The sequence below is a fragment of the Neovison vison genome, chromosome 4 (genome assembly GCF_020171115.1).
Source record: "Neovison vison isolate M4711 chromosome 4, ASM_NN_V1, whole genome shotgun sequence".
Classification (NCBI taxonomy): Eukaryota; Metazoa; Chordata; class Mammalia; order Carnivora; family Mustelidae; genus Neogale; species Neogale vison.
Window position 1 is genome coordinate 45,430,621 of NC_058094.1, and position 72,089 is coordinate 45,502,709.

Sequence of the window (72,089 nt, forward strand, 5' to 3'; positions counted from 1 at the left end):
AGCCGAAGGCAGCTGCTTAACCAACTGAGCCACCCAGGTGTCCCTGATTCTTTCTTTCTTAAGCTTCACAAATTTCAGGTCCCAAATGACTTATAGGATAAAATCCAAACTCTTAAGAAATGGATCTGAAAGTGTGGTCCTAGGGCCAGCTGCATCAACATCAGTAGGAAATTTGTAACAAATGTAAATTTTTGCCCTCTCACCCCAAATCTGCAGACTCAAAAATCTCTGGGGATGGGATCCAGGGATCTGGGCTTTTAAAAGCCTCCAGGGAATTCAGATGCATGCTCAAGTTTGCAAACCACTGCTAGAGATTGACACAATGGTTATGCTATCTGTCTCCCTCCCCCCAGGTTCACCCACGTTTACTCTGTGCATCATCTGCCCTCAGATCTTCCCACAACTTCCCAAGCATATCGTGCCCTTTCACACTTCGGTGCTTTGGCACTTCCCCTGTTTGAAATGCTATTCCACTCCTCAATGATCTGGTCCCTTAAATCCTTTTGGAATAAGCAGGATATAAATAAGTGTATACTCATCCCTCAACAACCAGCTCAAATATCACCTCTGCTGTAGAACTTTCTCTGATACTCAGACAGATTTAGCCACTCCTTCCTCTGGGCTGTCCTTGTACCTAACATTCCACACTACAATTGCTTATGCCTCTCCCCCTGCAAGATGGATCTGTGGGGGCTGAGTCCTACCCTCAGCATGCCCTTTAAGATGCTGGAATCACAGATGTTCCCAATAAGTAATTACTGAATAAGACTTTATTTGGTGATTTAACAAGCAAGCTTGTCTACACCTTCTGTTTGTTTGTTTGTTGTTTTAATTCCTTTCTTTTAACTGAAGAAGAATCCTCCTCTTCCAAGGGAGACTGTTCTCTTCTTACTCTTGAAATGGGAGGACAGATTTGAGAGAGAATGATGTGAAGAGATGAGGCAAAAGAAAATCAGCCAGATAGGTCACTTTCTGCCTGGAGGTCAACAGAGTATGCCTTTCCTCCTGAACTCATACTTAATAGATGAAACAAATGATCTTGATACAAATCCAAATCTTAGAAATAGTCTCTAATCATATTTTCTTCATAAGTCTTCACTTACAAGAACAACTGAAAAGCCACAAGTATTTAATAAATCATAAAATTCTGTGTATCTTTGCCTAAAAATATTTAGTCTACAGAAATAATATCAGTCTCTTATCATATTTTATATACTGGGAAACAAGGATCATTGGCAATAGGATATTCTGAATTTTCCTTTTTCTTTCTTTTTTTTTTGCCATTATTTTTATTTATTTATTTATTTATTTATTAAAATATAATGTCTTATTTGTTTCAGGGGTACAGGTCTTCAAAACTTTAAACATAATATTTTATACTCATTTGTATCCCTAATATCCTAAATGGTGTTAATTAATGTAGTGGCTAGACTGTGTAAAACTTTGTGTGTAGGGGTGGGAGGTTGGGGTACCAGGTGGTGGGTATTATAGAGGGCACGGCTTGCATGGAGCACTGGGTGTGGTGAAAAAATAATGAATACTGTTTTTCTGAAAATAAATAAATTGGAAAAAAAAAACTTTGTGTGTACATCTACTTGTGTAGTAACAGAATCATAATAATGGCAAAGCTTGGCATTTCCCCCCACCATCATGAATGAAAAACAGTTTTCTGACTGAACCTTGATAAACTGTTTTCACAGAATTGAAAATACTTGAAATTAGAAACACCAAATCTTCTGATTGTTCTGGACTGGAAGTTGTAACTGTAAGATCAGCCTGTGATTTCCTATTTTCTTACTCTAAGTGATAATTAGCTAAACAATTATTTAGCTGATATGAATGGGTGCTTCCCCCCTTTCTGCTAATTTTTACCTGCTACCTCCATCAAGACTCACTTCTTCTGAATCAAATATATTGAAGAGCATTGTTAGAGGAGAGGGAGGCTGGAGATATACTCCTCATGAAAATGTATACTTGGTAAAGGATGGACAGGTATGTGAGCAAAATTATGGCAGATCAAGGCTAGAAAAGATTATAGCATTTCCCATCACAACTGTAATGACAGACAGAAGGAATTATAGAAGAAGACTGGTTACATTCACAGTTAGCTCCGGGGATTAAGGAAAGCCTGGAACAGAATGACAAATACTTGTTGGGCATGGCCAGCCATCAGGAATCATGTACCTTACCCTTGCCATCTCAAACCTCTAGACACACTCTGATGTACCCATTACCCATGCTTTCTAATTGAGTTAATGTTCCCTTCTTCGCAATTAGACTGTACTTCCTTGAAGGCAGGAAACGAATGTCCTTCATCTTTATATTCTCAAGGCACTAGCGAAGATATATATCCCCACTATGCTTCTGTTGAACAAATAAGTTAAAATATATATCATCCAGAAAGAATTAGTTGCTAACACTGAAACAGCAACTTCACAGAGGGTCCAGACACTCATTTAAATTATATATCTTAAGCAAGTCTGGAAAAAAGAAGGCACTTGTCTTTTGTGAAGTGCTCTAAAAGTAGTGTTCAAGGTATTTGCCTTGTTAGCTGGAGAGCTTCTTGAAGAACAGCACTGTTCTGATTCCACTATTCGATGCATTGCTTACACTTTCATATCCTTTGGCTGCAGGAGTCGTCCCTGAAGGATGCCTGGCGTGTGTGTTCATTTGGCACAGAGATCATGAAGTGAATTCAAGCCTTCTGAAACTCTATTACAAAATTCTAAAATTCTATTTTAAACTCTGTATTTAAACTCTATTACAAAATCCCATTACATATTCTAATTTTGATCCCAGAACCCTAAAATCTCCCCCAAACCTACCACTCAAAGATGTAAATATGAGGTAGAGAAAGGTAAAGACTTGTAATTGTAGATGAGAAACAATTTTCATGAATAACAATAAATCTCAGCAAATTAATTTTAACTCTTAATTTCAATACCCACATATCAAAATGTACTTATCATTATGGATGTACTTAAGTTTAAGTGAAGGTAATACTGTGAAATATTGTGAAATCTGCAATTATAAAATAATTTAGAGTTTTAGAGTAATCTACCATTGAATTACTTTTTAATAGCATCTTACCATTTTGCTTTTAAATGTTATTAATAATGTTTGATTGGATTCCCTCTTCTACCTCCCTTCCTCTCCTCACAGATATTAACAAAGTAAGGAATTCAAATGACTAACACTGTGGCAAGGAGCCTCCATATCAAGGAGGCTAGAAAAATGTACCCACTATATGAATGGCACCTAAAGAGCTGAGAAGATAAATCAGGGAAATTATTTGTGATCATGGAAATCATGCCATAGGCTATCAAAGGGGAAGAGAAAAACTATCTGCATCTCTCCAAATAAACCCCCAATGACAGACTCCATTACAATTAGAAATCAGCACTGGCAAATTTGTATTCATTCCTCATCATTCCTTTAAAGCTCAGAGAAAGCATTGCCTCCCTGCATCTAATCCTTTCCCTAGACCTTAATCCCACCCCCCTCCCATCTCATTGGGAACCTGGCTTCATCACTTCTTTTTCTGTTTCTCAATCCTTTTTTCTCCCCAGGATTCCGTATCTCAACTTATGAACACGCTAGAACGTCACACAATCTCCCCATCTTCCTCACCTGCCATTACCTCCTAGCTGTCACCCTTTTCTTCCTTTCCTTCTCTTCAGGAATATCAAAAGAGCTATTTAGACTTTGCTATACTCACCTTTCATTTACTCGCAAACCTCTACAATTTGCCTTTCATTGAAAGTACCTCTCCTAATGCCTTAGTAGCTTTTTTTTTTTTTTTTTAGATTTTATTTTCTTATTTGAAAGAGAGAGAGACGGAAAGAGGGAGACACAGTGTGTGTGTGTGGGTGGGGGCGGGGAATGGAGCAGAGCAGAGAGAGAGAAGGACAAGCAGACTTAGCACTGAGTGGGGAGCTGGAAATGAGACTAGATCCCAAGACTCTGAGATCACGTCCTGAGCCGAAATCAAGAGTGGGATGCTTAACTGACTGAGCCACCCAGAAGTCCCCATGGTGGCTACTTTTAAAACATTATCTAAGAGACCTTTATTGGTCCTTCTTTTACCGTGAGCCCTTTGCAACATTGGGCACTGGTGACCCTTTCTTCCTTCTTAATATTCTCTGTTCCTTGGACTTCCAGTATAATAATTTCTCCTGATCTTTCATAAAACCTGAACTTCAATTTTTAAAAAAATATTTTATTTATTTATTTAACAGAGAGAGATCACAAGTAGGCAGTGAGGCAGGCAGAGAGAGGGGGGGAAGCAGGCTCCCTGCTGAGCAGAAAAACAGATGCAGGGCTCAATCCCAGGACCCCGAGATCATGACCTGAGCGGAAGGCAGAGGCCCAACCCACTGAGCCACCCAGGTGCCCTCTGAACTTTGATTTTAAAACCTGGTTCCATCACTTTCTCTGTGCAGCCTTGGCTAAGCTGCGTTAATTCAGGTGTTAGTTGTACTGAACTGATCAGCCTTTGATCCTTTCAGCTATCAGTCAGGGTCCCAGTGGGCAACAGAAGCCATAGTAAAGAGTCTAATCAAAGGAGGATTATAAGGGTATTGAAGCATCAGGAAACCATTACCAGAGCCAGGATGGACCTGAAAACTTGATAAAGGAACTTTGGTCATTGAAGAATTCAGTTACTCCTGAAACCACAGTGAAGCTGGGTTGGGCAGAGGTAAATGCTCTACTTCTTCCTTGTACTATTCTGTCATCTTCTGCTGCTTTTCAATGGCCAAACCTAACTGGAAAGCCAGAGGATGGAGGAGGGTAGGAAATGCAAACTCTAAAACTCAGCCTCCTGAGACACATAGCTGGGCAGGGAAAAGCAGAGAATGAACCCAGACAGAGGACTAGCAGAAAACAACCAGTATGAGCACACTACCTACCACCCCCTTTATTCATTTAAAAGATTTAATGTGCTAGGAACTACTTAGGAACTACAGAGGATCCCAAAACAGAAAAGACGACCATTTTCATGGTGCTTTTGGTCTCCTTAGGGAAGACAGTAAAACAATAACTATACAAATTTCAGACTGTAGATACAAATTAAGAAAAGGAGTACCATGACTTCAGTGTAGACTCTATCTCTGAGATGACAGTAAAATTTGAAATTAATAAGAAGGAAGGAAAGAATAATAGACTTTCTAAAAGCTAAGGGAAGAGTATTCAGACAAGGGAGATTAGCAAGGGTGGAGTGCAGACATCCTGAGGTAGAAACCAGTTTGGCTTATCCAAGGGAGAGACAGGAGGCCAGTGTGCCTGGGGGGAGGGTGATAGGAGATGAGGTAGGACTGGCTGGCAGAAGCTAGATCATAAAGGGCTTTGTAGACTTGGCAAGGAGCTGGGGTGTTTTTGCTAATGCAACAGAAAGGTTTTAGGCTAAGGGTGGCAGGTTGGAGTGTTTGTAAGTTAAGACACATCTAATTTCCATTTGTAAAACATAGCTTCAGCGATTCTGTGAAAAAAAAAAAAATTGTAGTAGCAGGAATGGAAATGTCTTGGTATAGTCTGCATTGCCCTGACCAGAGCTCCCATGTTCAAGAGAACTGGGTGGTGTTCTGTGCAGGGCAGCCCTGTTTGTGTCAGGATAGGTGCCTGACACACAAGCCTCATGACTACAGACTGGCTGGCAGCCAATGATAAGGCTAAGATAAGGGGTCTTGCAACTGAACTGTGATCCTCTGAAATGCAGATGAAAGTATGAGAAGAGAATTAATTAGTAGTAGTGTGAGGACAGACCAAAGAGGTAGAGAAAAAAATGGAGATCCAAGAGGAAAGAAATAAGACAGCTTCTAGAGGGGCCTTGGTTCCCAATAATTACTCATATATCCATATAAACACTTTTGCTTTCACCCTTTTAATGGAGGTGGTCTCTGGGTCTTTCTTACATGCAAAATTGTCCAATGAACACATTAATGTTCTCAAGATTTGATTTTTCTCATTTCCATCAGTCAGAAATGACAAAGATCTGTTCTGGTAACAAATAAACTCCTCAAATCTCAGTTGCCTAAAACAACCAGTGTTGACTTCTCATTCGCTTTAAATACCCATCATGAGGTGAATGGGGCTCTTTTCTACATCATCCTCCCTCTAAGACCAAGAATTACAGAGCATTTATTCTCTGGAACATTGTTGATTGCCATGGCAAAGAGCAAAAAGAGTTCTGGAAGGTCTTGCATCAGCAATTAAGTGCTATGCTCACAATTCATGACAGAATGTGTCAGGAGGCTCATCCTAACTACAAGGAAGCCAGGAAATGCAATCCTACTTGTATCTGAGAAAGAACAGAAAGTATTTGATATACTCACCACCATTCACTCACCCATAACCATGGCTTTAACTGCTGCCTATACACCAATATCCAAATTTCTAACAGATGTCCCATTGTCACTTTTTATCCGTATTTTCAACTATCTGCTGGAATGCCACAATTGGATTATATCATAGCTATTTCAAATCTCAAGTTATAAGACAGAATCCTTTATCTTTCCCAGAAACTTTCTGTGTTCTTTCTCTTGGTCAGTGGTCCCATAATTGAGCCATTGTACCAAATAAGAAACCCAGGGGCACCTGGGTAGCTCAGTGGGTTAAGCCTCTGCCTTCAGCTCAGGTCATGATCTCAGGGTCCTGGGATGAAGCCCTGAATCAGGTTCTCTGCTCAGCAGGGAGCCTGGTTCACTTTCTCTCTCTGCCAGCCTCTCTGCCTACTTGTGATCTCTGTCTGTCAAATAAATAAATAAATAAAATCTTAAAAAAAAAAAAAGAAACCCAGTTATTATCTTTGACTCTTCCTTCTCTTCCAACATTCAGTTAGTTGCCCAGCTTATAGCTGTTCCCCTGTAATTTTTTCTCATCCTACTAACCTCATGACCATTACCTACTTCAGCCCTTCATGGATTCTTGCCCAGACAATTGTGTTGGCCCCATCTGGTGTTTTTGCCTTAGTATCTTTTCTTATAAACTGTGATAATTTATTCATTCCTCAAACATTTATAAAGTGCTTACACCGTCTTAGTGCTTAATGAGCCCACCTTGAAGAAATTCAGTCTAAAGACAGAGACAGTGATGTAGACTAAAAATTTCAACACAGTGGACAAACGTAATAATAATTATGTAGCAAACAGTGGAAAAATAGAAAAGAAACATCAAATTGAGTGTGGTGCTGATGGGAAGGTAGTTTCGGAAGTTTCTAGAAAGGAAGTAAAACTTTAGCTAAATGAGGATGCGTTACGAGCTGCTCCTCCACGTGGGCCACAGCAGTTGGAAAAGATGAAGGAAGAAGCATGTGTCTGACATCACTGAGGTACTTTTCCTGACTCAGCCAAACCAAGGTGGATTAAGAGGAATGGCATGAAGCAGCATGAACCTGATCAGTAAGGACCCAAAGTGTCCTGGTCAGTTATTGTGCAGGCAAGTGGTAGAAGGCCATCCATTGAAATAAACTCAAAAGGAAGACCAGGTGTTGTGGGGAAGATACTTTTAATTATAGATACCTCCACATAGTTGAACACTGATTCCAGGCATAAGGACAAGCATCTTACTTTATTACAGCTGACCCTTGAAAAATGAGGGGATCTGATCCCTATACAGTCAAAAATCCCTATATAACTTTTGACTGCCCCCCAAATGAACTACTAACAGCCTACTGCTGACTGGAAGCCTTACCAATGAAGAGTTGTTGGTTAACACACTTTGTATATGTATTATGCAGTATATACTGATAATAAAATAAGCTACAGAAAAGAGGTTATTAAGCACATCTTAAGGTAGAGAAAACTCATTTACAGTACTGTAGTATATTGAAAAAATCTGAGGGTAAGTGGACTCACAATTCAAACCACTGTTGTTCAAGGGTCAGTTGTATCTTATTTAATCCTCACAAGTTTATGTCAAGTTGTTCTTTTATCTTCATTTTGCGATTTAAACGCAAACCCTGAGATTCAGAGGTTATGTCTTGACCACTCCCACACTAAACGTTTTGCACTGGAGCCCAAGCAGCTATGGAGCAAGCCATGCTAAGTTTAAGGTGCCTACAGGAACTGCACCCACATGTGTCCACAGGCTGGACAAAGGAAGGACGGGCTTGGGGGTCATCAGAACAAGGGAAATATGGTAGGATCAAAGTTATGGGTGTGGATGAGATGGTCTAACCAACCCTAAAAAAGAAGGAAAGAGGACCCGGGTAACATTAAACTCAAAAAGACGAAAGGTGGATAAGAAACCAGCAAGAGTCTGAGGAGCCTTTTGACAGCCTTTCCATGAATCTATTTGAGAAGTCCCTAGTCCAAGTGTCTAGCACTTGGTAAAGGACCTCTGGGTCAGAAAGGGCATTCTGTCAAGGGTGGGCCTTTCTACCTAATTACTCCATCTCCAGAAGGATCTCCAGAAGGATACCCGCATGGGGACTGGGGAGGTAACAATTAGCAAATTCTCCTCAAAGCAAATGAAGAACTCTTCTTCCTCCAGTGTCGCCTAAAGAGCTGTGGATGTGAGCGTCCCACAAGCTGTTCGCTTGAATCAGAGGTTACTGCAGAAACGACCAATGGGCAAGGATCCAAGAAGCTTGGCGGACTGGGACTGGGTCCGAGGTTGGGGGGGCGGGAGAGCGCGCGCCCTGACACGCAGGCAAGCGCGCGCCCGCCAGGAAAGGTCGGGAGCGCGCCTGGTCCCAAGCCCCTCACCGCACTCTACTTCTTCGCTGACACCTCTTTCCCTCTCCCGTACCTGCGTCCCCTCGGATCCTTCTCTCCTCCCAGCAACTCCTCTCAGCAGCCCCAGCGCGAGACCGCCCCCGCGGCCGCCACCGGCCCCCTCCTCACCATCCCTGCCGCTGGCCCGACTGTGCGTCGTGGGGGGGGCGGGGGCGGGGCCAGAATGCCGCTCACGCTAGGCCCCGCCCCCGCGCCGAGGCCCCCACCCCCTCTGGCCAAAAGGGGCGGGCCCGGCCGGTGCTGGGTCCAGAGTTTTCTCACTCTCGGTCGGACCCGTCCCTCCGCCTCTGAGTCCTCGCCCTTACCCCGGGCCGTCTCCTGCCCCCCGAGCGGACGCAGGGAGTCGAGGCAGGGCGTACCGGGCGCCATGAAGGGCCGCTGCCTGATAGGCGCCGCGGCGGAGGGGCTGGCTGGCTGAGGGCCCGCGCCGGCCGAGGCATGTGGAGTCCTGGCGGGAGCCTGCTCGAGGCACTCCCCCGGCTCCTGCAGCACGCTGCCCTCCAGGGCCGAACCGAGCCGCCGGGCCGCTGGGCCCTGCCGCGGGCAGCGGGCGGGGAAGACGCGGCCGATCGCCTCCCCCGCGGAGGCGGGGCGAGCGCGGCGGCGGCGGCGGCTGCTGCCTCGGGCGCCCTGCTCGGCGCCTATCTGGAGCGCCACGGTCCGCCAGCGGCCTCGGAGCTGCCGGCGCCGGGCGGGGCCTTGGCGGGCTGCCCCGGGAGCGGCGGCGGCGGCGGCAGCGTGGTGGTCGGCGTGGCGGAGGTGAGAAACTGGCGCTGCTGCTGCCTCGGCAGCACCTGTTGGTGCCGGAGCCTCGTGCTGGTGTGTGTGCTGGCCGCGCTGTGCTTCGCTTCCCTGGCCCTGGTCCGCCGCTACCTACAGCACCTCCTGCTCTGGGTGGAGAGCCTCGACTCGCTGCTGGGAGTCCTGCTCTTCGTCGTGGGCTTCATCGTGGTTTCGTTCCCCTGCGGTTGGGGCTACATCGTGCTCAACGTGGCCGCCGGCTACCTGTACGGCTTCGTGCTGGGCATGGGACTGATGGTGGTGGGCGTCCTCATCGGCACCTTCATCGCCCATGTGGTCTGCAAGCGGCTGCTCACTGCCTGGGTGGCCGCCAGGATCCAGAGCAGCGAGAAACTGAGCGCCGTTATTCGCGTCGTGGAGGGAGGAAGCGGCCTCAAAGTGGTGGCGCTGGCCAGACTGACCCCCATACCTTTTGGGCTTCAGAATGCAGTGTTCTCGGTGAGTGGTGTCCCGCTGTCCCCCATCCCTTTCCAAGACTGTTTCCAGCGGTCTTGTGACGGTCCTGGGAGGGCGCTCCATCAGATAAATGCCAGCAGAGAAGTGACATTGACAACAGGAGTTAGAATCACTTTGTGTCGCACGCTGAGAAATCTCATACAAATAAAACAAATCTTAAGTCGGGGCCTCAGACCTGGTAGAGAAAGAACTACTCTTTTTTGGCATGAGTGTGACTAAAAATGAAGAACCCTTTTAACTTCGAGGGGAGATGGATGAAAATGTCCGTTTTAAACATTTGTCATCTTATTTCTGTAGCAGCTTTGGCAACAGGGAGTGAAGGCTTCACATTCCTAGCTCTCTTTCTCTTGCCTGCAAAAATGCATCCAAGGTTTTAACTCAAGTTTTTAACGACATGGGGCTGAAGGAAGTGTTTGGGTAAACAGTGGAGGGGGTAGCTTCAGACTCCATATTATAGTCTCCTAAAACTTTAATAGGCCTGTTCTTCACAAAGTAATTTGCTTTAATACAGTGCAAAAGGGGGAAATCCTCCTGTTTATTTTTCTTTGGAGGAACTGCAATTTGATATCATTAGGTAGGGAATAAAACAAAATAGGACAGATAATCTTTTGCTTAGTAAGCATATATTTTTCTTTATACACACCTTCTACACTCTTTTTTGCCTTGTATTATTTATTTACTTAGTTTTCTCTAGCTCATTGCAACTGATTGAGGAGTAGAAATACTGCTAGTGGAAGAGACCATCTGCCTGGAAGAAAGGAATGAGGTCTTTACAAACTTCTTGTCTTTGGACCACATCATTAACCCTATGTGTCCTTGCTTTCCTCTTTTCTAAGGTGAAGGCATTGAACTAGATTACTGAGTTCCCCAGAGTCAATGATTGTAAACTACAAAGAGTTCATATAGCGATTTTCAGGAACTCAGCCCTTCAGCTTGACTTAAATAAAACTGTGATATGGGAGTAAAGAGATGTAGCACTCAAAACCATAGGTATAGGTATATAGGTATGTACATCTATATATGTATGTACATATACATATACAGGTGTGTAAACATTGCATAATAGGTATATTATGTTAGTGATTCTGATACATTGTATTGTTTTCAAAATATTGTTAGTCTTTAGAAACTTTCTTGTTTTGTTTTGTATTAAGAATAATTCCAACCACTGATTCCTAAAAGGTAAAGATTGGTATTTTTAGGAGTGTGGTATCTTTTTAAAGCCCAAATATTTCCTTATTCATTAATTTGAATAATTTTTATCACCACGAATTGCTTTCAAACCAATATATAACTTTAACAAGCTGTAACCACCAGGATAAACAATTTGAATAAACTAGCAGTTTATCTAAAAAAAAATAATAATAATTCTACCAACCTACCATTTTTGTGACGAAATTAAGAATTTTTAATTTTTCTCTTTCTTTTAAATGCCTTTTGCAAGTCTCATGTTGATATTAATCAACAGCATCAACGACTAGAATGAGGCTTATGGAGGCTTGGAAATAGGTAACTGTCTTTTTAGGTAGAGAGAAGTTTTGGTGTTTATGGTGGTTTGGTAGTTTTTTGCCTTAAATTTTTCCGTTTCACAACAACTTATAGTATTAAGTATAAACATGAACTTTGATCCAACCTTGGGTAAAATAGATTAAGTTTTCTAAGACTTTGGAAGAGGGTTGGGATTAAGGAACCTGAATATTTGCTTTGTTCGCCAGTATAGCTTATCCTTGTGCCTTTTCTTGTTCACTTACTGTGTGCTTACTACCTACCCTAAGCTTTTTCCAAATATTATTTCTAATCTTTAAACCAGCTCTGCAGAATGTATTTATGCATATAGTGTAGACTTGTTTAACAGTTTAGAGCATAGGACTAGTGCTCTGGAGTCCTACTGTCTGCATCGAATCTATTGACCTTGGTCAGGTTGCCTGTCCTCTCTGTGGTCAGCTTCTTATTTACAAAATGGGAAGAGAAATGGTACCTACTTCATAGGATCATTGAGACAATTACATAAGATAAATACCTGCAGTAGAGCCTGGCTTAACACACATGTGTTCTTTTTGGTCACCATTACCGTTGTTATTACCCAGGGTCACCTGGGTACTAAATAAATGATAAAGTAGAAGTCTGCACTATGGTTTGATGATAGGGTCTCAACCCATGGCTCTATTTCTTCATTGTATATATTTTTTAATATATATATATTTTTTATAAACATATAATGTATTTTTATCCCCAGGGGTACAGGTCTGTGAATCGCCAGGTTTACACACTTCGCAGCACTCACCATAGTCCATTGTATATTTAATAGCTGCTGTGGTCCTGGGTATATAGTAAGGACTCATTATATATGTTTAATTAAAAATAAGACAGTTTTGGAGAGCCTGGGTGGCTCATTCAGTTAAGTGTTCAGTTTTTGGTTTTGGCTCAGGTCCTGATCTCAGAGTCCGTCCTGGCCCCGAGCTCCATGTCCTGTTCCGTACTCAGCAGGGAATCTGCTTGATTTTCACTCCCTCACCCTCTTCCCCTCCTCTCTCTCTAAAATCAGTGAATAAAATCATTAAAAATAAGTGAGATAGTTTTTGAAAAATGTTTTTAACATATTAGATATGTGAATTAGAAGTTTTACTTTGTGCTTGGAAATAACTTAAGGTAATTATATAGTTGAAACCGCACTTGACAAGAGGCAACTCAAGTTGGTGCTGTGGGGTCAAGAGCAAAGAAGGAAAAAAAAAAGGAAAATGGTCTCATTATTAGCTAATTTTACTGAGGAAGAAACAGAGGCTTACCCTTCCAGGGACTTGTTCGGGGTCACTTACCTAGCAAATGGGAGCTGTGGTTTGACAGCAGGATGAGCTGGTAAGATGTGTCACACTAATATTCGTATTCATAGCTGTAAGTAGAGTGGCTTGTAGAGCCAGTGAACAGAGTCTGTTACATTTTATTTTTTTCTTCTTAACAATCTGCTTATTAGCTCTTTCAACCAAAACAGTTTACTAAATTCACCCAGGGTATGTGGGTGAAAAGAAAGCTTAGTTTCGGCTGATTTTTGTTTTAGTCTGACTTTCTCTTTTCTTCTCTAGAACTTCATTCTACCTCCACCTTTTCTATCCCCATACCCCTCTGACTGCCCACAGCTGCTCACTTTCCAGGCATATTTATGTTTTCTTCTTTCCTTCCCATCTTTTAAAAGATCTCCACTTCTATTCCATTCAGAAAATCATTTTTGGGGGCGCCTGGATGGCTCAGTGGGTTAATCCTCTGCCTTCTGCTCAGGTCATGATCTCAGGGTCCTGGGATCAAGCCCCTCCGGCTCTCTGCTCTGCAGGGCGCCTGCTTCCTCCTCTCTGCCTCCTCTCTGCCTGTGTCTCTGCCTACTTGTGATCTCTGTCTGTCAAATGAATGAATGAAATCTTTAAAAAAAAAAAAAAAGAAAATCATTTTCGTAATGCCCTTGATTAAAGAAGTTTATCTGAGTTACCTTAAAGAGGAAGTGAGGTGTAGTGATCATAAGAGGCATAGGCTTTAGAAATAGTCCTTGATTAGTCCATGCTGAGTTATGAGAGTTAAATAAGCTGGTGTAGGGGCACCTGGGTGGCTCAGTGGGTTAAAGCCTCTGCTTTAGGCTGGGTCATGATCCCAGAATCCTGGGATCTAGCCCCACATCGGGCTCTCTGCTCAGCAGGGAGCCTGCTTCCCTTCCTCTCTCTGCCTGCCTCTCTGCCTACTTGTGATATCTCTCTCTCTGTCAAATAAATAAATAAAATCTTAAAAAAAAAAAAAGCTGGTGTAGTGAAGACTTCAAGTATTGCCTGGCACATAGTCAGTTCTGCCATTGTTAGCAGTCATTATTATTATTAGTGGTGCATATAGTGGTATTTATATTTTAGACACAGGAGATGACTATAAAGGTTAAAATATAGAAGGAAAGGGGCTCTCTTTGCTTTGTGTCTTTTATTAACCATATTTCTTTGCTTTTTCCATGTGTGCTAAAAAGAGATAGGCAAATGGACACTACCCGATTTTGAAACTGTTGAAATAAGAAAAAAGTCCATACATCTCATAGTATCAATTATTAGATCATAAGAAATATAATTTCCCAAGTACATATTTAAATTTTTTCCTTTAAAAAAATGCACCTGTTTTTTTTGGGCTGGGAAGTAGTTAAAGCTCGCTGTTTTTAATGTAATCTTGTACCTGTAGCTGCCTGTGAAGACATTTGACTATGAAGACATCTGCCGATGAAGACAGATTTACAGACTTACAGTTTGTGCGTTTTTCTCAGTATTGTTTTTATCTGGACACTCGTCTAGGATGAGCATTTCTTACAGCTCCAGTCAGGACAGGTTAAGTTATGCTGTAGTAGAAACCCCTAAATCTCAATGAGCTGGGAAGTAGAGGTTTGCTTACCTGTTGACATAGATTCAGGTTCAGCGTGGTTTGGGGAAGGGGCAGGGAGCCTTTGCGTTAGATCCCTTTTACCCTGGGATCCAGGCTGACAGAGCCACAGTCTTTCACTTGGTTACTGGGACGTGTTGAATTTTAAAGCTTTCATCTGGAAATCATCTCACTTTTTATTGGCCTGAACAAGTCACCCGGCCAGTGGTAACTTAAAAAGAGTCACGCAGATGCCTGGAAGGAGCTAGAACTGGGCTGTCTGGTAGCAGTCTTCATGACACTGTCACTTGATTACCTCCTTTCTCTCTCAGCCCCCACAAGGAATCATCCACACCCTATGGATCCTGACTCCCGAACACGTCTGTTTGACCCCCTGCCATCACTCTGGTTCAGGTGTCTTGGCCAGCCTCCCACCTGGTCTCCTTGCCTCTGAGCCAAGGAGTTCCATTTTTTTCTCTCTCCAGAAAGTTCTTTCTGAAATGCAAATCTGATCTTGTTATTCCCCAGCAGGAAACTCTCAAATGGGTTTTCTTTTCCCCTCAGGATAAATTTCAAACCCTCACAGCATACTTCTGTACCCTGCCTCTTGCCATTCCTCAATTACTAAATGCTCTTTGATGTGTTCACTTTAATCCTCAGCATTCTAGGAAGCAGACATGATATTTCTGATTCAAACAGCAAATCTTGTCTGTAGCTTTGAAAATTCAGGTTTCCCTTTTTCCTTTCCTTTTTCAGAAACCCCACGGGCTGCAAAACCTAGGCTATGTCTTGCCTGGTACTATAGGAAAAGTTTGCATTAGGACTTCAGCAGTGAGTCTAATAAAACAGCCATTAAGCCTGAAGCTGCTAAGCTCTCCTGTATAGCTTACTTACCTTTGTATTTAACAAAATTATCTTTTTGAAAACAAAAGCAGTAAGTACATGGGTACTGTGAGTAGAATGTACACAAAATAGAAATGAGTAAATTTGAAAGTGCAAGGCCTATCCCTATCACCCTGGCTCTCTTTTCAGTGGAACCATTTTAAAGAATTATGTGTTAGCAAACTATTAATTACTTTAGTTATTTTTATGAGCCCACAATAGGTTAAAAACAGCAACTGAAAGATTTTCTGTTGGTTTGGGGAGGGGCAGGGAGCTTTGAAACTGATATGCTAACTAAATGACAGCAAAATGTGATTAAAGACGAACTTGGAGCTTATTTAAGGAATGAATTTTCCTCAGATTTGCACTGAGTAATCAAGAGAAGAAAAGTTTTAGTAGTTTAGTTCACAAACTGAAATTGATTTTACAATTAAAGTTTTTGACAGGCTGGTGATCATAAGACCCCAAGTATGGTAAAGCCTTAGCCTCATGGACTCGTTGGGGGCTTGTAGTTCTGTCTCCGCTCCTGTGTGACTTTGGTGAAGTCATTTAATGATCTGCCCCCTCAGTCATCTTATTTGTAAGGGGAGAGACAAGGTCTCATAGTTTGCTTTTCAGAAGGCAAATGTTCTGAGCAATTTAACATCCCCCTTTTTTTAACAGTTTGGTGATAGTATGTTTTCTAAAAATGTCTTCTCATCCTAAACTCTTATTCTGTATTATAGTTCTAGACATCGAGTCAAACATAGGTGATGGGTCATGGTGCTTATCACTGTACCAGCATACCTGACGGTCCTTCCTTCTCACTATTAAGTGTACTGATCCACTGCCACTGGTATGGTTTGGAGAGAATAGCAAGACAGAGATCAGTGTGTGTTTTGAAGGACCTTGGAGTCTTGTCTCTGAAGGAGCAGATGTGATGGCCAAGTTAACAAATGTGATGCCACCTCAGCCCACACCCTTAGGCCTCACAGTGCCACTGAGTCCAACTGGCCATGACTTCTTCAAAACTTTACCCTTCTTTATGCGCCTTCAGTTATCTCATTAGTTTCTGTGTTTTTCATGCCTCATCTGTGGGCTTACGATTCACAAATCAGTATTTTTAGCCTACTGTATCTTAATAATACATACAGTATGTCTTATTGTCCCTTATCCAGATTTTTAAAAAATTCTTTAAGAGCAAATCAGTTTTATTAAAACTTATTTCAACAGTATTTGTTTAGCAGTGCTCATTGTAAAAATGGAAAAATATAGTTAAGCACAAAGAAAAAACCATCATTAGCGTTTTAATGTTTATTTTTGTAGTCTTTACATTAATGAATTCTTGTGTTTTCCTTATATAACATTGTGAGTAAATGTTATAAATGATTCTTGTCACGTTTTACTGGATGTAATGGGCATTTTGGTCATTACAAATGGTATAGAATGACATAAAACGGACACAGTCAACTATGGTTTTTCTGGTTTTTTATCTTTTTCCCTGCTGACAGCTGGGTCTTATGTATAGAAGGCATTTGATAAATTCTTGGGGGGGGGTGAGTAAAAGTAATTAGCATATAGTTTTTCAACTCTACAAATAAAATCTTTTTAATTTATGTTCCAGAGAGTATATTCAGTGAAGTGTATGTGTGTGTGTGTGTGTGTGTGTGTTTTCTGGGGAAAAGGTTTAGTGTGTGTGTGTATTAATCAGATTCTCAGATGGATCAGTGACCCCCTAAATATTAACCATCAAAAGCAGTTCCTAATTTAGGTACATTGAACTAATGAAAAGGTCTGTATATAAGAAAATGACCTCTACTTTGTAGGTAGACTTACTGACCTAACCATCTTTGTCTGTAGAAGCCTATGCATAGCAGGCCTCTTCGGCTGTTGGAGTGGGTCTCTTCTCTCCGAGCCTCTGCCTTGTCTGCTCTCCCCAGTAGCAAGACTTTTCCTAGTACTTTCACAGTCGCTCCTTAGCCAGAGGGTCTCAACCTTGACATTAGGTTGACCTTAGAGGTTACTGGAAATGCTTTTAGTGTTCATTCAGTATTCACTTAATAAGTAACTGGTAGTTACCGAATTTGTGCCCACTGCTGTTCTAAATGCTAGAGTTATAACCACGAACAAGGCAAAGTTCGTCCCAGATTTTTTAAGGAGCCTACAGTCTAGTGGAAATAACATTCTAGGTATAGTATGGCATAAATTTTGCTGAAAATTTTCATTTCTAAGATTTTTTCCTTCTGGGGGGTGGGGGAAGGTGTTCTCAATATCTGAACAACTGATTACAAGTGGACTTTGTATCCTCACCTGTTTATAAACTGACAATTATTATAAGTCTCAACATTTATAAACAATTTTGATGTTGATATCGTCAACATCCAATGAGTATATATTTAGCATATAATATATAGTAAGCAACATGCTAAAGACAATAAAGAACAAGAGAGGTCCTTTTCTTCACAGAATTTTTAGTCTGGGAAAGAGGTGAAGGGCAAACAGGTGGTGAAATCTTTAGTTACTCTCTAGTGTGAAGGCGATGGGGACGGCCTAGTGTCCTCTCAGACAACCTGAAAGCTGTTCTTAATGCAGACCTGGGAGCTCAGGGAAGCTTTGCTAGAGATGTCCATGACTGAGTAGTAAAAGAAAGTTTAGGACTTTGCCCAAGGAAGAGGAGTGGGAGGAAGGATATGAGTTTCCTTGCCAGAAGGAACATTGTGCAAAGGCCCAGAAGGAAAAGAGAGCAAGGAGTGTTCTAAGAACAAGAGAATTTTGATGTGCCTGGAACGTAATGTAACATGAAGCATGAGGAAATCAGAGTTGGGGTCACGAAGTGCATTGCCTGTGGAAGTGAACCTGAACCGTATTCTGATGGCAGAAGTAAGAGTTAAGCAGGATTAGATCTAGATTTTTAAAAGATTTCTCCAGGATTTAGCATAGGTGGTGAGTGCAGGTAGGTCTCCTGTCCCTGTCCAGACTAGAAAGGAGAGACTGACTAGGAACAGAATAGACAGTAGGTAGATTTCTTAGGTATTAGAAAGTGGCATTGAAAGATAGGGCAGATGAGTAGGCGTGGGAATGAGGGAAGAATGAGCTGTGTGACTGACTTCTGAGGTGTCTAGGGAAACTGAGATTGGGGACATGGGGAGAGGTATTTTGGGGAGGGAAGGAAAAGGAAGGGGACATGGGCAGTTAATGTCTTTTCTTATACTGGTTTTGAAATTTTTATATTTCTGGAAGTGAAAACTATAGTTGACCCTCAGAATAATACAGAGGTTGGGTACTGACCCCCTACCATACCCCTGCTCAGTCAGAAATCTACTCCCCAAAAAACTTTAGCCTAGTGTTGACTGGAAGCCTTACTGATCGCATAAATAGTCAATACACAAATATTTTATATGTTATTGTACAAATAACATTACCTACTGTTTTCTTACAATAAAGTAAGCTAGAGAAAAGAAATTGCCATTAAGAAAATCATAAGAGAGGGTGCCTGGGTGGCTCAGTGGGTTGAGCCGCTGCCTTTGGCTCAGGTCGTGATCTCAGGGTCCTGGGATCAAGTCCCGCATTGGGCTCTCTGCTCAGCAGGGAGCCTGCTTCCTCCTCTCTCTCTCTCTGCCTGCCTCTATGCCTACTTGTGATCTCTCTCTGTCAAATAAATAAAATCTTTAGAAAAAAAAAAAAAGAAAATCATAAGAGAAATACATGTGCAGAGTGTACTGTCCATGTGTAAGTGGAATTGCATAGTTCAAACCCCTGGTGTTCAAGGGTCAACTCTAGTTGCCATTTGCAACTGTTTCTGAAATATCAGTAGTATTTTGAGGATATGTATATACACAGTTTATCAATAAGTAGTAATTAGATGAAAAGATTGAACTGTACTCATTTTCATTTCCTTTTGCCATTCCTTTCTTAAAAACTATTTTGGGGATTCATGATTTTTTTCTATATAATATTATTAAATATATTTTTAATTGGAATTTACCTTAATTGCAACTTTGTCAATAAAACAGCGTTGTTTTTGTATAAGCCAAGAAAATTTAGGAAAGTATAATTTGCTGAAACTAATATTAGATTCATAAAACTGTGGATAAAATCTGAGTTCTTCTAAACACAGAGATCCTCTTTATATTCTTCATTAGGTCTATGTCAAGGTATTCTGTGTAAAAATTACATAGTTTCTTAGTGGATTATATTAAATCCAGTAAAGCCGTTGTATAAGCAGCTGGAAACTCAGAAAGTGGAGGGGTTGCCTGGTGAGCTGAATTTTGTGCTGTGCGGTAGATGACAGCAGGCCCTGGGTTCCGGGAGCATCTGTCTGAAGACAGAAATTCTCTTACTGTCTGACCCAAAGATCAGTCAGCTCTAGCTCTTCTGAGTTAAGCATTTTTCCTTTTCTTTTTCTCTTCTTCATCTTCTTCGTCGTCGTCATCTTCGTCTTCTTCTTCTTCGTCTTCGTCTTCTTTTGTCGCCCCCCCACCCCATCCCAGCCCCTTGAATGGGCTCTTTGTTTTCAGGATTTATTTGGTATAAGGTCATGTCCCACATTAACCCATACCAGCCCAGAGAAATGAATTCCATCTCCAAGGAAAGCACAGTACCTCTAGGACCAAGAATGTATATGCCTCTACGGTGCTTCTAGAGTATTAAAGGCATGGGAGGATGGCAATCAAGGTAACACCATCCCTGAAACTCTTTCTCGAGTTCTATGATCACAGAGACTGAGCAACAAGACAGCAATGACATCGTAGGCTGAGATTTCTAGGAGTTCTTTGGAGTAGGAAAACAGTCTTGAGCCAAGATCCCAGGACGTTGTAGGTAGAAACTCCAATGATAATATTCTACGCTCACATTTAATGTCTTTGTGGCAAGAAAGACAAGCAGACAGATTTTTAAGAAGTTGATGGGTGAGAACTTATTGGGAAGAGAAGCTTGGATAGGTCTTTGTGCGAATAAGTATTCTAAATTTATTACGTTTTTCAAAGACTGGAGCCAGTTGCAGATTCTGAATAGGACCTTAGCATATAGGAAGTGGTGTATTGGAATAATTTGGAACTGTTTATCTTAATAAAGTTAGTACTAGCTGAAAAATGTGTGTGTATGTGATCGTGTTGCTGTACTGGTTAAATTACTGGACACTCCAGTGTAAGTGTTTAAAACAATTAGCCAAAATTAGTTTTTTACTTTCTTTTGATACACAGCTTTTCAGAAAGGGCATATGTATAAACAGTAACACTTGCTTTTTCCCTCGGATGAGGTTCTGTCATAAAAGGTTTGGTGATATTTGATTTCTCCTTTGGACAAAGGTCTTGTTAAAGAGTTGAGTTGTAGAGTTATTTCACATTTATGAGATCAGTTCTTAATATCGCCATTTGGATATTCCTGATTTCCATGTGAATGTCAATTTTATGTTTTACTTGGAGAAATTTCATTACATTTAAAGACTATGGACTGAAGCTTTGCATTCTGACATTTTGGAAATGAAATATTTACTTTAAAGATTAACAGCCTCCAAAAGATGTAATGTTTTATTATTAACTGCAGTAATTTTTATGATTCATTTTTTGTCATATGTACTCATTTTATACTTTTGACATATTTATTCTAAAGGGTGGCCCCTTCTATAACTACCCCAAACTGACAGAGGAGCCTTTCTTCCTCTCATTGACCTCATTTCTTGACTAGACTCTCTAGTGCTTTTCTACTAGGTACAGACTTGTTTCCCTTTTCATCTCAGGCCCCTAACAAGTATCACCCTAAGGCCTTGTCCTGTATAGGATTCCCTTGCATGTGCTCTAAACAATCCAGACCCCATTGCCAACCTCACGGGTACATCCTGTGCCCTATTGTCCCTGTTCAGTCCCTTCTTAGAACACCTTAGCTTCCTCATCCCACCTGTCTCTGCTTGCCAAACCCGTATTTGGCTTTCAGAGTCCATTTCAAATGCTTCTTTTTCCACATGGTTGCCCTTTGGCCCCTATTCCTGCAGCTAATATTAATCCCTGATTACTCTTTAACACTCTATACATAGTCCTTCTCAAGAATCCCTTACTGCCTGTTTTTGAGGGAGTTGATGTGTCTTTGTCAGTGTGTAAACCCTTTGAGGTACGAGTTGTATCTTACCTGCTGTCTCTTGCAGGCACCAACCAGAACATCTTGCATGGGCAGTCTGGAGCCAACAGTTGCTGAGTTAAATTGTTAACCAGTCGCAGTGGTATTCTTTCCAAACCAACAGTACTGTATCTCGAGTTAATCATCTGTGAGTGGAGATGAATGTAGCTTTACTGAAAATACAACTTACATGATTAGATTAGAGTGTAGTTAGAATAACTGTAGGTTACTCTTAAAATACCAGATCTTAACATCAGCCCCCCCAAAAAGTTTAATAAAGTGTCCAATAATTTTCTTGCATACTAGTAAACCTAGATGGGGATATATTGAAAGATTATTTTCCAAAATTAATAGCACTAGCAACAACAAAACCACAAATGCTTAAAGGTACATGAATAAGAAATGTATTATATAAATAAAACCATCAAACTTAGAGATGTAAAGATTTTGAGTAATTACAGATACATTCTGGATAAGAATATTGAATATTGTGGGGATTTCAGTTCTATCCAGATTAATTTTATAAATTTACCATAATCCCAATATAAAATGTACTGATTTTATCTTTTGAGTGACAGAATGATCCTAAAACTTATCTCTAAAAACAAATAGGTATGAATAGTTATGGCGGTTTTAAAAGAAGAGTCATGAAAGGATTTGCAGGATAGGGAATTCTTTGTCAGATATTAACTGATAGTCTTTGCAACAATTTGATTTCAATACAAGATTTAAGATGTCAGTGGAGATTATTAGAGCCCCAGATAGACTCTTCATATATAATTACTTCATTTGTAACAAAGTAAACATCGCAAATCATAGAAGTTATTGATTATTCAGTAAGTATTGCTAGGGAAAGTGGCCCTTGGAGAAGGGGAGGAATAGGCTATATCCTTACCTTTAATTCCAGAAGGGATAAGTGGTAAATGTTAAAAAGGAAAATAGAATCAGAAAAGAAATACACGTTAAAAAAAAAAAAAGGATCTGGGACACCTGGGTGGCTCAGTCAATCAAGTGGCTCCCTTCAGCTCCAGTTGTGATCCCAGGTCTTAGGTTTGAGTCCTACATCAGGGTTCCTTGCTCAGCAGGGAGCCCTTCTTCCTCTGCTTCTGCCTGCCACTCTTCCTGTTTGTGCTCTCTCTCTTTGTGACAAATAAATAAAATCTTTAAAAAAAACAAACAAAACCTAAAAAGATCTAAAGCTAAAGAAAAAAAAAAAAGGAAAAAAAAACAGAGGAAAAGATTGATAATATTTGATTATATAAAAATTTTGAAATGTGTATGTCAAAACATAAAAAATAAGGGACATTAGTGGAAAATATTTGGAAAATATTTTAGTGGAATATATTTATATTATAATATAATATTTTATTATTATATAATATATTATATATATTATATTATTATTATTATAGTAAATAGTGGGAAATATTTGCCAAATATAATAGACAAAGGTTGCCCTTACTATTCATAGAACTCTTACAAATAAATTAAAAAATTTAACATTCCAATAAAAATGGACAAACATGAACAAGGAAAGCCATAAAGAAATGCAAATAAGAAAATGTATATTTAAAACTAATATAAAAATAAATTAAAATGTGTAAGATAAACAATCATGAAATACCATTTTTGCTCCATCAGACTAGGAAAGATTGAAATTTAATACTTAGAGTTGGTAAGAGTATGACGAAACACACACTCATGGATTATTTATTGATAGATACATAAATCAGTGTGAACTTTTTGAAAAAACAGGCTTTACTATTGGATCCAATAATTCTATTCCTAGTGATCTGTCCTAAAATAATGGAGATACATATTGCATTAGTCATTTCGTCCTGTGTTACACTCCAAAACTTGAGTGACTTTAAAAAATTAAATAAATAAATAAAATAAAAGCAAGCATTTATTAGCTCCCAGTTTCTGTGGGTTGGGAATTCTGTGCAGCATAGCCAGGTGCTTCTGACTCAGGTTTTCTCAAAACCCTGCAATCAAGTGGTGGCCAGGACTTATATAGATAAGATGTGGATGAGGGATTATCTGCCTCCAGGCTTACTCACATGGCCGCAGGTCTTGGCTAGCTGTAGGCTAAGACATTAGTTCCTTGCCCCACGGCGCTCTCCATCAAGCTACTTTAGGATATGGCTTGTCTGCTGTAGGGAGAGATGGAGTTCTACTCTTTTTGTAACCTGATATTGAAGGTAACATCTCCTCACTTCTGCGAGAGGCTATTTGCTATTAAGTAAGCACCGGGTCCAAACCACATTCTAGGGGAAAAGATCACATAAGGATATGAGTAACAGAGGAGGAGTTTTGTTGGAATATTTTAGACACCCGTACACAGGTTAATATACAAAGGTTTTCATCAGTTTTTAAAAAATTTATAATAATAAAAATATAAATAATCACAGATAGACAAACAAGTAAGCAATTTAAATATTCTGTAGTGGAAGAATGGTTATATTGAGCTAGATCCACACAGTGGTAGTATAATTGCATAATAATGATAATGTCTGTCCTTTCTGAGTGTCAGTCATGTGCTATTCATTTGCTACACATTGTACAAATATTTCTGATCTCGACAACAACAGTGTAAGGTGGTTATTACCCTCATTTTACAGATGAAAAAACTGGTGCTCGTATGCACAGTAGTTCACTGAATTCTCAGAACTCACATGCCATCATGGGGTTATTTGGCTTCAAAGCCCGGTAACCACCCTGCCACTGAAGTATGCTTATGAAGATTATTAAATAACATGAGGAACACTTACAAAACTGTTTTTACAAAATGATCTGTGTGTACACATTTTATTTACATTGAAGAAAAAAGATAGTCACAAATATTGTCTTTCAGTGGTAGAATCATAGAATACTAAATTTTTTCTTTACACTCGAATTTCATTATAAATCTACATTGTGCATGTATTCCCTTTATAATCATTTAAGAAAATTGGAATGCTTTGTAAATGTTTCAGCTCCCTTGGAAAAACTACTAACAAGACTTGTACACACAGTTTTATGTAAAATTGAAATTTTACTTGGTAATGAATCAGTTCCTTTAATCTACTCTTCTAGATTACTGATCTCTCCTTACCCAACTATCTGATGGCATCTTCGGTTGGACTGCTTCCTACCCAGCTTCTGAATTCTTACTTGGGTACCACCCTGCGGACAATGGAAGATGTCATTGCAGAACAGAGTGTTAGTGGATATTTTGTTTTTTGTTTACAGGTGAGTTTAAGGCCAAGGGTTGTCTTTTTTTTTTTTTTAATTTCCTTTTTCTATGGCATTACTGATTTAAAACAGATTTCATTGAAAATAATTTAGGAAGATTTTTCCTTTTTATGTCTTTCCTTGTTCTTTTGATTATACTTCGTATTTTGACATTTACATTTTAATTGTGTAGATATATGGAAGTTTATAGAACTGAATTGGTACTTCCTGAAAATTCTCTTTAAAAAGGGAATGACAAAAATAAGGTTCTTTTTGCAGTGATTTTCAAAGTCATCACTCTATTTTGGGTTTTTGTGAAGTATTGTTAATACTATGCTTCTGAATATAATTTTAGTGAGATTTGATCGAGTTGGGTTTTTGTCTTATCTTCAGGTTATTAAACTCTCCAATTGGTATTTTTTAAGAGTATTATGGTGGCATTGTAAATTTTTTCCAGTACGATTTTATGTAGAACAAAATAATTTTTAGAAAGTATTGCTTTATAAAAACCACCTGAAGTATTCCATTACAAATTTACAAATTTGATTATTACAAATAAGATTACAAATTAATCTCATTACAAATAAGATTAGCATAATGGATTGTTATTGCCATGCGAATTGTAATATAGTTTAGGGTACATATGATTACAAATAAAAAAATGTTGATAAGAGAGAAAAATCCAGCTGTGTAGACATATTTATTCAGTTCCTTTAAGCTGTAACAGGAAGAGTTAAAAAAACTCATTTCTTTGGTTGTGCTACATGTCCTTCCTGAGATTTACCAACATATAAAATCACCATAATTTTTGATGGTTTGGTAAGATGCTGATAATAACTTATTGAGATCTTTATATGCCATATATTTAAGCTCCTTTAATCCCTACCAAAGGGCTAGAAGGTATGTATTTTTATTATCTCCAGCCTATTGTGTATACATCTCTTCCCAACTTTGTGTTCAGTGACATCAGCAGTGGTAACTTGAAATTGATCGTGGCAAGGGTATTTATACCATGGAAAATCGCAGATGCTCCAAATCAAGATTCCTACCTCTGATCTCTGCGAGCTAGTTTATCAGCACACTAGTGGAGGGCGATTTGTGTAAAGTCATAGCTACAAGGGGTAGAACCATGATACAAACAACCGGAGTTGGCTCTGTGAACTATGCTCAAAACTAGGACCATAGTTTACTGAGCAGATAACACTGAGATAGCCGACATCTTATTGATCCCTTAACTTGTTAGTTTTAATTTATGTTATTAAATATATGATACCATATTAGACATTTAGTGTTTCATTCTCCACTTTTAAGGTACTATATTGTATTAAAAATATTATTATAAATAAAGCCAGAGTTGATTTTCTCTGTGCTTATGTAGTACAAGTTCAGTAAACAGAGTGAGCCCAGGAATATTTATATTGAACTATAAATAAAGCTATCAATTAAATGGCTTGTTTTATGAAAAATTTTGTAATATTTTTGATATTCAGGGAATTTTTTTTTTTTACTTTTTTTCTACAAAGTTATATATACACACACACAGACATATTCTAAAGAACCCTAGGTTTAGGGTTTTTATTATAGTTGGTTTATTTTTATTGATGTAGTATGTTAATCACATATTAAACTTTTTATACATTATGGTTACGTGATAATGTATGTTTTTAATTACCTTGCGGTACTATAAGATTCTAACATACCCTGCATTCTCAGATTTTTTTAAGTATAAATTTAAGTATATTTTATGTTTTTCTAGTTTCCTGAAAATGAATAATCCATTTGAAATATATTTCTCCCCCTTTATATTATGCTTGAGTCATTAGAATTTGTCATTATTAGTAGGTTTCCTAATATTTTCACTATTTGATACTTTATATTTCTGAGTATCTTAGAAAATCATTGAACTATAATTGGTAGAGTTATAATAGAACAAAATAGTTCATGTATTTGTCAGTTGTGCTTCTAAAAATGTAGGGTCTTCTTTTTAATCCAGTGATTTCATACCCCTTTGTTTGAGCTGACAAATTTAAGTTTAGGATACAAGACGGGAGTAAAGGGCAAATAGTTCTTAACCCAGACATTTATGAAAACAAGAATAACCATCACAACAAAAAAAGTAGATATATTTATGCCTCAGTTTTATTTACTGATGTTACTTTATAGCTTAGTATATTTCAGAAAGGATTTAATTCAGCTTGCAGAAGATTTACAGGAGAATAAAACAAGAGGAAAAAGAAGTCATCCTGAAGGGGGAAGCCCATAGGAAAAAAGGATGAAGCTTAAGTGAAAGTAGAGTAAGTGTGTTCACGAGGCTTCTCATATTTGCTAGAAATAAGCCATGAATCTGCGTCTGAACTTTATAGCCACCTAAATAGAACCCAGTGTCTATACAATTAAAACAATACAAAATAGATGTTCAGAGGAAGGCACAACTATTTCTTGTACAAAAATCCAACTTGGATTCTGTGGATTCGCAATTCAGTTACTCTTTTCCATGCCCTGTATTTTTCTGTGTACCCAGCAGCCAAAACCCTAGATGAGTCCAAGTTTTGATATGCTTTGCACCTGTTGTTTTCAGGAAGTCATACAACCAGATTGGTAATATTTAATTCATCGTTGCAAACCTTCTGCTGGTTTCTCAACATTGCCCCGTAGCCCAACTGTTTCCTTTGTCTTCCTACTCCCCCATTGCCTCAATGACTATTGCAAACCTATCTTGGCTCCTCACAATTTTGATTCCTAACCCCACATTCCTCTTCAGTGTCAACAGATTACCTCTTTTGCTTAACAGAAAAATCAGAAGCCTTCAAATGGGAAACTCCTCAATTTCCATCTAAGAAATCCACTAAATAGTCTGTGTTCAGCTCACGCTCTCAGCTTATTCTCCAGTGGATTGTGGAAGAGATGCCTTTTGTCTTTGATTCTTTTTTTTAATAGGGAAACTTTCTAAAACAGGTTTTTGTTTTTTGTTGTTGTTGTTTGTTTTGTTTTTTGTTTTTACATTTACACCAAGGTGGTGTGTTGGGAAAAGACTCTGTACAAATTGCCAGGCCCTGGGTCTAGAAGGGCCTCTGGGGAAAGTCCCATGTAGAGATGTAGCTAGTTCACCCTCACTGGGAACCTGAGAAGTTTTTCTGCCAGATCTAAGCCTACTTTCTATGACTGTCATCACCAACTTTGTTGAAATCAGATGCACTTTCCAGTTCTCATCTAGCTTGATTTCTTAGCAACTTAAGATTCTGCTAACCATGCCTTTTTAAAACATTTTTTCCCCTTACAATTTTGATTTTTTTTTTTTTTCTGCTTGCCTGGTTCATTTATAAGTATCTCTTCCTCTTTTCACCCCAGAATTGATGTTCCTCATGATTCTAGCGTAAGCTTTCTGTTCTTACTCTGAAAACTTTTCTCCTTAGCAAATCCTATTATTGAGTTGGCTGCTGTTAGGTTTATTTGTGTAAGGACTCCCTGATACACATCTTGAGCCCAGCCTTCTTTCCATAGCTTTGGACCTATTCCCTGCATTGCTTTGGATCTCTGTTCGGCACCTCAAATTCAACATGTCTGAGGCAGAGTTTATCATCTCATCCAAGTTAGTTCTAAGGTACTTTCCATGACTTCACATGGTGTCATCACAACACTGATAAGCATCAGACTGAGAGTTTTCAGTGAGAAGATCTTGTTTGTTTGGTTGTTTTTTAAAGGGAGCTCACATAGTTAGAGAACCAACACAAGATTTGAAGGCCCACCTTTAAAATACCTAATTTGTTCAGAATTCTATGGCATAATGATACCCATTTACTAGTGCCTCCCTTTCACAAGTTCCAAATTCCCCTCTCTAATCCACCCCCGGCATGTCTGCCTCTGCCCTTCCCCCACTACCCTCAATGCTTATATTTAGAATATTTTTCCCACAAAACTGCTAAAATTATGCATAGGCTTAATTGAAACAGTATTATATCTTAGGGTCACTGTGGATAGATCCGCCTTTGAAACTTACTGGGACATTAAAGGTCACCTGTTCTAACCTTGTTGCACTGAGACTACTTGCTCCAAACTCTGAAGAACTGATTTACAAATGAAGTTAGAAGATGTGTACTGCCTAGACATTTTGATGAATGTATATAGAATGTTAAAGCATCTTAACACATAAAGAGGGGCCACAGCTTCCTATTGGAGAGTAGCAGAAGCCCCATATAGCAATGTGAAATCACATGACTAGTTGAGTGGCTAAACCAAGACTAGCACCTGACTTTCATGTCAGTGCTTTTTCTAGCCTCTCTTTGATGGGCATTTTTTTTCTCAATCACCATGTTTTCCTTTGTTTTGTTTTTCCCTAAGCACAAACAATTTCATGTTCATGGTCTCTTGTTAATTTCTTTTGAAGTTTATTGGCATTTCATTTTTTAAGTAGTTCTTGATATTTTACATTTTGGCTGCACCAGATCATTTGCAAATGGTAGTGCTTCTCTCTAAGCGGACTTAGGAATACCTATGGACATTTATGGTCATGCAAAGATATAGTACATTAATTAAATTAAGATTTAGTTGGCAGACCTCTGTTGTAGACTTTTTTTTTTAAATCCTTGAAGGAAGCTTTTCGGTACAAAGAGACAAGTTTGACTTGTATCAAGTAAACATCATGTTTATGGACTAAAAGGGATGTATGCTTGCCTTCTGTTAACCTGATATCCTGTGTTGATGACTTATAGATTTTAGCCCTCTACTCTCAATAGATGAAGCCAAGGAAAGAATGGATGGCAACTGTGTATAATCTATTTAAAATTCTTACCTGACCATATCTGAGAAGCATCCTATTTGAAATATTTCTAAGCTAAATATTTACCGGGTTTATTTCTCCTTTTTTCCCCAGTGTAAAATATTGTTAACTGTAATGTTTTATTTTTATTCACAGATTATTATAAGTATAGGCCTCATGTTTTATGTAGTTCATCGAGCTCAAGTGGAATTGAATGCAGCTATTGTAGCTTGTGAAATGGAACTGAAAACCTCTCTGGTTAAAGGCAATCAACCAAATACCAGTGGCTCTTCATTCTACAACAAGAGGACCCTAACGTTTTCTGGAGGTGGAATCAATATTGTATGACTGATGAAATGTATGATTGTCAAGAGCTAGTGTGCTGTCCAAGGTCTAGTGGTCACCTTACCAGTGGGCAGAGACAAGTTCTAATTGTATATGGCACAAACAAAACTGACTAGTTTTTAAATTGCACAATTTTTTTAAAGGAAGAATTGTTTTCTGGATATGTAAGTGTACATGTAGATGCAAATTTGGGCTGCACCTCTTTATCATTTACTATGCCCTCTGTGGCCTATAGGTCTGCACTTTAGTGTTTTTTAATTGTTTTCTTTCTGGGTACTTATGAACAGAGAAATAACCCAAATATTTTTCTGCTTAGTGTCTTTATTTATAAAGTCCATGAAAAGTTGTAAGCATCTTCCCTACTTATAATGATGAGTAAGAGTATGTAATGTTAAATGTATGATATTATTTAGATGTTCTTTATCCTTTTCAGAAAAGATAGTGTTTCTTTGTTTTTTAAGTAGGACCACTTTGCTTCCCTTTTCCTTATGAGTTAAAATATAGACATTAACTTTCATTTGAATGTATTTTTGCAAGCATCATTGCAGGGCCATTTACACCTGTTCACACAAGCTTAAATCCTACATTGTGGGACTGAAGTGCTCTTAAGATACCTTTTTATTTTCACTGTGGAATATGCAAAGTAAAAGGGAAATTATTGGGCAGTGGCTCAAATTAGAACCCATGTTCTAATTCCATTACATTGGCTTTACTCTCCTTAGATCTTTCATCAAAGGGCTGTCCCATTGCAGTCTTACTAAAAAGTTTTAGTAAAATAAACTTCTTTTTCCTTTTATATTCATCATTAGGCTTTGAGATAAAAGATCTAATCCTTTAAAATGATGGATTTACCATCATTGAAGATGTCACTCAGGTGGCCTTGTTTGATCAAATCGCCTTTTAAAAAAACCAAGCTTTAAAATCATGTTTATCAGTCCACTGAGTTACATATATATTTGTCCCCATAGTCTTCAGCTTTAAAACTAGAAATACACTGTTAATGCCCAAATTTGTATTATTTGCCCTACTATAAAGTGGGTTTATTTTGTTTGTTTTTTGGTACTTGTTTTTCTCTGATAAGACTCAGGAATTCTGAAATGTGAAATTAAGTCTCAGTTCTTTCTCTTGTAGCATGAATTGAGTATATTTATTAATAGCACTTAGGAGTATATCATACAATAATTTGGCATATGATTCATATGACATACGTATTATGCATCTATCACCTTACGATTTTTAAAATGGTTTAGTTGTGAACTTGATGACTAGTGTTTTTTTTACAACCCAGATTATAGATACGAATGCAAATTTTCTGGTTGGTATCTCTTTTTTGGCTATGAAGATTCCACCTTATCAGAGAACTCCCATTTGCCCTTTCATGAGGGTAAAACCTTTGCCCTGATTCACTAAAGTGCAAAAGAATTCTTTGGGAGCAGATTATTCTAGTCCTATGTTAAAGACACATTGCATTTGATTTTAATGCATAAGTTTTTTCCCTTATTGGAGTTATAATCGATTTCCGTACCTTTATCATGTTTGTTTTCTCACCTTTGGATAATAGAAAAGTTCATTTACATGTCTATACCAAGACTTCAGTGCAAATGATCCAAGAAGCAGCTGGGTCTGCAGTACTTAATTGGCCTCCAAATCCTTCTTTCTTTCCTTGGTAGAAAAAAACATACAGTACTAGAATATTCTTATTCTTTTTTTATCTTAATTACTTGCTTTTATTTTTAAAATAATTTTAATTTAATAATCCCAATGAACAATACGCTTGATTTATTCTTTTCTGTCTAACTTGACAATATTTTTCTTGTGTTTCTTGCTTTTGATAAGTTTTTGTTAAAGGAATCATTTAAGGTCACTACTTTCAGACTTGTGTTACACTTCATGTCTGCTGAAGTGCATTTATTTACTTAGCATTTTGTGACTTGAGTAATTTCACCAAATGAATACCTTTTAGTAGTTTGTAATGAGTTCTTCCAATTGTTGCATTTTACTTCATACTTAAAATAAATATGTAAAGGTAGAAGAGAAATAAGTTTTCTGTATTCTGCCAATCATAATTTTATATAATAAAATCATCCATTTTTACTTAAAATAGTATGGATTTGCTATTTCTAAAATACTAATCTAAAGCTGCAATTTTCCTTTGCTTCATTATTTCCCAGCCTCCCAAGTAAACAACAATCCATTATATTCATGCTGTTTGATAGCTGAATTTGGCTATTGGATTTTGGATGTGTTCTCTATAAACTGTATGAAGCATTGCCGTGCCTTATTCACTCCATCTTTAAGCTTGCATCCCAGATTTATGGCAGCAGCAAATTTAACAAGATCCTTGTATGTTGCCCAAATAATGCCTCCAGTTCTAGAGTGTATATTTTTAAAATAAAATGTTTTGATTTTTCAAACAGCAGTATAAAGTTGCTTTATGAACATTTTAAAAATCATACAACATACCTAATTTCTCAATACGATGAAAGATAATATTCTGTTTTTAATTCTTTGGGCCTTTCTTTTAGTTTTCCGTACTTTTTTGGTTTATTGTTAATGATTTGTTTACTCTTTGCCAAATTTTATCATGTAAATTATTTTTAAACAGCACATCGTTTTAAAAATGTGTACATAATAATTTACTAAGTGCTTTCACGTCCATTTTCATTTGATCATCTGATTTGCGAAATAACTTGAAATCTGTACTCTTTGGTTTATGAAAACAATAGAACCAAATCTCTGTCATTAGAACACATGTTTTTACTTTGTGGTCAAAAGGGACTGGGTAGATTTGTTCCGAGCCTGCCCTAGTCTTGTCTTATGTACTTGATAACCAACAGCAAACCTGTCTAAGATGACTTTCCTTTGGTAGGGTCAAATGTATGACTATAAGACATTTCCCTCCTTGAGAAGTTCAGGTCAGTAGTTACTCTTACTTACCTTGCTGTAACTGAGCTCAATGGTCTCGCCACCAGCATGTCCCAGCATTTCTGTGTGTGTTAATGTGCAATGCTGATTTGGACTGTTCTTGGGGAAGGTAATATGGCTTACTTATGTCCATATTCGTGGGACTTGAGAAAGGGGATAGGTATGTGTCAGGGTGATATAGGTCAGTCCTAAATGCATGGTAAATCCACACTATTCAAATCCAAGTGGTGTTTGCAGAGAAAAAGAAAGGTTCAGGAGGACCTCAGGGACAGTGAGACCGACCTGGGTTGATGACTTTGGTGATAAATTTTGTTTCAGAACAATGGTCAAAATAACAGTATTTGGTGTTTAGGTTGGACATTGCTGATTTCTGTTGTAATCAGCTATTTAGGATATTTTATTTTAAAGGTCATCTCTTTTTCTTTCTTTTTTTTTTTTTTAAAGATTTTATTTATTTATTTGACAGATAGAAATCACAAGTAGGCAGAGAGGCAGGCAGAGAGAGAGAGAGAGAGGGAAGCAGGCTCCCCGCTGAGCAGAGAGCCCGATGCGGGACTCGATCCCTGGACCCTGAGATCATGACCTGAGCCGAAGGCAGCGGCTTAATCCACTGAGCCACCCAGGTGCCCCAAAGGTCATCTCTTTAAGTTTAAAAGCCTTTAAAGAAGGGAGAGGAATCTCCCGTTCCACAGGATATTTGAAACTCAGGAGTTCTGGTAACTGTGCATATTGAACATTAACTGTTAATTTATTTCACAGCTAAATTATAACTTGGTACTTTGGAATTGCTAAGTGATTGCTGCAAACTATTTTCTATGGTACCTAAAGATTTAAAATAGATAATTCAAAGGGTGAATCAGTAAAATCTCTTGATAATTGACATCCCAGATCACTTGTGTGCCTGAGAAAATAAAAGGTGATATTTTATTTTCCTTCTTTCTTCTCTTTCTTTCCCTCTATAATTTGATGGATATAGAGACGTGTGACATGGGAGGGAGCATAGTTGGAAGGGAAGACATGCCTCTAAGATGGAATGGTGGTCACACCAGATGAGGGTGATCGTGGTTACGGTTATAGCAGAGGCCCTCTGGAGAGATGATTCTGATGTCTAACATTGCCACTTCCCCTTCCATTTTTTTTTCCCCCCTTATACCGCTAAATCATGAAATGCCACCTACCTGTCAAAAAATCTTGTCATTTGTCCCAGGCTGCAGTAATGTTTACAATGCCTTCATAATAATGAAAGTCTTTCACCCATGCGATTTCCTGTTGATCTTTGCCCTTGTTCCATGACTGTTGCTTTGAGGACATACTCTGCTGTCATACGCTTTCATCTCAGCACCTAAAATAATGCTTGTCCTTGTTTACTTGTAGCAGTTACCATACTGTCAATGTACATCTTTTTCAGTCAGAATTGCTTGCTGGAACATAACATAGGCCAAAAGGGGGATACCCCATGTTGGCAGACTGCTCTAAGTGGAGAGGTGCAGTGGAGTGCCCATTGGATAAGCGTGCCTGGCAGCGCATGTGCTCATTACCCAAGACGGCACAGTACTCTCTGCCATGCTCACCGTCCCTGGTTGAGGGGCCTGTCGGCACCCATTGTGGGGAATACACAGTAGTAGTATCCTGTATTATGAGATCAATATTGAACATTTTTAGGGATAGCATTAAATGTATAGTGGTATTAAAATAGCATATGTGTATATGGTAAATTTGACCATTCTGCTGTGTTTCAACAAAGTTGGTTAACCAAAGAGTAATTACTAACTGATATTACTGTCCTAAAAATGACTAGTATTCTGTAGGGTAATTTGCTGGGTGAAAGGCTTAAAAATCACAAAATATGCAGAGAAGTGGCATAGAAAAGAAAGAGTAGAATATGCATTATTCAAAGAATAATTTGAAAATTACAAAATTCTTACAGTAGGTATACAATTAGAGTGGCATTTTTTTTTTAAAGATTTTATTTATTCGCTATAGAGATAGATGGAGAGAGAGAGTGTGAGCAGGGGGAGGAGCAGAGGAAGAGGGACAAGCAGACTCCATGCTGAGCACAGAGCCCCATGCACGGCTCCATCTGAGGACCCTAAGATCATGACCTGAGCTGAGACCAAGAGTTGGACACTTAACTTACTGCACCACTCAGGTGCCCCTGGAGTGGTATGTTTTAATGTGTGTTTATCCTAGGATGCCTAAAATTCGTGACCACCATATAGTAGAAGCCGCTAAGGGGGAATTCTTTGATTCTGTCCTTATTAGTTACAAAGCGCTTCTCAGTTGAAATGTTTGGAAGCACGGCCCGTTTCATACTCATTTTCTCTCCCAGCCCTGCACTAAGTTGACCTCAGTAAGGAAGGCAGGGAGCTGAATGGTTTTCCATTAAGTTTTTTCAGTTCATTACACCAGATTTTAAGTTAATTTGGTTTTGTGTCAGTTTTTAACTGGTTTTGTGTCATCACATTTCTACTTTAAATTGACAAAAGAACAGTTTTGCTTGGAATCTACATTCTAGGTAGTTTTCATAGGAGTGCATTACGTTATTAGATGGACTTGGAACAGATTCTGGAAACATGGAGCCTGAGATTGTCTTTCTTCCACTTGGCTGCTAGGATCTACAGACTGCTGGGCACAGGTGAGGTGTGCTTTCTGTGGGGGTCTTCGCAGAGAAAGCCCTCCTTTGGTTTTCTCTGGTTTCCCTGAGAGCAGGGCTTTCTCTTTTGGGAGATAAGACTGGAGAACTGCAGATCGTGGGGAGGTTCTTACTTTGAGATTCCTGAGCCTCTCAGTGGAGATTTGGTATGGGCCCCACCAAAATATGTCCGCTCTCCCTGGCCTCCAGTAGGCTGATAGCAGCTAGTGGCCTGAATGTTTCCTGCTCCTAGAGAAGGAGAAAATTCAGGAAGACCATATACAAAGAAGCTTCCTGCAAACTTCTCCAAGGAATTCACAGCCTGCCTGCTTCACATTCCATCCTTGGCATTTCTGATGTCTCCTATTAATTGCAGCATTGTTCTTAGTGTCAAACAACTGGAAGCAAAGTGAACGTAGCTTGTAGGGGGATGGCTGCACAAATTATGGCACATCCACACCCTGGGAGATGAGCAGCCACTTCAGGGAAAGGAAGAACTAGGTGCATGTCCATGAATGCTGACATCCACTCTCCTAGGCCAAGGTTGGGGGTGCTTGAGCTTGTCTATTCCTGCCTGATGTGGAAGTCCTCGAACAGGAAACATTACTTTAGGGACACTCCATCAGTTGAACTGAGGTTTTCTCAGGATTGAACTGCAATCTGAGGTTCACCTTTCGTTCCTCTCACAGTTATTAGTCCCAAGTCTTGGTCAAAAGGCTCTCTCTGCCAACGCCTGCTTCTTTACCTTTATTCTTCACAGGCATTTCCCCGAGTGAGTCTCTTGTGTTTAATTCAACTTGCATCTGTTTCTTGGAGGACCTGAACTGATAAAATCTGCTGTGATGCAACGAGGGGGAAAAATCACTTCTATGATATTTCTGCCAAAAAATACATGATCTGAATCTCTTCATGAGGAAACACCAGACACATCCAACTGAGGTACCTTGTAAAAACAAATGGCCTATATTCCCCAAAACTGTCAAGATATGATTTAAAAAAGACTGAAAACTGTTCCAGGTTGAAGGAGATGAGATAACTAAATGCATGTGTGATCCTGTATTGAATTGTTACAAAGGACATTATTAAGATAAGTGGAAAACTGGTTCTTTTTATTAGATGGTGATAACCTTCTTGATGGCACAAGACGAAATGCTCACTGGAGAATTTGGGGATAATGAATGGATCATCACGTCTGACACTGGGTTCAGAAGATAAAGGTCTTTGCACTATTTCTGCAACTTGCCTATAGATTTGAAATTCTCATCTTTCAAGAAGTAAATGTGGAATATGGAGAATGGACTCAGGAGCTAAGAAGGAAAGTCACAAATTGGAAGGCTGTTGAAGATGTCCAGCTAACCATGAGTGGGCCAGCAGGTTTGGTAAGCAAAGAGAGATTCAAGGTAGATTTAAATGATCAAATTCACCAGACTCACTGATGAATTGGATATGGAGAGTAAGAAAAAGGGTTATTGAAGATACTTTTTTGTTTCTGGCTTTAGCCACTGAGTGGAGGCTAGCCACTCAGTGTAGCAAGGAAGATGGAGGGGATAATAGGTTTGGAAAGAAATTCAAGAGTTGTAATCGAGTAGGGAGTTGGTTATATGGAACTCGACCTTAGAGTAGAAGTCTGGGATAGAGATGTAAATTTAAGAATTAATAGCATATAGAGCCATTGAAATAGATGGGATCGCCTGCCAGGAAAAAGTAGACATTAAAAGAAGTCCCTCAATTAAACCCTGATGACCTCCACCATTTATGGGTCAGTTAGAAGAGATACAGCTAAGGAGACCAAATTTGATGGAACAATTTTAACTAATTACTCATCTGTCCCAGACTTTTAAAATGGAATGTAGGCAGGATTCTGCTTGCTTACCCAAGAGGAAGCCATGCCACTGTGCTGGATTTGTGAGCTCCTGTCTCAGAAAACATTTCTCCATTGTAATTTTCCCTTGGGCTGCAATGGGCTGACCATTGCTGCTTCCAGCATCACCCCCTATTGTGATAGTGACTGAAAACAGGATGAACTCTAAATATGCTTTTAAATTTGCACTTGCATTAGGCTGACTCCTCATAAGAACTTTGGGAATTACTTTCTCTCCTGGGGCTCATTAGAAGCTTCCTCAGTTTAACAAACAGGTAACTAGGTGCCTTATTACATATGTAATAGGGGGAAGACTACTCTCATTTTCAATTCACTGTCATTGTTACCATCAAAGGGAATTGTAAATGAGAGTTTTCTTAAATACAATTAGCTTAAGGCTACTTAAGTATTCTTTCAGAAAACATTCTTACTTAAAAATGTTTAACTCTGGTCTGTGTCTGAAAGATACACAACACATATAGACTGATTTTATTTATTTTATATGTTTGCTGTTATAAAATTTGTTAAAAATAGTCCACATTCTTTAGATAAAGATGGGTAGTAGTTCTTTTTGGGATGCCCCAGTAACAGGTGAGTAGGAAAAGCAAAAACAAAACTAAGTACGCAGGAAAACAATTCTTTAGGAGTCAAAAAAGTTGGGGAGGTCAGTCATCGCGACATTTCAGTGAGGGGATTTCTAGGAAGATGTCGCAAATATACATATGGACCAAGAAATCTGTTCCAGTGTCCCATAAGATGTGTATTTTGTATGACCCCTACTCAAGATTGTCTCAAGAGGTCTTGAGAAAGCTGATGTTGAAAGACTGAAAGCGTTTTACTTATCTGTCAGTTTAACAGTAAGACTTCTGTCTCAACTCTGCCATTCACTAGGGAAAAGCTTCACCAAATGGAGTTTGGCTCTGCCTTTTCCCCAGGTTCCTGTTCTCTGACCTCATATTAATAAACAATCGAGCTAGAGTTCTTGGCTTCTAACTCTCCAAAACGTTAATAGTGAAATCAGTGGTAGTGTATTGAGTTATTTGAGTGGTTGCACAGAGCAAAAGGAGAGACCAGCTGAACAGGCTGTCTTCGGTATCACCAGTGAGCACACAATTGCTTTTCTCCTTTTCCCCAAAGACCCTGAATAGGGCTCAGCTGAAGTGTACACATGGAAATAACGTATTTCATGGAGCCTTAGAGATGCCTACTAATGTGCACTGTTCTCTTACTTCACCCTTGCTCTCTCAGAGGCGTTTTGTCTTGTTCTCTGTCTTGTTCCTCACTGCCTTGCCGGCACACAGAATAGTGCCCAGCACCTAGGAGATGCGTTTGAATATTTGTTGACCTACTGGATAGTAAAATTAGCATAACATTGTAGACATGAGATATGGCTTGCTTCATTACTGGATTTAACAAATATTCCAAAAATACTGGCTCTAAATCATTTGTCAATTTTTCGTACTTTATATGTCCTATAAAACCAGGGAATATAATTTAATACAATTATGCTACACCAGAGGATCTTTGTTTTTCTGGACTACTGCAAACATGTTCCCTTTTCTCAAGTTCTCCCACTGGTAGCATCTTATGGAAATACAGGACAGTATCCCAACTGGGGTAGTCACATGGATATAGTCAGGTAGACTATTCCTATCACAAGGGCTCCTCATTTTGCCCTTTTACAGCAACGCGTACTCTCTTGCCCCTACCCTGTTCCCAGGCCTGGCAAGCATTAATATGGTCTCCAATACTACAACTTTGTCATTGCCAAAATACTAACATAAATGGAATTATGTATAGTATGTAATCTCTTGGAACTGGTTTTTTTCCCTCAGCATAATTCCCTGACGATTAATCCAGATTGCCAATAATTAGAAAAGAATTCAGCTTTACTGGTAATTAAGGAAACGTAAATGAAGAAGATGATGATGATACTGTTCTGTTAAACCAACAAAGCTTAAAAAGCACAAAAAGAAAAACATCCAATGTATGCAAAATTGGAAGAAAATGGATGCTTTCATAAAAACAGTAACAGCTAATATTGTCTATTACGTGCTTTGCAAGATTCTAAGCATTTTACCTATGTCAATTTATCTAAGCACAATTCTGTGAGGTAAGTGGTACTATTATCTCCATTTTATAGATGAGCAAGCCAAACATTGAGAGGTTAAAGTAATTTGCCCAGTCATAGAATACGGGTAAATGGCAGGGCTAAGACTCAAAGGTTTATTTCCTAGTTTGTTTTTTAATAACAGACATGCATTATTTGTAACATCAAAAATCCATTCGTCCACAATTAAAATGATGCTCCCCTAAGGTAGCAACCAAATATTCTGGCATCATAATTATCTCAATACTCCCATATCATCTCCCAACCAATCCAAATTGGTGTTATAGCTACTTAAAATTGTGTGTAAGTTATTTCTATATTATCTGTAATTTTTAAAAAATCCAATTTATGTTATAGCTACTGAAAATTATACATAAGTTATTTCTATATTATCTATAATTAAAAAAACATTTTCCTTTTGATCATGTCCAAAGCCCTGAAATCATGACTATCAATATCTAATAAAATTTATAAAGTAAAATATATTATCATCTTAGTGTATTTCCTAAGTTCCATGCTATCTGAGGCATCCTACAGTAAAACCAAGTTTATGAAGTTTATTTTTTGAAAAGCAGTAGTTTATTTTAGATTCAGATTTTTTTAAGTGAGAAAATAAGTCAACTGTCCTGAAGGTATCATCCTCCCAAAAGTGTTTTGAAACGGCAGCGGTTTTTGTGGAACCAGAATCCATATTAACTATAAATAGTTTCTAAACTATTAAGAGTATTACAATTATCTACATGATTTCTGAGGATGGCAAATGACAGCTAGATTTTGTTAATGAAGTAAATATCTGCCTACATTTGAAATAAAATCGCTATTAAATTTGTTATTTTCCCTCCGATAACAGAAATTAGTGAAAGACTATGTTCTTCACTGAGCTTCTGCCATTACGGTTCATTTGCTTCATTCTAAAAGCGTTATTTTCTTTCCAATTTTAAAACTTTTAGGTATATATATTTATCAGGGGAGGAAGAAAATTACATACATGAATGGCTTAACATTACTCAGTTAAAAAGAAATTCTTATACACTATGGAGTATTATGCCTCCATCAGAAAGGATGAATACCCAACTTTTGTAGCAACATGGACGGGACTGGAAGAGATTATGCTGAGTGAAATAAGTCAAGCAGAGAGAGTCAATTATCATATGGTTTCACTTATTTGTGGAGCATAACAAATAGCATGGAGGACAAGGGGCATTAGAGAGGAGTAGGGAATTTGGGTAAATTGGAAGGGGAGGTGAACCATGAGAGACTATGGACTCTGAAAAACAGTCTGAGGGGTTTGAAGTGGCGGGGGGGTGGGAGGTAGGGGTACCAGGTGGTGGGTATTATAGAGGGCACGGCTTGCATGGAGCACTGGGTGTGGTGAAAAAATAATGAATAATGTTTTTCTGAAAATAAATAAATTGGAAAAAAAAAAAAAAGAAAAATTCCTTATTTTCCTAAACTTAAAAATACTATTTCATGATTACTGTGGCTTGTCTTTAAGTTGTGATTAAAATTATGACAAAAACATTTTGTTTCCAGGTAAATATGTTGCAGATACGAGCTGAATATTACTGTCATCATTATCCATATAACTGGGCAGTTATACTGACAATGCAGCCCATATGAACCCATCAAAAAAAAAAAAAGCCACTGAAATGTTTGTGACTCAGAGCACATTTGAACAATTCCTATTTAACATGTCATGTGACACACCTCTTCAGAGTGTAACTTATTACTGTTACTCAAAATAATGACAATAAATGTATCCTAGTATTTTGACCCTAGTGCCATTATGAATTAATGTTGAATATCTGTTCATCTTGGATTTTCTTTTTTGTGCTTCTTGGGATTTTGATTATCCCACAGTAGAATCATTATGTAATTTTGTAAAAAGATTTCTTTGTAGCAAATTCTTCATAGAGAAAATACAGAGGACTCAAAATAATTCTCAACAGATTTCAGATACAGATTATATGTTCTAATTTTACCTAGTGGGAAATAGAGTACTAACTAAATTTGCCCTTCACCCACAGAACATATGAATTGACTAAATGAGATGCTAATTACATGAATAAGGTAGAGACAGAAAGTCTGAGAATAAATTCCTATTTAAGTACTATATTGACAAGTATCTGTTCAATTCATATATTACAGCCCTTTTCAAGATAAGTAAATTTACTTCTCGACTTCATTAAATTCACATTCGAATTTATAAATTTCTCACATTATTATATTGCAAAGCCCAAATTATCTTAGATTCTTAATAAGAAAATAGGGGTATGGCCAAAAGAAATAATTTAAATGATATTTGCTTTTATGTAGTGAATAGATTCACTTCTGAAATAGGGACCTGTGCTGTAAATCCTATAAATTAAATCCTGTTTGCTCATTGAACTCTAGGCAATGTGGAATTATTCTTTGGGAAAATGTATGCCACAATCTAGTTTAGCTCTGATACTGCTCTTTGGACATTTCCTTAATAACAATGTAGCCTTTTCTCCAGTGACCCACCCAGCTCCTGGGAAGTTCCTGTACTTTATTCGTGTGATCTGGCTTCCTCCTATTTGGATAGTTGGAGGGTTTGAGTAGAAAGTAACGGCTGACAGGTTTTGAGCTCCTACTGTCAGGCATGATTCTAATAAGCACTTTACAGGGATAATGGAAACCTGTGAGGTAGAATTTATTAGCTCTTTTGTAGATGGCTTTGTAGATGGTGAAACTGACCAACACAGAGCTCTTCCTAGGAAGGGCTTGAGAACATGGTTTGACTCCAGAGCTGAGATTAGGGCCAACAATACACTATATTGCCTTATTATTTTCTAGACTAGAGCTTCTCAGTCATGAATGGGTTCTAGGTGAGCTCAGGCATGGATCCTCTCAGCGCATGGGGTTGCCAGACGGGACTGGTAGCCCAGCTCACCTGTCTCTTCCCATGGTTGTGAGCAGCTTCATTCACTTAGACCAGTGGAGGGTCTCCACCAAGATGATTGTTTTCTTTATATGCCATAGTGTGAAAGTATCTGACAAACACACTGCCCTAGCACAAAGTACACATTTAGAGGTAAATATATGAACTGTGTTTCCTAACTTGCAACTGACTTTAAAATAAATGTTGAGATTCTGTTATCTTTTGACAGGAAATAACATGTATACCTTACATAATTCTACTTTATGTTACTGCTTAATCAACTATTACAAATGAAAAAAGGATTGAGAACAAAAGCTAATCATTTTTCTCATTGATATTTTGTTACAATTCATATTAATTGCTCTTCCCTGTACATCAGGCAACATTGACCCTGACTAGTTACCATGAAGTCTTAACATCATTAGAACTGCCATTATTTAATTATTATTGGTAAATCATTTTTGACTATTTATTTGGGCTGCCTGCTTCCCAATTAATTGAATTGGCAAATATTTCACCTTGAATTTCAATGTACCACAAAGCACATCAGAGTACATAAGGTTAATAAGGGAATGCTTTCTGAAGAGGGACATCTGCAGGTTTAAAATATATATATATGATGGAGAAACTAGGTATGCTCTTGAATATCAGCTCTTGTGCAGCACTAAAGTGACTTTGGAGACTTCACATCTTCAGTACCAGAACGAAATAAAGACAAAACAGTTGAGAGTTCCTGGGCATCTTAGAAAGAGCTCAGAATGAACCCACTGGTAACCCAGCTGGCTTCAATAAAAGTGTAGACACAAACACTTGCCCTCATATGCATTCATTGTGTTTAAAGTGATTTGTTCACAATCCATTAATCATGGAAGCTCATCTGGAAGTATGGTTTGTAGACCACAAACCCGATTTTACCTCAATAGAGGTTTTCAGGTAAAGATAAACATGTTGCAGATAAGTCAAAGAGGGGAAAAAATAATCTTTTCTTGACTGCAATAAGCCAGAGAATGATGGCCCACTTATAACACATCCAGCCCTGTTTAGTATCTTGGTGGGGTCCATCTTTGGATCTTGGACCATTTGCATCTGGTCTGGATAACGGATTCCATATGAAATACCAGGGAGGAGAAAGCAAAGGTGACTTTGAAGTTCTAAGCCCCACTAACTCAGTGACAATGGGCCACTGGAAAGTATCACCAGGAAGAGGAGCTGGTTGGGTGTGTATGGGCTGGAGAAGATGATGAATTCTTTGGAGCACGTAGATCTGAAGGAACCAGGAGGAGATTCAAGTGGCAATTTCATGAAAGCAATGGAAAATGTTTGCCTGGGATCATGTGGAAAGATTAGGAGTAGAACTTTTGAGCTGGGAGACATCTACTCATAATCTTAGGGGTGAAAGAGACCTTTTCTCCAAGAAAGAAAGGATAAAGATAAGCTAAAGAGCCTCATCACATTGCTGGGATAACCAGTTTCTCAGGAGGAGAAAGGCTAAAGGCAAAGGCTGAGAAGGCCACACTGGCCGCCTTGATTTTCCCCAACCCACCAAACATAGACCCCTTTCAACCTCAGCCTGGAACGCTCTTTCTTCCCACAGAGTTAGAAGTGCTTTCTTTGTGCTCCCAGAATACTCTGTTTCTGATGCTACATTCAACCACAGACTATGACAGTTAACTGTTCAGCTTCCTGTCTCACCTGCGACACAGGAAATCTTCATTGAATGAATGAATTGGTTATATGGAATGGAGACTGTGCTCAGGCCACATTTCAGTGCTCGAGATCTTGGCATTCTCATAAATTGGTCAGATGGTGTGTTATTTCAAGGAAAATAAAACTGAATGCTCATTGTGTGTCAGCCATTCCCAGAATAAAGGCCAGACATTTAAAAACAACATCAAACAGGACTCTCCATTTCTTGGCTCTGATTTTTTAGGTACTTATCCTCAGTCAGGCTTTCCCTAAGTAACAACAAAGTCGATATTCACTCCTCTGAAATGACTCTGGCCCTCCTGAGGTCACTTGCATACCCCTGTGAGTCTAGAGCAAGTGGAGCCCTTGGTGGACCTCCCATGGGAGGGGTGGGACAGTTTTGAAAGCAGGGTCTGATATGGCGGCAGAAACAATACAACGTAATGGAAGTCCATGGTAGAAACCATACAAAGGCCATCAAGTGAAACAACAATAGGGGGCAGAAGGGAAAGGAAGTAAATACATTCTCCTCCCTTCCTCTGTCTTACTGTCAAAATTACAGTCTGTCAGGAGAAGGACCCTGAGCCCCAGGACTGCCTTTGCCTTGTAGATGAAGGAGAGTTAGAAAAGTACCAGCTGCCGATAAAGCCACTTGTTGGCATTAGAACATTGAGCCTTAGTGTTTGTTTTTTTTTTTTTTCCAATTTATTTATTTTCAGAAAAACAGTATTCATTATTTTTTCACCACACCCAGTGCTCCATGCAAGCTGTGCCCTCTATAATACCCACCACCTGGTACCCCAACCTCCCACCCCTCCGCCACTTCAAACCCCTCAGATTTTAGTGTTTGTTTTTATTTAAATCTTGCCTTTGGTTTGATGTGAAAAATATAAATATGAAAATCTCACATAAACTTTAAAAAGACCTCTCAACTTCTAAATATATATTATATAAAAACTAATATATTTATAAGGAAAGAGAAGGATGATGTAAACTTTTGTATTTCATTCTCTTTGGTACTTTCCTTAGAGGTTAAATGGGAGAATGCACACGAAAAACGCTGAGCACTTGCCCAGCACAAGTCAAAACTGGTAGGTATTATTGACATGATTGTTGTGGCTTAAGGATTTTTTTTTTTTTTTTTTGGTGGTCAAACATGCATAACACAAAATGTGCCACTTTACCCACTTTCTAAGCATGCAGTTAAGTGGCAGTAAATATAGTCACTCTGCTGGGCAACCGTTATCACTCTCCATCTTGAAACCTTCTTAATCTTCCCACACTGAAACTGTACCCATTAAACAATAACTTCCTGTTTCTCTCTCTCCTCCAGACTTTGATCACCACCACCCTCCTCCCTCTCTAAGTTTGCCTATCCTACGTACATCATGTAAATGGAATCATGCATCTGTCCTTCTGTGTCCGGCTTATTAAAAAAAATTAATAGTAAAAGCTAAATCCACACTTTTTAATCATTGATTCCTGGGGTTCCTGTACTATAGGGGTCACATTCAAAAGGCCTCAATTCCATCACCCTCCTGCTAATATTTACTAATTACTAGCATCATCTCAGTAGGAGAAAAACAATCTCTACAGTGCATCGTTAATGTCCCATCTATTCCCCCCAGCATCATGGAAGCAGGGCTTGCTTCAGGAATCTGGAACTATCTCTGGCAGGGAGCTCTAATGCTTTGGTGCCTTAATTGTAGCTGAGCTGAAAAGTTTCCAGCCTGCGTATTGCAGCTTCCTCGCCATCAGCCTCCCGGCTCCTCTCCCAAAGTGACTGAATTTGCAGTCAGTAAGCAAAGTCGATGGTAATGAGACATAAATATTCATTACTAAAAAATGAGGGCCTAAATCAAGAGATAAGATTAATTATTCAGAAAAAGCTCTATTTTAAAAGTTTCTCTCACAGATGTGTAGCAATTATGCAACCTGTTTCTTTTTTATCATGCATATGAGTTCGTGGAGCATTTCCCAGCCTGGCAAGTCTGCATTCCTTTCCGCACGACGATGCCAGTTCCTAATTCCTGGACAAAAAATAAGAACTGCTAAGCCCGTAACCGTCAAACACCGAGCGGGCTGCTTCTGTAGCGACCAGTTACCCACGTGAAATCTCTTAGGGTTACACCCTTTACTCCAAGGACTTGTCCATGCAAATGTGGTTTTATCAGTCAGTGGAACTTGCTAAAACTGCTCTCCTCTCCGGGAGCAGACGGTTTCTCCTCACCTCCGTGCCTTCACGCTGGGTCTTTCCGATGCCCGTGACCCAGATTACCACAACCACTACTACAAACAACAAATGACACCTCGGAATGCAATTTCTGCCCAATGATCTTGGGCAAGGAATTATCTCTGGACATTGGCTGTTTCCTCTGTAAAATAAGTGAATATAGCCTGTGAGGCCCCAGAGCCCAGTGGCGGGTAATCAGGAATGCAGGTAAATACTGGATTTAGGAAAGATGCACGCACGTCTGTGCTGTACTTTTCCAGCACTCTTTCTCCTTGAGACTGTTCCTCATTTCTCTGCCAACAACCGTCTCACAGCTTCTCACTCCTGTATTTGGGAACCGAAATTTCCACCCCATTTGCCCTTCCGCTAGCAAGGCCTGTCCAACCTCAGGCTCTGTGCCTAGCATAAGCTAAGACTGCAGGCTGGAAATCACCACCCTTGTGATTTAATTACCTTTATCTCATCCGTACCCTTGGACCTCAGGACTCCCAATTGCGGCTTTGCAGAGCAAATTTGACAGCTTCCTATCTCTAGCTTTTAATCTAAACAAAATGCCAATGACTCAGGCAGACATATGAAAGGACACCGTGATAATCAAGAGAGAGGAAAATTCTATAAGAACAACAGCAACAAACCCCCTCCCAAAAACCAACCAAACAAAAAAACCCGTGTTCATATTTTATGTTAACTCTAGGCTCTGTTAGGAAAGGTGACGCTATGTTTGGCATATAATTCTGCACTTTGAACAAATATGCTGGTATTTATTAGGTGCTCACTACAGCCTAGGCACTGGGCTACAGAACTCCCGTATATTATTAAACCACCCAGTAATCCTAAAAGGTAGGTGCCATGCATACCCATTCATAGATATGAAAACACAAAGGCTTAGGTTAAGTACCTTGCATAAGTTCAGACAGTAAGTGGCGGGGCTGGATCAAACCAGGCCAACCTCAGAACGAATGGTCTAGCCACTAGGCTAGAATATTCAGTGATACGTTCAAGGGCAGATCCTCACTCTGGATAAGGTAATACTGAGTTACTCCTTTAAATCCAGAAGCCTCTGGAAGGCTTAAATGATGGATTACTGCATCTAAATAATTTACTCCACTTTCTCCCCACCCCTTATCTGTTTTTCTTCTATTGAGGACCTTAGGTTTAATTTTTTTTTTTTTTTAAACTAAAAGCCATCTGTTCTCTGTTCCTTGCATTTGGAAACATAAGGCTTCAAGAGGGCCACACAACCATACATGTTTGAAATTCCTTGTCGATATAACATGCTGAATTCATCCAATGGTACATTGTGACCTCAGGGACTCTTGTGGCTGGAATTTTTCTTTTTTAATCAAAATAGTAAGAACATTTGAATACTTTCCAGTGAAGGTGTCCCTGTAAACTAAGAATTAGGAATACTCTTTATCCAAGTAGGAAATAAATAGTCCCACTTATAGAATTTATTGTCTATATAAAAAATATTACTTAGAAATATAGGTAAAAAATTAGATTTTATGTGGATGAGTTATAACGTCGTCCCCAGAGTGGGTCCAGAAGATAGTCCCTTAGGAAGGTTCTATTTCTTCTATTAGAATTTCTACTTTTATTCTTTCTTTTTTGTTTTATTATTTTTTAGTTTCTATTTTTGTATATACTTTATAATGTATATATTTTATAATGTATAATATATACTTTATATGAAATCATATATTATGTACATTATTATATATTCAAATATATCCATATATTTTATTATATATACATATATGTGTGTGTGTGTGTGTGTGTATGTTCCATATCTATCTTCCAACCCTGAACTTGTGAGACTCACCTCACATTTATGTCAGACTGGACTATCTGGTCTCATTTCCCTGGGCCCATTGTCTATGTGGAGAAATAACGGGGCACGATGGAAGCCTTCGTCCTTGCCTGACACAGTAGTTTTTCCTGCCCTGAAGGGGCCCTGCACATACTCCCTCATCAGCCCACTTGCACTTTGTGGGTGCTTTATTAGATCTTTGATCTCATCACTTAATTATTTCCCACTCTTTTTTTTCTTTTCTCCTTGTCCTTTCTTCTTTCTTAACTTATTAGACTAATAGATCAATCTGCTGATATTTCTGTTCATACACTTACAGTCTATAGGAAATTAACCGTGGTCTTCCAGGTCGTTCAGCAAAAACTTAGGCGCTGATCCAGATAGTGGTCAGCTGGGAAATGCGGCCAAACAGGGGTGAGAGGATGCACTAGCAGCATAGGGAAGGATCAGACTGATTTTAGAGGAGACTAGATTTAGTATGCCATGTGACCCCTGATCCACAATCAGTCTCTTAATGCAAAATATCCCTAATATGGAAAAAGAAGTTATATGTTTCTTTTTCCGTTCCTAGTCTTTTTTTTTTTTTTTAAATCAAGAAATGCTTTTTCTTTATCTTTACATCCACTTGTCTTTAGGACAAGGATGTTAGAAATTATGCTGTCAGCAAAACTGTGTTTGATTATGAAAGCAAAACATTGCTGAATTACTTGATATTCTGTTTTGTTTATGTCCTAATTCAAATATGACATTGACACTATTTAGCTGTAATAGACAGTGTGTTATAACCATTCCTCAGCTGTTTTTCTGGATCATGAGTTCATATTTATGTTACATGACCGTTAGTTGATTTGAAAAGTATTTTACTTAAATTTCATTGTGTTGAATATTTCTTTTGTGGATCCGAATTGCAGATTTGCTCAACGCCCCCCTCTCTCCCAAGGCTAACTTGAGCAAAATAGACAGATGGTCCTCAAACAGGCCCCAGTCTCAAGATTGATTTCTACAGTAATTTTTCGTTGCCTCTAGTGATATTGTTTACTTTAATGTCTTCTCAAGATTGTGCCTTACAAAGAACAGCAAATTAATTTGTCAGTTGCTTAGTGTACAAAGCTTTCTTTTAGCTCTCCAATAAATGAGGAAAATTATTTTAAGTAGCTAGAAGTTAAAGTGTGAAATTCTTGTTTCAGGATATTATTTGCCTTTTCATGGTTGAATACATGATGAAGTAAACACCCTAAGACTCACAGTATTATGGTTATCACAGTAATTATCAATCATATATTCCAACTAAAAGTACAAATGATTGATGAGGAGACCATGTATATGTAGAAACATGGTCTGTTACTAATCATAAAGTAAGAACAGCCTGAACTGGATTTATGTGTCAGGTTTATCTTTTCAAAAATATAGTGACTTAGTTATCTGGTTTGTTTGAGGAGTGAGGTCACAAAATCATTAAAAAAAAAATTGAACTAGTTCCTTTTTAAAAATATTATACTCTTAAAGATCTTTTTTTTCTTGAGGCAAGATTTAGAGAATCGAGAAAATTCAGATAATAAGAGCATAATCACCCGTAATCCTACTACCCAGAGATAACTATTGTTGATATTTTAATATTAATCCCTTTTGTCATTTTTTACTTTAATTTAAAACTTTGTATAAACTTAAGTGAAAATAATAGTGTAAAAATAGAATATATAGAATGCTTATCTGTGAAGAATGATAGAAAAAGGCAGACAAAGTTTCCTTAGTTCATGGTGGTTATGGTGCTTGTTTTTGTTTTTTGTATTTTTGATAGAACACATCCTGATTTTAGGCATCTTACTAAAAAGTATATATCTCAATACAACACCTCTTAGCCAATTTTTTTTTTTTTAAGATTTTGTTTATTTGACACACAGAGAAAGATCACAAGTAGGCGGAGAGGCAGGCAGAGAGAAAGGGAAAGCAGGCTCCCTGCTGAGCAGAGAGCCCGATGCGGGGCTCGATCCCAGGACCCTGAGATCGTGACCCGAGCCAAAGGCAGATGCTCAACCCACTGAGCCACCCAGGTGCCGCTAGCCACTTTTTAATAGAGAAAAAAATTATTTATGTCCACTACACTTAATACAACATTTTGAACAAAATGATGCTTGGAAAAACCTCCAATAATAGTCCAGGCACAATTGGTAGGTTGCAAATCAAATGTACACTTTTTGGGGAGCTCACAGGTTTAACAAAGGTCATCTACTTTCCTGAGGTTGGTGCCTGAAGATGCCCTATTCATCTATACAAGCAAAAGTTTGTTGATAATTCTGTTAATTGGTGATTAGGAAGCAAAGCTTAAAGTGATTTATATTTTTATATGATAGTTTGCTACATAAGTAAGCATTCTACTGTGGTTAATATATGGTTTGGGAAATTGGAGGTTGGGAGTTGACATGATAAGATAATTCATGCACTAGAATGATGAAAGTGTTTAGCATTTTCCTGCTTATATTCAGTACTGTTATTCGTGTTAATATATTACAGGTGTTACCATTAATTCTGCAGGCACGTGAGGTGCCTACATACGTCACTGTGAGTCCATAAATAATTTCTGGAGGCATAGACCAGAAATAGTTATTATTGTTTGCTTCGTGGCTGGGGACAGGAATGCCAGTTTTGAACCATGTGTATATGTTAGCTCTCAAAAATGGAATTATAAAAACACAATGAAATCTAATGTGAAAAATATACTGGTAGGTCCTTAAACATGGCCAGTTTTATCTATTTATAGGAAAAGCAAACATGATTTTATCTCAGTGACTCAAGGTCTCCTTCAGTATTAATTGTGTAATAATTTACTCAGAGGCTGCAGAGACATAAGGAGCTTTTTACCTCTACGGTGGACTCAGACTGGTGATGTTGGAGTTCCAGTCAGGAGTCCAGTGGTCCTTTTAAGGAGCCACTGGGCAGAAGATGGCATGTTATTTATTGGGTGTCTCCTTAGGGAAGAGGAGACAGAGAGAGAGGGTGGGGGAGAGACAGAGACAGAGGGACAGAGAAAGAGAAAGAGAGAAGAAGGAGGTGGAGGAGGAGAGGGAGAGAGGGGAGAGAGGGAGAAAGAGAAAAGAATATGGCCCTCAGAGCTTCCCATATTTCTGCTTCTTATTTGCTGGCTCTTTCTGATTCATAATCCATTGCTAGCAACTAGCTTTCCCCATCAGCTCCAGGCATTTCTTAATGACCTCCCAGATGTTGCTTGAGCTGCCAAATGAAATCCTATCTCTGGAAGCAAAGATTGAACTTCTTTAGTGTTCAATGACTTTTGGAAGTGCCCTAGTAACCCTAGTCCTGGCTTTTTCCACCTCCAGCTCAATGGAGGGCCAGGATCTTACTTTGCTATGGAAGGGTGGAAGTCTCAGAGTCCCTCTCCATCTGTAGATTGTTGCAGGCTTGTGTTCTAATTGCTCTGACATGTTTCAGAGAAGTCCAAAGTCAGGCTTCTATTCTCATGCAGGAAAAGAGTAATGAATAATAGGACTCCTGGCTGCCTTTCATCCCGCTCACTCTACCACTGCCAACCTTTCATCCTCCAAACTTTTCCACCAATGCCTATTTGAACTTTTTAAATTTTCTTTTGAGATTTTATTCATTTGTCAGAGAGTGAGACATCAAGCGAGGAAACACAAGCAGAGGGACTGGGAGAGGGAGAAGCAAGCCTCCTACCGAGCAGGGAGCCTGATGCAGGGCTTGATCCCGGGACCCCGGGACCCTGACCTGAACCAAAGACAGACGCCCAATGATTGAGCCACCCAGACGTCCCTATTTGAATTTTTCCCTTTTGCTTTAAAATACCCTCTTGAGCTTTGGTAAGCAGGCACCCACTTTTTGCCACATGCCATATGTACTGGTCTATTCCGGAAATCTAGTCATAACTGAAATAAACGACATGCCTTAGTAGATGGGTTTGACCTAGTTTCATACAGGAAATTTAGCTACCTGATCTACACATCTGTCACAGTCATGAGAAGTTCTGATGACTACGTACTTTTATCAAGGCTTGGTGTCCCTTCCTCTTGAGGACTCAGAACAGTCAAGGCTGATTACTTCCACAAAATTCATTGCCAAGCCACCAGCAGCTCTTTGAATGACAGTTGTTGCCCGCCACTGTCCTGGAAGATTTATCTGACTTTCCTGGGAACACTATCTCTTAAGCAATTCTCCACTTGAGAGTTTTGAAGCAAGCCACCCCCAGGCCACACCAAAGCAACTTGTCCCAGATCCTTCGTTGACATCAGCCGGAACATCTGTTTTTTACTGGGAAGAGGTTCCATTCTCGCCATCATGTCAAGGAAGTATCAGGCTCACGTGTTACAAGTGCAATGACATACACCTGTCATCACCACAGAGGCTCCCTGATGCAAGCTGATTTCCTAGGAATCATCCGTACCAGGTCTGCTGGATTACCTCCCCCAACACCGTTACCTTTGTTGTATTTCTGCCTGACATCAGCTTGCACATCTCTTGACTTTTCAACTGGGCTTTTTTTTTTTTTTTTTGAGCATGTTAGAGAAGTTCAGCTTTATTAACCATCAAACAGCCTTTCTAGTCTTTAACACTATGCAAAGTTCCATGCTTGCAGACTATAATCTTTGCTCTTAAGGAACTTACATCTAGAAGGAGAGAAAAGACATATGCCTAGATTACCACAATGCAAATCGGTTGATAGTGTGCTCTATTAGGAATCCTAGCAAACCATGACAGTCATTTACAGGAATGGGTCTCTGACGGGAGTGGAGGAAAGCTTCCTGCAGGAGGTAGCATTCTGAGCTAAGAGTTAAACGCTGGCTGGGGTTTGGAACTGCAAGTAGAAGGTGGAGTTGGCATTCCAGGTGGAAGAAATAGTCAAGCAAATGCAAGAAGGCCTGAAATTACATTGTTTAGAAAGCAACCAGCAGTTCAGTTTTGACTGAAAAAGAGAGGACATGAAAAGCAGTACATGCAAGTCAAGTCTGAAAAGACATTTTGGGGTCAAATTGTGGCATGCTTTGATTTTTCTAAAGTAAGGAATTTAATTAAATTAATTATAGTCATTAATTGAAGTAAAATTACTTTTAAAAATAATAAAATTATAATTAAAGTATTAATTGAAGTAATAAAGGGGCCATGAGAGGATTAGAGCTTTAGAGCACAACGTGATAGTGGGATGCAGAATTGATTAGTCAGGAAAGATGGAAAAATAGTAAAAAGGTTATTGAAATAGTAGTAAATCTCTTATAGTGTTATAACTGGGGAGGTAAACAAGTGAGTGTGAAAGTAGAGTATAAGTTCTATGAGGAATACAATGAAAAATTATTTTTTTAAGATTTTTTAAATTTTGGACAGAGATCACAAGTAGGCAGAGAGGCAGGCAGGGAGGTCGGAAGGGGAAGCAGGCTCCCTGCCGAGCAGAAAGCCCAATGCGGGGCTTGATCCCAGGACCCCTATATCATGACCTAAGCCAAAGGCAGAGGCTTTAACCCACTGAGCCACCCAGGCGCCCCATATGAAAAAATATTTTAATGCAGAGCAACCAGCTAGATGTTAATAAATTTGACAGTGACTTAGAAGGAAAAGAAATCGTATCTTACTCCTTTTTTGTATCCTGTGTGGCCTCTATTGTTTTGCTTTGCACATAGAAGAATTTGATGAATGTGGAACCAAGAGGCTCTAAATGATAGGCCAAGAGCTGTACCTTTTGTCCCTGCACCTGTGAATATCTGATTTCACTATTTAGGGTGTTTCTGGGTTAGCTAGACTCAACTTTTTTGCAGCTAATTGAAAATACTGGATTTATAGCTCCTGGAAATTGACCTGTACTGCAATGCTCTTGATACGTTATCACTGATTCTTCTGTGCTTCATTCCACACATAGTATGCCATCATTATTTGCAATCTATTTCTTATTTACAAAAGTAAAGCTTACTTATAACAAATTCATAGACTCCAAGAGCATATGGAAGAAGGAAACAAATTCCAGTGGCCCTGGAAAGCTGGCAGCTGACATCACAAGTCCAGCTTGACACTGTGAGAGGGCACATACCTTTTAAAAGGGACAGCATTCCTCAGCTTTAGCTGGTAGTTGCCCAGCAGGAATACAAGGCCTGGGGTTTTAAATCTCCTCATTTTTGGTTTTGTTTTTGTTTTGTTGTTGTTGTTGTTGTTTTTAATGAAATCAGGAAATCCAGATTTTCTCAGGAATTCTTCTGATTTTTAAAACATTGGCTTTCGATCTCCCTCAGTCTCTCTCTTTGTGTGTGTGTGTACAAAATATATCTGCTGATTAAATCTAGGTTGATAGGTCACTAGTTTGTAGTCTCTGAGAAGAAGTTAAAAAAGTGAAAATCCTTCTGCCCTCAAATGTCATTTCCTGAAGATGTATATGACTAACAATATGATATATGTCTCCAGTAACGTTACATCTATTTTCTGGAAATTGCTTTTTGAAGTTAACAATAGTTTGCATGTATATCATGTGCTAGCACATGTAGACATTCTTCTCCTGCATCCCTTCCTTCATCATCATCACCTTCAGGTTCAGAGTTTTTCATTGTTAAGATTACATCATCAAATTACCTATTCATCTCCTCTTAAGATAAATGTATATTATTTCCCCCTTTTCCCATTTCAATTGCCAATAAATGGATATTCTCACAGATGTATATTTTTTCTCTTGTGCTAACATAAATTTTATGATGTGATGTTGCTGGGCGGGTAAAAGGCGGCATTCGAAGTTTTTAATAGGTAATTCCAAATGGTATTCCAAAAAGGTATATTATGTTAGAGAGTGCTAGATTGCTCATCATCTTCTTCTTTTTTTTTTTTTTTTTAAAGGTTTTATTTATTTATTTGACAGACATAGATCACAAGTAGGCAGAGAGGCAGGCAGAGAGAGAGAGGAGGAAGCAGGCTCCCTACTGAGCAGAGAGCCCGATGCGGGACTCGATCCCAGGACCCTGAGATCACGACCTGAGCCGAAGGCAGCGGCCTAACCCACTGAGCCACCCAGGCACCCTTCTTTTTTAAGATTTTATTTGCTTATTTGAGACAGAGAGAGAGAGATTGAGCACAAGCAGGGGGAATAGCAGGCAGAAGGAGAGAGAGAAGCAGACTCAGCACTGAGCAGGGAGCCCTACGCCAGGCTCTATCCCAGGGCCCTGGGGTCATGACCCAAGCCAAAGGCAGACGCCTAACTGACTGAGCCACCCCGGTGCCCCTAGATCTCTCAACTTTTTAAAATACCAGATATAATCATAAATCTTTTTCTCAGATTACAAATGTATTTGATTATTTGGTTGTTTTAGATTTTTTTTGGGGGGGGGGTGAGGTTGAGCATCTTTCCCTATGTTAGTTGGCCACTGTATTCATCAATAAATTGCCTGCTCATGGCTTTTTGTCTTTTGCCTACTAGATTGTTTTGTTATTGATTTGTAGGAGCTTAATATTTTCTCCCTTATTGTTTGCTTTTGGCTATAGTTCATGTAGTTTACTTGTGTGCTGTCTTTTCACTGCACAGAAATTTTAATTTTTTCGGTGTTCAGATGGGCAAATCACCAAACATTTCCTATGCAGCTTCTGAGTTTTGGGTCCCACTTGGAGAAGCCATTTTCTCTTCAAGATTATAAAAGTACTGGCCTATATATTTTTTTTCTGGTACAGTTTTATATAGAGAGCTATATAGATATTTAATCCATATGAAATTTATTTTTCAAATGATTGGTGTGGGGATCTACTTGTTTTTTCCTCAGACTATCCGTTTGTCCAAATAAATGCCATTTGGACAACTGGACCACTGTTTTGAAGTGTTATCTTTGCTGTGTATGATAATTGGGGTTGCAGGTGAGACCTTTTAACTCATTTTATTACTTGGGTACATTTGTCATATAGGAAAGCTATTATTATCTATACTGTTTCATCTAACAATTATTTCTAAGCAGATGATTTTAGTTCCCTGTTGCGGAGGAAGCGAGCAGCAGGCTGAGCTGCTACAGAAGGTTCTTGAGGTTTGGGCAGCCTCGTGTGTCTCTCTGAAAGTTTGCTCTGAGAAGGCTGTGGTTTTGTGTGACCTAGTAATGCTTCACAAGAGGGAAATGAGGTGGGTTCCCAATACTCTGGAACTCTCAGGACTAGGTAGTGTTGATAACTTACATTTTAAAGCAAATTAACTACTAATTGAAAATAAATTAGGATGTTGGCATGCATTCTCCAAGGGCCAGCAGCACTCAATTTAAAGTTCTGAAGAAATGGTTATGAATGATTGTGTTAGGAGGCCTCGGATGGAAATGTTTGTGATGATTCAGCACTTTGTTGAGGTAGCGTTTTTAAAAATTAATTGACCACATATGTTTTATATGTGGGAACAGGATTACATTGAAGGGTGAAAAACATCGAGTCCTTGTACACCTGAACTGTAACAAATATTTCCTGTAGCAGTTGTAACCATTACAATTCTACAGAGCTGTACAGTTTACATTGTTCTTTTATAGATTAGAGGCATTTAATCCTCGTAAAAGCCTGTGAGATGGAAAACAAGGCTCTGGCGTTATCCTTATTTTCCCCATGAAGTAAGTGAGATTTAATGAGGTTAAAGGAGCTCTCCAAATTCCTATCACTTTAAAGTGGTAAGGTCAGGGTTTAGATGCAGGTCCTCTGGGGCTTCCGCCAAAGTGCCCCGCAGTCCACGTTGTTGCCTCCCAAAGGATCTTGTGTATTGTAAAAGCGAGATGAAATCTCCTGACCGTTTTATCTCGGATCTTTGGTTTCAGGTTTGCGTGCCATGTCTGCCATTAACGTGGCTCGCGGACACGAACCTGCTCCACGTCAGAATATGGCTTTTCTGCCGTGGCCAGTGGAAGATGTCATTAAATTCCTCCAACATATTTAGTTTATTTTCAATACTGACATTATGCTAAACTATTTTGTGTCCTCTATGATCAATTGCAGCATAATTCCAAAAGAGAAAGTTCAGTTTTTCCTCCACTCAATGAGCTCTCTACCCTGCTACTGGAATGGCTATTCAATGCTCATAAAGATTTGACATTTTTGTGAGTCTTAGAATCTAGAATATTTTAAAAAGCCTTTCTTAACTTTTCATAACAATCGTTTTCTAAAAATTGTGAGGCTGTAGATCTCTTTGACTATTATCTTTCCTGTCCCAAATACCCCTTTTCTGGTAGAGAGAGGTGAGGATAAAAGAGGGGAGATAATAATGGATTAAGTGTATCTAAAATAGTCATTACTTTTTTTTTTTTTTTTTTTCTCCTCTCAAAAGTCTCTAATGGAGGTATTATTGATGGCTGGAGAACATACTTAAAAAAAAAATTAGGTCAATCTTTTCTTCCAAATTCTTAAAATCTTCTGAGTAGGACAGTCCTGCCTCTTCCTGTATGCATTTATTTAGTTAATTATATATTGACCCTTTCCAAAAATATCCAGGCTCTTGGTATGATCCTTCCTTCTAAAGCACTCATTTCCTGCCTTCTTTTCCACTCTTATTTTGTCCCGCTCTTGTCTTATCACTTCTTTCCCAAATTCTTCACCAGATCCACAAAGCTAACTCATTCCTTCTAAGCCATCTCCTACCCAGCCAAAGTGCTGGATTATAGGTATGAGGAAAAAAGTGTAATCTTTCAAGTTGAGGAATAGCATAGAGGATGGAAGAAGACCTCATCAAGACTACCTTGAGGGCTCTGTTTTGTGCTGGCTGCTGTCAAACTTCAGGAATCTGAACTGTGAATAAGGGGAGCATATGACCTAAAACTTAGTAATCAAAGTGTACTAAAAAAAAAAATACTCTTTCTGTGAAACTCTCAGAAAGTTTTACTTACATAAGGAAAAGTCAAAATGCCATACACTGTGTTCATCACCCTTTTTCAGACTACATGGGTCTAACATGGGTTTGACAGAGCCAGCTGTCGATCCAAATTATGGAAGAGAAACCTCTGTCTAGACCAGCAACTGTAGGAAAGACAAGGAATGAATGTCACATTGAAACGTTTTCTTTTAAATAAAGGAAACCCATGCATTGAGTCTCCTAACCAAAGCCATCTTTGTTTCCAGCTTACGTCTGAACTTCTTATAAAATGGGGGATACATTTTCATGGCATTACATCTCAAACACCTCAAGGAAGATAGTGACTTAATGTACTAAGCTTCCTACTGGGAATATATGATATAGCCACAAGTCTTCTTATGCAATATTGTAGCATCTGTGGAATTTTTTCCTTATTTCTGTGAGTTGTTTACTATTTACTTGGCTAAAGAGCAAGATATTACCATAAGGAGTCTGAATGGTGTATTCCCTTGTTACCAAGAGAGAATCCTCTAAAGATTCTGGTTTCTTAGCATTACTTTTTGCCTGGTAATTAATGTTAGCAAGGATGCTGTGGCGTGCTTGAGTATGAGTGATGTTTGAAAAGTACCATCACAGGCTTCAGTTAAACATTACTTTTGATCTGAACACCTACCTCGTTTATTTCTCCACCAATAAAATATGGCAAGCAGCCTCTATATCAATTAGTATTGAATTACAAGATTGCCTTTACTTTAGAAAAGAGGAGGTTGCTCAAAATAATTATTCCTAAACTATATAGGAACTTACTATGTAGCAGGAACCATACTAAAAATCTATGGGATAGAAAGTGGTTATTTATGACCATTTTTCAGCTAAGGAGACTATAGTTGCGCAAGGTCACAAAACTAGTAAACAATGGGGACAAGATTCAGTCCAGGTCTATTTTAATCTAGAACTTGATGTTTAGCCAGGCATATAGCTACAGAAGAGGAAAGGCAATGTTTGGCTTCCTCTGAACACATCCTTCAAAAGATGCATTTTTTTAACAAGAAAATTAGCAGCAGTGTGAAAATAATGTTCGAGCCTGGCAATAACCCTTTGTGGAATCACCACCCTGTTGTGCTTCTCAGGACCCTGAATACTTCATCATAAAGAGTTTCTGTTTCTTCATCTTTCTATCTTTCCATTATCTGGTGATTTGTTTATTACCTTGTATTGATTATGTATTACCCAGTTATACATATGTTTTATATATGTTTTATAGTTTTAGAAGTGTTACAGAAGTCAGACATTATTATTATTATTATTATTAATCTTCTCACATTCAGAGCAGGAATATGTGGTCTTCCTACAATCTCTGTAAGGACTAGATACCCCCCACACACACCCATCCCCACCCAATAATAATCCTGCCTTCATATGAAGATAATGTCAGGAGGTCACAGCATGGGGTTACTTTTCCTACTAGTGGTGGTGACTGTGCCTAGATACAGTCCTACTCTTACTCACCCTAGTGAAAGATATTCTTAGGTCACCTGGTAAGATTCAGTAAGTTAGAGATGCTTGCAAATGATCTTGGAGTTTTGAGTTATAGTTTTAATGGAAAGAGTCTGGATGTAGCCACACAATCAACAGTGTTGGAAAAAGACTGCAGAGTGTTCCTCATACTTAGAATCTCATTCATTTGGTTATCAATAGCAAGGATTTTCCACAAACAAGCAGATGATTAAGAGCTTGGTCAGGAATTACATACAATGTCTTACTGAAGCTTTTGGCAGTCCTGAGTTGTATGGTCCAATTCAAAGAAATGCCCCTGAATTTGTGTTGGACAGCTCATTTGTAGCTAAAAGATTTATCCCATATGATCTTGGTCTATTATGGGTTGAATTGTGTCCCCTCACAATTTCATATATTGAAATTCTAACCTTGGAATGTAACCTTATTTGGAGGTAGAGTTACTGCAAATGTAAAAGATGTAAAAAAGATGAGGTCTTGGGCGCCTGGGTGGCTCAGTGGGTTAAGCCGCTGCCTTCGGCTCAGGTCATGATCTCAGGGTCCTGGGATCGAGTCCCATATCGGGCTCTCTGCTCGGCGGGGAGCCTGCTTCCTCCTCTCTCTCTCTGCCTGCCTCTCTGCCTACTTGTAATCTCTGTCGAATAAATAAATAAAATCTTTAAAAAAAAAAAAAAGATGAGGTCTTGTTGTAGGAAGGTGGGTTCTTAATCCAGTATGAGGAGTGTTTCTATAAAAAGGAGAACCTGGGGCGCCTGGGTGGCTCAGTGGGTTAAGCCTCTGCCTTTGGCTCAGGTAATGATCTCAGGGTCCTGGAATTGAGCTCCGCATCAGGCTCTCTGCTCAGAAGGGAACCTGCTTCCCCCTCTCTTTCTCTGCCTGCCTCTCTGCCTACTTGTGATCTCTGTCTATCGATAAATAAATAAAATCTTAAAAAAAAAAAAGGTTGGGGGAAACCTAGGCACAGAGATATGTACAAAGAGAGACTGCCGTGTGGACATAAAGGCAGAGATAGAGGTAATGCATGCATAAACCAAGAAATGCCAGATTTCCAGCAGTTCACCAGAAGCTAGGAGAGGAACCTGGAGCAGATTATCTCTCACAGCCTTCAGAAGTAATCAATCCTGCTGACACCTTGATCTCAGACTTCTGACAATAAATTTCTGTGGTTTGAATAACCTAGTTTGTGATACTTTGCTATGGCAACTCTAGCAAACTAATACATGGTCTTTCGCAGGAAGATCTTTATTGATATAGGATTAAATACATTTATTTTTGCCTTCAGATTGATCCAAATAGTGTTCTGTTTATAGAAATAATCCTTTATAGTTTATAAAGCTATTATTAAAGATGTCAAAATGCTATGATAAAGACCATTACAAGAAATTCTCATGTGAGTTTAGTTGTGAGAAAAGTCTTGTCTTAGTATGCTAATATTTATGCTTTCCTTCTTAAAAGCTTATCTTAAGGTGCTTCTCTTTTTACTCCGGCACCCAGCAACCAAGTGCATCACCCAAAAACTATAACTCAAGTGTATAGTCCAGAAGCTGAACTTGTGTACCTCAAAACATCTACTCTGCTTACTTCTTTTAGATGTTTTCTCTTGTATCCTTATTTACCTCATCTTGATTTAATTAATAAGTAGGGGCACTTGGTTACATGAGATTATATATGACCTGAGTGCCTGGAACTCAGTGGGTTAAGTCAGGGCCTTCGGCTCAGGTCATGATCTCAGGGTCCTGGGATTGAGTCCCGCATCGGACTCTCTGCTCAGCAGGGAGCCTGCTTCCCTCTCTCTCTCTGCCTGCCTCTCCACCTACTTGTGATTTCTCTCTGTCAAATAAATACATAAAATCTTTAAAAAAAATTCTTTAATTAATAAGTAGTTTAAAGCCTTTGAGAAGTGAAAGAAACAGCCATTTCATGTTTAAACAAACAATAATACATGTCCTCTAGAAATTAGTCATGATTTGTGATAATTCCAGAGAAATCAGAATCATTAGCTGGAGAACCTTGAATGCTGGACTGCTATTAATTCAGGGGAAAAAAATGGAGGAAGGAATCATGCCTTTGGGATCCAGGAAAACTCTTGGGCAAGCACTAATAAAAAGCGTGAAAGACCGAAGATTTTTCCCATGTGGTGTTTGGTCAGTTCACCAATAGTATCCCCATATATGATTGGCACATGGTATCTATGCAAGGTTCATCTTTTTTTGTGTGTGTTAATTTTGAAATGAGTAGAGAGAGCATGAGCTTAAAGTCTCTATGAGGAAACAAGAAGCAAGCTGTCCGAGAGGAGGGGCCAGGTGGGCCAAAGCTTAAGCAAAGGGAGCTCAGCGGCGATTCTGGTAGTGGCGCCGCCAGTAAGCAAACATCTTGAGGTCAAAATCAAGTGAGTCAATGAGTTCATACTGAGTATCAGGGAGGTCTTCAGTCTGGTGATACAAACTGTAGCTCTCATCCTTGCACCAAAGCCTATTAAGCCAGAGACTAAAGAATTCCAGAAACACAGAGCTTTGGTACTCATGCCATGGAGCATTTGTGCTGGGAGGATATAACGGGATTCAAGAACCATGTGAACCTTAGCAACTCTCCCGATGACCACTGGCCCGTATGCAGCAATGTACAGAGTCCATCAGCCAGTAGAACCCAGCCTCTGTCCGTGGAAGGGGAGGTTTCTCGCCACTGCCTACAGTTTCATGTCCTTACTCTGCACCACAGTCTTTCTCAGACTGCCCCCCCCCCCTTCAGCTGTTACTGCACCTGCATTTAAGGCTATATGAACAGGCATGAGTTCCAGGCACTCAGGTCATATATAATCTCATGTAACCCTCATAATAACCCTGTAAAATGCATTTTATTTAACCTTACTCTAAAGGTAAGGAAACAGGCTCAGAATAGTTCATTGCTTTGTCTAAGGTGAGTGGCAGAGCTGGAATTCAAATTTAGGTCTGTTAGAATTTAAAGTATTCCCATCCAGGGACACCTGGGTGGCTCAGTTTGGTTAAGTGTCCGCCTTCTGCTGGGGTCATGATCCTGGGGCCCTGGGGCTCCAGGGTCCTGGGATTGAGCCCCTGCCTCGTGCTCTCTCTTCAGCGGGGATCCTGATTTTTCCCTCTCCCTCTGCCATTCCCCTTGCTTGTGCTCTCTTGTGCACTCTCCCTCTGTCAAATAAATAGATAAAATCTTAAAGAAATAAATAAATTATTCCCATCCAGACCTTCCAGGGAAGGATCATTGCTATTCATAATGCTAACTCAGTCATTGTCATTACCCAATTTGGAAATGTCCAGATTCAATATTGCCTAATACATTTTTATTCTTCAGAAATAAAAGCTATTTCCAGCTTTCCAGAACATTTCCTGCCCTTCCCCATCCCCCTTTCCAGCCATCCTTGTCATCTCGTTAATGTTGCTTATTCTGTCTCTCCATACTGCTGCTGACTGTAGGTTTGATCTGGGTACAAGGACTTTTAGAAAGGTCAGATAATTACGTCTACTTGGAATCAGCAGTAAGTGTGCCTTCTGATTTCTACGCCGCGTCTCAGGATGATTGGTTTTGTCTCCACTGTGACCTAGTTGCCTTGCCCTTTTGCAAAACTGGGGATCTGGAATCACAGCTATTTCAGTCTGAATTTGTTTTATGCAGGAACTTCAACAACTCTAGGCTCACACAAAGGACAATGACAAGATGGGTCTTAGCGTCCCAGGGGTGTGGATCTAGCTGCCACACTGTTCCTGCTTTCTTTTACTTTATGTTGTAACATTTAAGTCAACTGTGTTGACACTCATGCCGGCAGCTTGATTAATGGCCAATATGTCCACGTCCTAATCTATGAATGTCACCTTGTATTGCAAAAGGGACTTTGTAGTTGTGATTAAATTATAAATTTTGAGATGGAGAGATTCTCTTGGATTGTCTGGGTGGGCCCCAAATGTAATGACAAATGTCTTTACAGGAGGAGGATTAGGAAGATTTGATCGCAGAGGAAAGGTGATGTGACGGAAGCAGAGAGATTTGAAGATACTATGCTGTTGGCTTTGAAGGTGGAGGAAGGGACCACGAGCCAAGGAATGCCGGGAATCTGGCCCTAGATGCTGGAGAAGGCGAGGCGAGGGATTTTCCCTAAGAGCCTCCAAGAGGGGTGCAGCCTTGCCAACACCTTAACAACAGCGTAATATCAGACTTTTGACCCCCAGACTTGTAAGAAAATGAATGAGTGTTAAGTCCCAAGTTGTTGATAGCAGCCATAGGAAACGAATGCACTCGTATTTCGATTTTTAAATAGAATAGGCCCCATGTCTTTGAAACGTTACCTTTTTTTTTTTTTTTTTTTTTTTTTAATCAAGAACTTTTCAGAAAACAAGCACCTTTAGAACATTCCACTCAGTTTTGCTAATAAGAGGCTGGAAGCTCAGGAATGGAATTTGAAAAAAATATGCAGTGCCCCTTTCCAGGAAATGTGTTAGTTAATGCGGGTCACAAACTTTTTTTTTTTTTTTTTTTTTTTTTAATACTCTTTGCTCATTTGGCACCAGATAGCTTGGTTTTGTTTGGCTGTGTTTACAAGGAATAGTAGGGAGGATTCCAGAGTAGCCTTGACTCTATCCCCTCACTGATCTTCTAGCGCTGAGGATCTGGCTACAAAATGGAAATTTATTCCTTTTCATCTTTTTCTCTTCGGTATGCCAGGTCTGTACTAGCTGCTTATTTCTGGCATCTGTGTGAAATTGTAGCTCTGGAAAAAGGCCCTGTTGCCCTATGCAAAGGTGAAACAGATGAAAGGTTATTAAAGAATGCCAGATCAATGTGCAAACTTACCATAGCATTTTTGTGTTTTCCATGTAAAACAGAACATTACTGCTCTTTCCCCAGCGCCTTCTCTATAGGAGTTTATATTCAAAACCCCTTATTTCAATTAGACTTCACAAAAGACCTTTGGATTCAGCTTCTTTCCTTTTCAAATTCCACTCTCAAGAGAGTGCAACTGATGATAGTGGGCTGGTGTGGTGAATATTTGAGAGAGGTTCTTAGGCTCCTGACCCACTTCTCCTGCTGCTCGGATTTCTGAATGCTGCTTGGATCTCTGCCAAAGCACCTTGAAGCCACTTTCCACTTAGCTGTGGTGATTTCAGGGCCCTGTGGCACGGGCTCATCTCAGCTTGTAACTTACCAAAGAATATACTCAGAAAAAGGAAATGTGAAGATGATTCTGGCTTTATTGAAAATGACTTAGAACAAGATGCCACTTTGTTCTCTGTGGTAATGTCCCTGGTTTAAAAAACACTGGCAGCCTTCCAGTTTTGACCAGGAGCTGCTTCTTGTGATTCAGAAATTAAGGACTGAGAAATCCTTTAAAGCTTTTTTTCCTCAGTAAAGACTCAGGGAAGATTTGCTGTTATCTGAAAACTTCCTAACAGAAACAATGGAGTCAGATGGAATTTGGGTCATATTTAGAAATGAGGAAGCTGCTATATAGTTCTTATACACTTGGATGCTGTTTTTATTCTGTGAATTGAAAAACAATTACTCACCATAGACAGGAAGTTGCATACTCTGGGTGGCCAGTGAGTCTTTCTCTCTTTTTTTTTTTTAAGATTTATTTATTTATTATTTGACAGACAGAAATCACAAGGAGGCAGAGAGGCAGGCAGAGAGAGAGGAGAAAGCAGGCTCTCCGCCGAGCAGAGAGCCCGATGCGGGACTCGATCCCAGGACCCTGGGATCATGACCCGAGCCGAAGGCAGAGGCTTTAACCCACTGAGCCACCCAGGCGTCCCCAGTCAGTCCTTTTCATAATTCACTGTATACACCTCAAATCTCCCTGGAAATCTAAAAAACACTATCTAATAGGAAGATTAGAGGCTTGGATAGTGGGCAGTTTTTGGAAAAATTGGGGCACATGCTTGTGGTTCAGAGGGAAAGGTATAACTCAGAGAAGAGACTAAAAAAACAAAAGGGGATAATAAAAACACAAGGTCAGAAGAGGCACGAGGCGGGGTGGTCATGGACTTAGAAGAGAAAATGGAGGGGTGAGAATAAGTGTTCGTTTGTTAAATTTAGGGATGGATATTGAGGGATGTCACAATGATTTCAGTGAGTAAGGTACAAGTGAGACCAGAGTTTGAAGTCCAGAAACATTCATGATAATATCTATGAATATTGTGATAGAAAGTCAATGAAATGAGTGAAAAAACTTTTGAGTAGGATGAGAGCTGGGGTAGAGTTGCATGTCACAAGTCTAGAACAGAACAATCAGCGAGGCTCTGCTTTCTGAGTTCAGGGATCTGTACGCTGGGCTCTGTCAGCCGTGTACCCAGGAAGCACAAGGTACAGGAACACAGCACATCTTCCTCTAGTGTCAATTTTACTCAAAACATTTGGAACAGAATTTTAATTGCTTCACTGACTATTTAAAAAATAATTTTCATATAGATAGAATGAAAATCAGGGTCCATAGTTTTAAGGCAAATGAGAAATTTCAAATAAAATAAATGCTTGTGGTAAGCAGCTCTTGATTACAACCCCCAAACATGCCCAAGAACCTGCAGGTTTCTGCTCATTTTCATCCACCGATAGAGCAATGTCTGTGGACAGGTTTGAGACGGGAGGGTGCTGATCTACCCGATGGGTAGACAACATAAGTAGGTAGAAAGTAAGGAAAGAATAGGTTTCTCCTGGGGATTGTCAAAGGCTGTAGGTTGACAAGGTGAGGGATTCCAGGGTGTTTGCACGAGGTGCTATAGGCGGCCTTTCACTCTGGAAGATAAAATGATTCTCATGACCTTCTGGCCTAGATGTTCTATTATTCCTGTTTTAGAGATTTAGCTGAACCTCAGAGTGGTCAACAATTTGCCTAAGACACACAGTGGATCAGGAACAAGGTGAGCTTGGAAAGGCTCTGTTGGTTTATGACACCAAGAGGGAGTGGAGGCACTGCAGGCCTAGATGAAGGCAAAGGCAAGGCCAGCAGGGGGCAGGGTGTAGGCAACAGAAAGATAGAAGAGGGAGGCACTGTGATTTATTGGTTATGTGATACTCTCAAGTCATGGCTTAGAATAACAAGATTCTGTAAGCACCATTCCCAAATGTCAAATTGGGCCTCAGACCTCCACCCAGCTGTTCATGGTGGTTTATCCTCTGCCTTGCCATTCTTCTCTCCCAACGACAGAAGCCATGACGAGGCTGAGATTCCCGGCCTTGTTGGCACATGGATCACGAGTTCTACAGATTCAAGAAGTAGAGGAATCTACTTTGGAATAGTTCTAAGGTGCTCAGTTTTTCCCCACACCATCTATTTGGAGAAAAGAACGAACTCTAGTAAATTGCATTATCCTGCTTCTCCTTAATAACATACATAGAGTGTGCCAAAGATCTGGAGACTGATGAGAGCTTCTGTTCCTCCCAGTTACACATCATTGAGCTCAGGCTTCTTTGCTACTTTAAAAGACTTTCCATGTCAATGTTAAGAACAAACTTTTCGATCTCTTTGGGATTTACAGTTACTATTGTTGTTCATTTAATACCTATTTCTTGAGCTCAAACTACATTTTCAACATTTTTTTTTTTTTTTTTTTGAAAGTCACCAAGAGACTTACTTTCAACCCAGGGATCATCTTTAGCAGCTACCTGATTTTCCTTTGACCATTCCTGAACCCATTTGTTTCCTGATAGATGAGAAATCTAAATCGTTAAGGTTAAAGACAGGAGGAGCTTGCAGTAAGCATGGTTGGTTGAGTTTGGAACCTGGTGTTTTGAGAGAAACATGATCCAGGTGAGTGTGGGAGTCTGGCAGAGAATTTGGGACCCTAGGTACAAGGTGAAATCATTTTGTGCAGCAGAGCTGGGAGGCCACAGGAAAACTCACAAATTTAGGGAGGTCAAAGATACAAGGGGCAGGCTGTAAAATACATTCATGGGGTGCATGCCGAACAGGTAGAAATCAGCCAGGGCAACTCCATCCTTACACAGGATTCTCTACCACAGTCCAACCCATCAGCAGGAGCAGCTGTAGACTGAAAACAGCCATATTAGCTCTGAGTCTTCTAATCCTACCCTATCTGCCCCAGCCCAAAGAGGCCACTGTGTTTAATGTATTGAATGCTTTTGTCAGCAATGTCCCTCTTCCATGATGTAAGCCTGGTAAAGGGAGAGGCAAATGCTAGCTGGTAGACTTGTCTTTCATGAGGTCAGTAGATTTCTTAAGAATAAGGTGCAATCTTAGTGCTTTGTGTGGGAACAAATATCTCTAGATTCTTTTGACATCTTTTGTCCAAACAGCAGAAGCTGATTAATGATGCTGATTTTCAGATAGGCAAGTTAATCGTTAACCTAATACAGAATTCACTGACCTAATACTTGTGCATCTGAGTTGACCAAGAGAAACTTACCCCATACAAATCGGTTTCCAAATCAAAAGAATTTTTTATATCATATCATTTTGTTAAAGGCACATGGACTGGCTTTTAATGGACAACCCTAAAAGCCTAAATAAGGTTAAGACACATGAACAACCCATGACTGTATTTTGAATGTCAAGTCGGTAAAAATCTGAATGTTATTTCGGCATTCAAAAGCAATAAAGCAGAAATGTCATGAAAAACATAAATGTTGAATTGATAAAGTGCCATCTGACAGACATTTCAGGGGAATGATAGCACTATGATTTCAACAACAAAAACAGTAATAAAACCTAGAGAGTCCTCCTGTCTTTTCCATTAGACTTCTATGTGACAAGTCTGAGAATGTCTTAACAGGGAATTTGGAGGTTTTATCAGGATGACTTTCTCCTTCATGGATTCTAAGGAACGAGACAGGTACAAGTGTGTGCCATTAATTGAGATTAAATGTCCTCCATAAAGGTTTGTAACATTTCAGCATGTAAACGGGGTTTCAAGCCCTGGGCCAACTCTGAAAAATCTACTTATGCTATTTTTTAATCATTAAATGGAAAGAAGGGGTCTGGGGAGAGAGGCAGGGTAAAAACAGCACGAAGAGGGATATGCTGAGAAAATCAAAAGGTTTCCTAACACCTGGGCAAATGTAAGTATGTTTAGGAGAGGCAATTTAAAAATCTTGAGTATAACATGGCCTGAAAATTAGAAATCAGAATTCACTTTTTTTTTTTAAGATTTTTTTTTTCTTTTTTTTTTTTTTTGACAGAAAGAGATCACAAGTAGGCAGGGAGGCAGGCAGAGAGAGAGAGAGAGGAGGAAGCAGGCTCCCTGCTGAGCAGAGAGCCCATATGGGGCTCGATCCCAGGACTCTGGGATCATGACCTGAGCCAAAGGCAGCGGCTTAACCCGCTGAGCCACCTAGGCACTCCCAGAATTCACTTTTAAGGCTTTTAACAGAAATAAGTGGGATTTAATATTTGAACTTGTGTTCATACTTTTTACTAAGCAAAACCAAGAACATCATGTTTTATTAAAAGAAAAAAACACGGAGAATGATCTTCACTTGTTGAGGGAGTCTTGTTTGAGTAATTACTTTCCTTATTCCCAGACTGAACAGTGGCTGTGTCACAAATGGTTTTTTGAAAGGTGAATTCACAGGGCCCTGGTTTTTGTCTTTTCCTTTTGGAGAGGACCACATGGTAGAATACTTAGGGAGAGCAACATTTGATTGAAAGGCAATGGGTAACGGAAAGTCAGGGGTAAGGGAAGTGTCACTGAGCCCTCACAGACTCGTCCGGAAGGCCTCCTGCAGCCCGGTGAAAACCACAAGCACCAAGAATCATGGACACAGGGTGCCTCTTAAATCAATCCCTCTTCGGATCCTGCCCCACTTTAAAGCAAAAAGCAATGCATCCCTTGTCCTCACTGAGGAACTGACCTTTAATGTAACAATTTACTCTAAATTTAGACTCCTGCCAACTTTACACTGGAGACCAGAGATTGTGTTATAATAGCAACTATTTAACTTGTGTTACTCTCTGGCCATTCAAAAAGAGAGGTCACCTCCCCGGAGCAATTTGTCATCTGAAACCAAAAAGGGGAATTTAAATGGGAAGGGCATTTCAACATTTCTACTAAAAAAATATTTTTAAATGGATAACATTTACTTATAATGATGATGATAATGAGAAGGAGGAGGAGGAGGAAAAGAAGGAGGTGCTGACCCTGCCTTCTTGCTGTGAGCCAGATGCTATAGAAGGCACTTTCAGGGGTCGTGATTTTTCATCTTAAAAATTAACCTCATGAGGTTTGTCCTGCTGTTTTAACTTAGAGATGGGGAACCTGAGATTTAGGATGACATCCTTGCCCAAAGTCACACAGCAAGGTTGAGGCTCTGGCCCACGTGCACTCAACTGTAGATTTCACTGTTCCTGCTTTTCACTCTTTGGGGGTGAACAGAAAAGGGAAGCGAGGGTATTGTCGTGATAAATATAGAAAAAGTATCTAGAAACAGGAAAAAAGTCAAGAGATGACAGGAAGAAAGACAGACAAAGGAAAAAAAATCGAGTTCACAGAAAATCAAGAGGAGGGGTCTATTGCCAGAAGGGGAAACTGAGGCCATAAGTCTTTGGACAGTGTATGTATATTCTGGGGTGCTGCTGGAACAACAGGGAGGTCGAGGTTCAGATCCTAGACCCTCTCTGACAAGTGTTTGCCTGAGTTTGTTTCCTCCTGGGCAGAGAGATGAGCTGAGTGAGGCTCAGGTGGCCATTTGGGGCCACAAACACAGACTCTATAGCAAGTTCTCTAACCTTCCTCACTAGTGCAGTTTTCTCATTCACAAGATGGGCATCAAAGCAGTGCTTAGCTCACAAGGCTACATGTAAAATGCCCAGAACACACATGGTATGTTTCAATAAATATTCATGTTCTTATATGAGAAATTGGAGCCTCATTAATCCTGATCATCATTTAGGAGGATTAGATTCTAAGTACAGAGTATAAAGACAAGACTCAATCAACTATTGTCATTTCTATACTGAGGTTTAATTCCTTTCTTTTCTTTCTTTGTCTCTCTTTCCTCCCTTCCTTCCCTCCTTTCCTTTCTTCCTTTTCTTTCTCTCTCTCTTTCTCTTTTTTTTAAGATTTTATCTACTTGACCCAGAGAGAGAGAGAGCACACGCAGGGGAGTGGCAGGCAGAGGGAGTGAGAGAAGCAGACTCCCCACTAAGCAGGGAGCCTGACGTGGGACTCCATCCCATAACCCTGGGATCATGACCAGAGCCCAAGGCAGATGCTTCACTGACACCCAGTGCCCTCCCTTTCTTGTCTTGTCTTGTCTTTTCCTTTTTCTTTCCTTTTGTTTTCTTTTCCTTTCTTTCTCTCTTCTCTTTACTCTTCTCTTCTCTTCCTCTTCTCTCCTCTCCTCTTCCTTTTTTTTTATTTCTCTTTCTTCCCTCTCTCCTCTCCTCTTCTTTCTTGCACTGGAGAGCTTTCTATTTCCAACCCTAAATCAATGTTAGCAGCCTTTCTGAGTTGAATACTTTTAAAATCTGGCTTTACCAGCATTCATTCTAATCTCTGGACATGATTCTTCCTAAGGCTCTTGCCCTCAGTAAACCAGTTTAACAATGTAGCTTCAAAAATTCGGATCAACACAACTAGCTTGTTCCTACCATAGAACAAATATTGAGGGAAACAGATTGAAGATCTGAGTTGGTTTCTGCAAACGTGTGGTGAATTTAACCATGCCTCACACTGGGATCTTTCATTTATATTTTATGAACAGTATGTCCTAGAAGGGGGCAACTGAGAGACAGAGCTCCAACCAAAAGCAGGGAGGGAAGAAGAGTTAGAGAGCTATGAAATGGATACACAATCTGGGATAAGAGTAAATGGACACAGAAGGAAATCAGAAAAGCTATCTTTTTAAAGTCTTACAATGTGCATATTGGCACATGATGGTTTGCTTACAGCTGGGTCAGAGCAAATGGCTGTAATCTCTTGAGATATCTCCAAACATCCAATGTTTGACTTGTAAGAACCTAGTGCTGAGATTTTTCACTGAGTCATTGCTTCTTAAACATCGCAGGTGAGGATACAAAGATTATTGTAGAGGTAGATTCTGGTTCTTGGTCCATCATTGGCAATGGGCCATTCTAGTTGCTTGGCCCCGAAGGCAGCTTAATACTGTATCTGAGGAAGGTGTGGGGAGTGAAATAGTATTAAGTACAATTTAGAAAAGCCATCCTGGTCCTTCAGTCTTTTACAGACACTTTATTTACGAGGTATAACGAAATGTGGGATCCTTGCATGAAATTTGTATTCTAAAAATAAAAATCTGCTGTGTGCATCTAGACTAAGTCAGGCAGAGGAAGAGGTGGAGGACTAATGAGCAACTCTTCTTCCCATTAAACTCAAGAGCTACTCCCAGAAATTTCCAGATTCAGCTAAAACATCAAACTCAACTTTTTAGTTAAAAGTCAGTGCTATGCTTAGAACAGGAAAACTAGAACTGTTTTATCTTTTATCTAATAAGACATTTCTGTTTATTACAATGGAAAATGTTTAGCCTATTAAGATATCACTCTTAGAATCTAATGACTGAAGAAGTATCTGTCAAAAAATTTAAATCAATACATAGTGTATGTGTAGGGACAACACTGGCTTTTCAGGGGCCTACCTCAGTTGAAAGTTTTTATTTTAGGGTCATGTGAATTTGTAGATCCCTTAGAAGAATTCCTTATGTTCTGAGAGCTTTTAAAAGTTACTTCATTCGTTTGTTCTACTTAGCAGTAGGACTTGATATTTTCAACTTTGGAGGAACTGAGAGATAAATAAACTGGGGATTTTTTTTTCTTGTTTTTTTAAAAAAAGTTCCTTCATTAATGTTGACTGTATTTCTGATACTTTGGGGGATAATCATACAGATAGTCCAAGTTAGATAACACTGTAGTACTGATCACAACCACAGGATGGCAGGATGCTAACACTTTTGACTGTATTTCAGAAAACCTTCCTTTACCTTCAGAAGTTCTCTTCACAATCTTTTTTGGATGGGGCAGAAGAGTGTT

The 72,089-nt window shown here is 39.2% G+C and overlaps 1 protein-coding gene across 1 annotated transcript; it reads left to right on the forward strand.

Annotated features, from left to right (window-relative positions):
• The first annotated feature begins 9,003 nt into the window (after positions 1-9,003).
• On the forward strand, positions 9,004-32,066 carry TMEM64 (transmembrane protein 64). Its single transcript, XM_044245345.1, has 3 exons — positions 9,004-9,974; positions 24,414-24,569; positions 29,464-32,066. Exons 1-3 carry the CDS (start codon positions 9,174-9,176, stop codon positions 29,653-29,655), a joined length of 1,149 nt encoding a protein of 382 aa, XP_044101280.1. The 5' UTR covers positions 9,004-9,173; the 3' UTR covers positions 29,656-32,066.
• Positions 32,067-72,089: the final 40,023 nt, after the last annotated feature.

Excerpts from the sequence above, each read along its gene's own strand:
- TMEM64 (XM_044245345.1), top strand. The coding sequence starts at position 9,174 with ATGTGGAGTCCTGGCGGGAGCCTGCTCGAGGCACTCCCCCGGCTCCTG. Across the intron at positions 9,975-24,413 it reads TTCAGAATGCAGTGTTCTCG|ATTACTGATCTCTCCTTACC; the intron begins GTGAGTGGTGTC and ends CTACTCTTCTAG. Across the intron at positions 24,570-29,463 it reads ATTTTGTTTTTTGTTTACAG|ATTATTATAAGTATAGGCCT; the intron begins GTGAGTTTAAGG and ends TTTTATTCACAG.